The sequence below is a fragment of the Vitis vinifera genome, chromosome 16 (assembly GCF_030704535.1).
Source record: "Vitis vinifera cultivar Pinot Noir 40024 chromosome 16, ASM3070453v1".
Classification (NCBI taxonomy): domain Eukaryota; kingdom Viridiplantae; phylum Streptophyta; class Magnoliopsida; order Vitales; family Vitaceae; genus Vitis; species Vitis vinifera.
This window is the reverse complement of record NC_081820.1, coordinates 4,173,592-4,245,680: the sequence shown is the minus strand read 5'-3', so window position 1 is coordinate 4,245,680 and position 72,089 is coordinate 4,173,592. Positions and strand designations below refer to the sequence as shown.

At 33.8% G+C, this 72,089-nt stretch overlaps 3 protein-coding genes, 1 long non-coding RNA gene and 7 other non-coding genes across 14 annotated transcripts in view; all 11 read left to right on the top strand.

Annotated features, from left to right (window-relative positions):
* The window catches only part of LOC104882067 (uncharacterized), a 921-nt gene extending 677 nt beyond the window's left edge, over positions 1-244 (top strand). The window contains exon 1 of the mRNA XM_010663993.1: positions 1-244. This exon is cut by the window's left edge and continues 677 nt beyond it. Within this exon, the coding sequence (XP_010662295.1) occupies positions 1-244 (244 nt within the window).
* Positions 245-664: 420 nt separating this feature from the next.
* LOC104882066 (uncharacterized) lies at positions 665-2,463 on the top strand. Its single transcript, XM_010663992.1, has 2 exons — positions 665-1,433; positions 1,691-2,463. The coding sequence occupies exons 1-2, from the start codon at positions 665-667 to the stop codon at positions 2,461-2,463; spliced, it is 1,542 nt and encodes a 513-aa protein (XP_010662294.1).
* A 24,250-nt stretch (positions 2,464-26,713) lies between these two features.
* Positions 26,714-48,764, top strand: LOC100261377 (protein ORANGE-GREEN, chloroplastic). 4 transcript variants are annotated; one of them, XM_059733701.1, is made up of 10 exons: positions 26,732-26,854; positions 28,076-28,130; positions 32,181-33,576; positions 40,497-40,611; positions 44,046-44,159; positions 44,588-44,674; positions 45,124-45,200; positions 47,384-47,511; positions 48,096-48,232; positions 48,444-48,764. In XM_059733701.1, the coding sequence occupies exons 3-10, from the start codon at positions 33,389-33,391 to the stop codon at positions 48,519-48,521; spliced, it is 924 nt and encodes a 307-aa protein (XP_059589684.1). In that variant the 5' UTR covers positions 26,732-26,854; positions 28,076-28,130; positions 32,181-33,388; the 3' UTR covers positions 48,522-48,764. The 4 variants fall into 4 exon arrangements, 3 of the variants coding, with proteins under 3 accessions (XP_059589683.1, XP_002280857.2, XP_059589684.1); XM_002280821.5 differs by lacking the exon at positions 28,076-28,130 and having other exon boundaries at positions 26,729-26,854; XR_009464454.1 differs by lacking the exons at positions 28,076-28,130; positions 40,497-40,611; positions 44,046-44,159; ... (3 more) ...; positions 48,096-48,232; positions 48,444-48,764 and adding an exon at positions 28,537-30,181 and having other exon boundaries at positions 26,714-26,854; positions 32,181-33,874.
* Positions 48,765-51,167: 2,403 nt separating this feature from the next.
* On the top strand, positions 51,168-58,239 carry LOC104882037 (uncharacterized). Its single transcript, XR_787865.3, has 2 exons — positions 51,168-51,457; positions 58,066-58,239. It is a non-coding gene; the product is annotated as an uncharacterized LOC104882037 (long non-coding RNA).
* LOC132252747 (small nucleolar RNA Z107/R87) lies at positions 51,525-51,629 on the top strand. Its single transcript, XR_009464526.1, has one exon. It is a non-coding gene; the product is annotated as a small nucleolar RNA Z107/R87 (small nucleolar RNA).
* LOC132252745 (small nucleolar RNA R30/Z108) lies at positions 52,779-52,878 on the top strand. The gene has a single exon (XR_009464524.1). It is a non-coding gene; the product is annotated as a small nucleolar RNA R30/Z108 (small nucleolar RNA).
* On the top strand, positions 55,744-55,884 carry MIR3636 (microRNA MIR3636). The gene has a single exon (NR_127889.1). It is a non-coding gene; the product is annotated as a microRNA MIR3636 (primary transcript).
* Positions 58,240-60,444: 2,205 nt separating the features above from the next.
* Positions 60,445-60,549, top strand: LOC132252746 (small nucleolar RNA Z107/R87). The gene has a single exon (XR_009464525.1). It is a non-coding gene; the product is annotated as a small nucleolar RNA Z107/R87 (small nucleolar RNA).
* A 322-nt stretch (positions 60,550-60,871) lies between these two features.
* On the top strand, positions 60,872-60,963 carry LOC132252749 (small nucleolar RNA snoR31). The gene has a single exon (XR_009464528.1). It is a non-coding gene; the product is annotated as a small nucleolar RNA snoR31 (small nucleolar RNA).
* Positions 60,964-62,243: 1,280 nt separating this feature from the next.
* Positions 62,244-62,343, top strand: LOC132252750 (small nucleolar RNA R30/Z108). Its single transcript, XR_009464529.1, has one exon. It is a non-coding gene; the product is annotated as a small nucleolar RNA R30/Z108 (small nucleolar RNA).
* Positions 62,344-62,524: 181 nt separating this feature from the next.
* On the top strand, positions 62,525-62,622 carry LOC132252744 (small nucleolar RNA snoR31/Z110/Z27). Its single transcript, XR_009464523.1, has one exon. It is a non-coding gene; the product is annotated as a small nucleolar RNA snoR31/Z110/Z27 (small nucleolar RNA).
* Positions 62,623-72,089: the final 9,467 nt, after the last annotated feature.

Genomic DNA, 72,089 nt, shown 5'->3' with positions numbered 1-72,089 from the left:
ACCGCACCTCGACGCCCTCATCCTGTCCCTGGAGATGGGAGACTTTAACGTGAGACGCATCTTAGTCGACCTGGGCAGCTCGGCCGATCTTTTACAAGCGTCGATAATTGGCCACATGGGACGTGATCTGTCTGGCCTCGAAAACCCCGGGCGAATCTTGTCCGGCTTCAATGGAGCGTCGACTACCTCCTTGGGAGATATTGTGCTACCGGTCCAACCGGGCCTAGTCACTCTCAACGTGTAATTTTCGATGGTACAAGATTTATCACCCTTCAATGCTATCTTGGGGCGCACATGGTTGCACTACATGAAAGTCATCCCCTCTACATACCATCAAATGGTAAGCTTTCTTATTGAAGACAGGCAAATCGACCTACACGGCAGCCAGTTAGCCGCTCACCAATGCTATCAGATAGCGCGAGAAGTAGGGACCAGCCAGGAGGACAGATCCCTTCCTGAGCCCCCCCACACGCTTGACCAATAGCAATTATTGAGTCCGGCGGACAAAGATCCACCGGCAGTGGATCCCTTGCAGGCGATCCAGATTTCGGAAGAAAGTACTCACCTCACACATATCAGTTCCCTCTTGACACCGGAAGAGGCCAAAAGCATCCAAGAGGCCCTCCGGCAAAACCATGATGTCTTTGCGTGGGCGCACTCTGATATGAAGGGAATTCACCCCTCCATCGTCTCTCATAGACTTAACATCTTGCCAACAGCGAAGCCTATCCGGCAGAGGGTCAGGCGTTTTCACCCAGACAGGCAAAAGATTATCAGGGAAGAAATTGACAAGTTGTTGGAGCCCGGATTCATTAGAGAGGTGGAATATCCGGACTGGTTAGCAAATGTGGTGGTGGTTCCCAAAAAGGAAGGCAAGTGGCGGGTGTGCGTCGATTACACCAACCTCGATAATGCATGCCCTAAAGACAATTTCCCTTTGCTGCGGATAGACCAAATTGTAGACTCCACCGCCGGACAAGGAATGCTCTCCTTCTTGGATGCCTTCTCTAGGTACCACCAAATCCCCATGGCCTCGGCTGACGAAGAAAAGATAGCCTTCATAACGCTGCATGGCCTTTACTGCTACAAAGTCATGCCATTCAGACTCAAAAACGTTGGCGCCACCTATCAGAGACTGATGACGAAAATCTTCAAACCTCTAGTCGGCCGCACAGTGGAAGTATATATTGATGATATCGTGGTTAAGAGTAAAACCCGAGAGAAACATACCCTCCACTTGCAAGAGGTCTTCTACCTCTTGAGAAAATATGGTATGAAATTGACTCCGTCCAAATGCGCTTTTGGCGTGAGTGCCGACAAATTCCTGGGATTTATGGTCAGCCAAAAGGGGATAGAAGTTAGCCCGAATCAGGTTAAGGCAGTCATGGAGACACCACCCCCTAGGAGCAAAAAGGAGTTACAGCGCCTCACAAGCAAGCTCGTCGCGCTAGGACGCTTTATAGCCCGCTTCACTAATGAATTGCGACCCTTCTTCTTGGCAATACGAAAAGCTGGAACAAGCGGATGGACGGACAACTGTCAGAGCGCTTTCGAAAAAATTAAACACTGCCTCATGCAATTGCCCATTTTAAGCAGCCCCCTTCCCGGAGAAAAATTGTATATGTATCTGGCTATGTTAGAGTAGACAATTAGTGTTGTTCTATTCCGCTGCCCCTCGCGCAAGGAGCAGAAACCTATTTACTACGCCAGCAGAGCGTTGGCGGATGTAGAAACAAGGTATTCAAAGATAGAGCTAACGGCTTTAGCCCTTCGAAGTGCTGCTCAGAAGCTCTGTCCTTACTTCCAAGCCCACCCGGTGGTCGTGCTGACCGACCAGCCCTTTCGCAACATCCTGCACAAACCGGACTTGACTGGAAGAATGCTTCAATGGCCATAGAGTTGAGCGAAAATGGAATCGAGTTCCAACCCAGGTTGTCCATGAAAGGCCAGGTGATGGTTGACGTCGTGCTGGAATACTCCCGAAGACCTACCCGACACAAGGAACCGCACGGAGAGGGGTGGTGGACTTTGCGGGTTGATGGAGCCTCTTGGTCATCAGGATCTGGAGTAGGACTCCTGCTGCAATCCCCAACAGGAGAACAACTGGAGCAAACTATCCGACTGGGATTCCCCGCGTCTAACAATGAGGCCGAGTATGAAGCCATCCTATCCAGGATGGACCTTGCCCTAGCTCTATCTGTCTCCAAGCTCCGGGTCTATAGTGACTCCCAACTCGTGGTAAGACAAGTCCTGAAAGAATACGAAGCCAAGGATGAGCGCATGACGCAATATCTAACTAAAGTAAGGGACACCTTACAATGGTTCACCGAATGGACGATTGAAAAAATTAAACGGACTGAAAATGGACGTGCCAATGCCCTGACAGGCATAGCCGCTTCCCTCCCCATCAAAGAAGCCATATTATTGCCTATACATGTGCAAACCCACCCCTCCGTCGCGTAAGCCTCCACTTGCAATACCATTGAGGCAAACCAAATAGACGGTTTAGACTGGACGGAAGTCATCATACAATACCTCCGGACAGGCACTCTGCCCGAAGATCCCAAGCTGGCACACAAGACCCGAGTATAAACCGCCCGTTTCACCCTGATCGGGGAGCACTTGTACAAGCGATCCTTTACAGACCCCTATCTTAGGTGCCTAAACCACTCAGAAGTCTTGTATGTATTAGCTGAGTTGCATGAAAGGTTATGTGGAAATCATTCTGAAGGTCGATCTCTAGCGCACCGGGCCCACTCGCAAGGATACTATTGGCCCACGATGAAAAAAGATGTGGCAGCTTATGTCAAAAAGTGTGACAAATGTCAAAGGCATGCCTCCATACCGCATGTGCCGTCGGAGACTTTAAAACCAATTTCTAGCCTCTAGCCCTTCGCACAATGGGGCATGGACATAGTAGGACCCCTACCAGCCGCAGCTGCTCAGAAGAAATTCCTACTCGTCGCCACGGATTACTTCAGTAAATGGGTGGAAGCTGAAGCATATGTTAGCATCAAGGATAAAGATCTCACCAAGTTCGTATGGAAGAACATCATCTGCCGCTTTGGAATCCCTCAAACCATTATAGCTGACAACGACCCACAGTTTGAAAGCATCACTTTTCGGAATTTCTGTTCGGAACTAAACATCCGGAATTTATACTCCACACCGCGTTATCCTCAAAGCAATGGGCAAGCAGAGGCCACAAACAAGACCCTAATAACTGCCTTAAAAAAGAGGCTCGAGCAAGCCAAAGGGAAGTGGGTTGAGGAGCTACCCGGCGTCCTGTGGGCTTATCGAACCATACCCGGACGACCGACAAGAAACACTCCCTTCGCCCTCGCATATGGTATGGACGCAGTCATTCCCACAGAAATAGGGCTACCCACTATCCAGATCGAAGCAGGACTGTAGGATGATGCAAATACGGAATTAAGAAGAAATTTGGATTGGGCAGACGAAGTAAGAGAGACCACATCCATCCGAATGGCCGACTATCAACAAAGGGCAGCCGCTCACTACAACCGGAAAGCAAGGCCCAGGAGCTTCAAAAGCGGAACGCTGGTCCTCAGAAAGATTTTTGAAAACACTACTGAAGTCGGAGTAGGTAAATTCCAAGCTAATTGGGAAGGCCCCTATATAGTATCCAAGACAAGTGAAAAGTGAGTCTATCACCTACAAAAGCTAGATGGAACTCCACTGCTCCGACCATAGAATGTATCCAATCTCAAACAATATTATCAATGAAAGGAAATGAAGAGTAAGAAAAAATGGGACAGAAGAAATGCAATGTATTTATAAAATAAGTAACAAAGTGTCTTTACAAAAGCTGCCCCATACGCAGCAAAACCAATAAAAAGTGTAAAGTCTGCACAAAGAAAAAATCTCAGTTGGACGAACCCCCGGGCGCCTCGTCCTCCTCATCAGAAGGGAAGGAAGGAGTGTCATGCATGATCTTGTTCTTCTTCATACAGCAGCGGTAACCAAAGAAGTACATCTCGTCCGCCTACTGTTGGTATTCCTTCTCCAGCTCCTTCTTCTATGCTGCGAAGCTAGCCTCCATCTCCTCCTTTTGAGCTGCCATGCTCGCCCGCAAATCCTCTAACTCTTGCTTTTGGGCAGCGAGGTTGGCCCGGAGTTCTTCCATCTCTCTTCTCAATTGAAGATTCTCTTGCCCAGCTTCATTGATTTGGCCCTCCAAACCTTCTTTTTCTTTCTTTAGACTATCAGCCTCAGCCCGGATAGCCTCCCTCTCTCCCTCCACCTGGCATAACCGTTCCGCCCCATCCGATACCGCTTTCCGCACAGAGGCCAGCTCGGCTTCAACCTTCTCCAACTGGCCGCGCAGCTCATCAGCGCCACCCGGATGCTAGGAGATATAGGCACGCATGGCCTCCACCACCTTCAAATGCTTAAAGAGCTGCTCGCGTGAGCGCATTATGTAGCAGATGCCGGATATAACCTAGGCAAAACAACAACAAAGTAGCAGATAAAGTTACATGGAAAAGTGGTAATTGCTAAAGAAACAAGAGAAAAACAGCAAAGAAGTATTTACCACTTCTACGGCCTATAGCATCGTCCATTCTTGCAGGTACTGAACGGGAGGCACAGCAGACTCAAAAATACCAAGAGGATGTCGCACTTCTACGTTTGTGAAGCAAGGCACCCCCTTCAACATAACCATCAGTTCATCCCAGCTTGGAGGAGCTGCTGCAGTATAACTGCTCCTCTCAACTGGAGCCTTCTCACCGCTCGGCACCTCCACAACCCCCTCTGGCATAGGGGTCCCCACCATAGCAAGGGAGCTGCGCCCCGGACCATCGGCCTGAACCATAGCCGCCGTGCTAGGCCCTACGGCATCCGGAGAAGCTGGAGCACTTGCACTCACCCTATCCCCATCTAGACGGGTCGTAGTTGGAGCTGGAACCTTCGGCGTCGGGTCCTCCCCACCCCGATCCAAATGAACTTTCTTAGCCTGAGGAGGCCCAAGGTTGATGGGGACATTTAGCCTTTTTCCATGCCTTCGCATCAGCCTCTCCCTAAGCTCACTTGGGCTCCTCATCTCCTCTGGCTTGTCCGCAACTTGCAAATCAACAGACTTCATCTCACGCTGGGGAGAGCTAGGCCTCGGGTGGAAGAATACAAGCTGGAGGGAACTGGAAGTAGCCTCAAGTTCCTCAGCTTCCTCATACTCTGGGATAGTATGATCCGACCGGCTGGGTCCGGACCTACAAGACGAAGACGAAGCCTCAAGATTGGGGGTCGCAATCCAAAGCACCTGCGAAAGTGTCTTCTTCGTCTTCTTCTTCTTCTTCTTCTTTTCCTTCTTGGCCGGGGGACGAGCTTCTGGAGAAGAGTAACATCCCTTCTCACCGGGTACTTTCCTTAGCGTCCCTTCCTGCCTCTTCTCCTCTTGTTGGTCAAGGCGCTCTTAGCGCGCCTTTGCGTCAGCCTTGCGAGCCCTCTCATAGAAGGGCAAATCTTTCAATACAAAATGCTCTCCAAGCACTACCTCTTTTGGCAACCGCTTAGGGAGAATGTTGGTAATGTACGATTGGGGCTCCCGGACAACCACCAACAAGTTGCGTGCAGTAAGCAGCGTCTGATGATGCCTTTCAACCGTAGTGATCTCGAACAACTTGTTCAAACGATCGAATGACGCTTTTTCCACCCACTCGACTACGCAACCCCTCATGTCCGTACCTACATTATCAACAAACAAAAACGTTAGTCATCTGAGAACAACAAGCGAACGTCGGACAAACCCCACAAACTGCCCTACCCGGGAGTACCAACGAACGGTTTGGGGTGAACGGTCTCTCCGGATGCTCCAATAGCCCAACCCAAACACCCCGGACTAATACATGCCCCTTGGCTCCCCCCTTTGTCAAATCCGGAAGATGGGTCCCAATTAGAGGGAAGGCATAAAAACGGCCAAGCTGAAGAGGTTAGTCCTCCCCTTCTTGATGGAATAGATGAAAAGGACCTCCAGCGGTGAAAGGTCTAGGTTAAACAGCATGCTCAGAATGCTGCACCCTATCAGCACCCGGACTATGTTGGGATGGATGTAGGCCGGAGGGATCTAGGTGAAGTGAAGAAACTCTTTGAACAAGGATGGGAGAGGGAACCGGAACCCAGCATTGAATTGCTCCTTGGTGAAGTAGATAGCGTTGTCCGCGGATTTCTCAGTGAATACGGCCTCTCCGTCCACAAGCTGAACGGACACGTCATTCGGAATGCAGAAGCGTTCACAGAACTACCTCACGTTCAACTTGTCAACAGATTTTTCCGCATAGACCACCTCAGACGCATCCTTGCCGCTCTGCCCGACCGCGCTAGACCAAGCAACGTCCTTTTTCGCAGGCATTTTCAAGAGGGGGGCCGAAACGGAACCTGCATGGCAGGATGCCAACAGTAAAAAATAAGGACCCGACCCCACAACCCTAACAGCAAAAACGCCCAAAAAGCCTAACATAACCAGCATCCCCAGCCTAACCCTTGGCTCTACCCCAAAGCAGGATCGGTAACCCGCAAACGGTGCAGGAGGGCAACAGGAACCCTAATGCACCTAAAACGAAACCAAAACCCCCTGAAAAAGCCCTAAACACCCATACTAACCCCTAATCACAAAAAGCTTGCCCAACAAGTCAGAAACAACCACAAAACAAACACAACGAGGAGAAGGTAGAAATAGAGAACGTACCTAGCGTAAACTGGCAAAGCAAATATGAAGTCTGCGATGCAGTCAGTCACGACACCAATGTCGCTCGCGGAAACCCTAGAGCTTCACTTGCAGACGAAGATACGCAGAGAGCCGAAGAGAGGGCACTACCAGCAGAAATGCAGAAGGAAAAAATGCAGGCGTAAGGGGCTCGGTCTGCTATTTAAAGAGAGACAACCCCTCGGTATCCCAAACGCCCAGTCGCGCCGTTATTGAAAAGACACGCTGCCTGGGAATTCCCAGAGACGACGACTCATCATAAATGTCCTTCTTCTTTTTCGCCTCCGTGCACCATGTGGCCCAATGAGCGCAAAAAGTAACCTAAGTTTCAAAAACAATCATTTTTAACCCGCTCATTCTGCTCGGGCAAAATCGGCAAGTTAAAAGGTGGGCATTGTAGGGACCCCTCCCCCTGATAACATGTGGCGCCCATCGCTATCCGGAGCAACTCCATCCGGACTCCCCAAGAGGACATGTGGCGCGCCCCTATCCGGACTCCCCAGGGGAGGCACACGGCACTCTCAAATATCATACCCAGGTGATGCTCTATCCTACCCGGGCCTATTATTCGGATCATTGACTGTAGCGAGCAAGCCTTGCTGAGTCATCCCCGACAGCTTGCCACAGCCCACGTTCTGCCGCCTGCAGGGCGAAAGGACAGGAGCGATGGCAAGTGCCTCCCACGATCTTTGACAGCCGCCTGCAGGGTGATGATGGTCCTACCACCACCTTGAGGACATCATGACGAGCCAAAAAGTCTCCCCACCATTAAAGAGGGAGGCAGAGCTTCTGACACTATATAAGAGGACCTTCACACAAGGAAGAAAGTAAACTTGTTATCCCTGAAAAAAGCCGACAGCTTAATCTCTAGAGCCATGGCTGACAAAACCATTGGAGGGTGTGTCCGGAGATCCTATCCAGACATCTTTTGTAGGGACAATTGAGCCAGAACTCCATCTTGGCTGACAGCGTGCGTCCACTTGGCAGCGACGTGGATTCCTGGGACGCTAGGCATCAACAGAAGGGTGATGAGTTTGAAGGTTAGGATATGGTGATTTGCAGGATGAGGACTTGTGGTGGAATGAAAACTGGAGGTATGGATATGGAAATGGGTGTGATGGATGAGAATGGGTATGAAGGGTATTGGTCATGTATGCATGGTTCCATGCATGCGTCTAGGAGAGGGATAGGGAAGGGAGTATACCAGGGAATGTATGGAAACCTGAGCAAGGGGGATGTTGAGGGAAAATGGGTTTGAAGGTAAGGTTAATGGAATGGACACTGGGAATATGACAAGATAATGGGTTTAGTGGAAGCTTTAGGAGCAGTACTAAGGAGTCACATGCATGAACTGCATGCACGTGGGATGGATAGAGGATGGATGAGTGAAAACCAGAAACAGAGGATACAGTGCAGGAAAACAGAGCATGCACAAAAGGAAGTGAGGTTATTAAGTCTAGCTCTCTTCTGTGAAGAACAACAAGATCTGGAAGCTGGTGGGAAGTTTTGAGTGGTTTTAACACATGAACAATGGCATGACCATCAAGCATCTCATTACAAATGAAATAGGGACCAAGCAAACATAAATGAATAACAGGCTCAACACATCCAGGCATCAAAATAAACAAAATAAACATTCCAATATCAACAAGGAGCATGACATGACCGTGAAAAATGGAGAGTTTAAAGTGTGAGTTAGTTAAACCTGAACGATCTCCTTTGAGCAAATGTCACTGGTCCTCAACGAGCTGCAAACTCTTTCCTCTTAAAAAAAATCCCCCCAAAAACCTTTTTTTTTCAAAACATCCCCTCTCCTGGCAGTTTTCTCCTCTAATATTTTCTCATTTTCTCTCCAAGCTACCCCCCAGAAATCCTTACCCCTACCTCTACCAAAGGAAGCCTCCTCTGTAGATAACCCGAAAATGCACTCCCTCCCTGTTTCCGTCTTCTGCCACCACTTGCTTCACTGTGCCTTATTCAGAAGGCATGTCATCCTCTCCAACCACCACCATGGGCAAGCTGCCGATGGCTCACCACACGTCCCGTGCTGCTCGTTTGTCTCCAGAAAGAGGTCTCCCCCCACTTCAAAAAAATGAAAAAAAAAAACAACTCTCAAGTGGTCCCAAAATAAAAGAAAAACTATTGGTTTTTGAAGGGGTCTACACCATTGTCTTTGAAAATGTTTTTAGAAAAATTACATATTTAAAGTAATTAATTAATTTTTTATTAAATTAATTAATTAGAACTAATATAATTATATCTATTAATTTTTTTAAATTATCTAATAAAAAATCACAAATTATTATTTGTCATGGTGGTGAGTATGACCTAATTAAATAAGATCTATTTGATAAGATTTTTTCTAAAAATTTCAAGAAATAAAGAAAAACAAACTATTAATTCTATTGAAATACAATTCCTTAAGTATAATATTTCCTAAACTTTTAAAAGACTAAAATAATAACTTTATTTAGATGAGATTTTTAACCTCCATAATTAAAAAAATAACTAAATGTTAAATGTTAAAAAATCTTTTTCATCTAATAAATATACATTGTACATCCAACTTGGGTAAACAAACGAGACCTTCAGTGTTATTCTTTAATTTCATAAATTAGAATTTATGTATACAAATTTTATTATGCCACATGTAATTTTACTTTTAAAATGAAAATAAAATTTAGACTATAAAAAGTTTATATATAAATCCAATATATTTAGTAAATATTAATATTTATAATACACAAAACAACACCTTCTCTAATTTCTTAATATACAAAATACAATCATATCAGGGGCAAATATTTTTTGCTCATCGTTATAAAAAGAAAACAATAGCAAGATGGACTAATATTTTGGAATTTCTTTTTCTGTCTACACTTCACGCCATAGAAATATCTTGGAAAAAAAGCCTTTATAAAAAAAGAATAAATACAAAGAAAAAAATATAAATAAAAAGGTAAGAAGATAAATATTAAAAGTTGTGGTAGAAAAGTGGTTTATTTATGTATTTTTAGATAATTTACATAATAATTTTTAAAAATAATAAATTATTTAATCTTTTATTAAATAAACAGTATATTATTTGACTTGATTTTTGAAAATTGAAAAAAAAAATAACTATTTTTTTTCAAATTATTTTCCTTGTTTTAAAATTAAAAAAAAAAAAAAACCTTTGAAAATCAAAACAAAAGTTGAATCTTCTTTTCAAAAAAAAAAATCATACAAAACTAATATATATATATATATATATATATATATATATATAATATCCAAATTTTAATTTGAACTATAATTGTAACGTGAAAATGGGTAAATATATTTGTTATAAAAAAAAAATATTCAAACACAACCATAAAGTATATAAAAATAATTTTCTTATAATTTTTATCAAATAATTAAAATCAATCAAAACATTAAAAAAAAATATATTATTTGTTAGCGTTCTCATGCCTTGCATATGGACCAAGCCTAGTATACTATAAAAACAAAATGAAAATTTTGTTATAACTTTTTTACCCTCTTTATCCTCATTTTATTTAAATATTTACCAAATTACCATTCATCTCCCACCACACCAAACCAACAAGACATATATGTAATTTAATTGAAAATCAAGTACAACATTTTTCTCTACTACCTGGAAAAGAGATGTACCACATAACAACGTGTGAATCCCATTTACCCATTTTTCACTGCAGAAGGGTCATGCACAATACTACTACACATACAAACCCATGTCTAATTGCACTAGTGTATAACTTTCTTATTTAAATTTTTTGAAATGTTATTTAAGAGTAATTTGGAGCAACATTTGAACCACTCCAACCATTACTAAGCGATCATTTTTTTTCTATCTTCTATTTCTCCCTTCCATTTCTCCATATATGAGATTTGTTTCATCTAATTCTTTATTTGAATGGTTTGGATTGTAGAGTTTTTTTTAAAAAACAAAGATTTAATTTTTTTTTCTTATTGTTGTAGAATTTTTTCTTATTTTGATTGAATATAGTCCATATCCTATATAGTAGATTTTATGGGGAAAAAAAACATAAATATTTGCTTGGCAATACAAAAAAGATTAGAAATCATTTTTTTTTCTTCCCTTCTTCTTTCTTATTTATTTGGTGAAGAATATGATTTTTAGAAAAGACTTGGAGTCACCACTTTTTTTTTTTTTTTTTTAAGGAAAACAAAATAAGAAAGAAAACTCTAAAACTCATTATTTGGAAAATACAGTACATGAAAAAGCCAAAGTTGGGTATGGGGGTCAAGTTACCTATTAGGAAGGTACGATGGTGAGCCGTAGCACCCCTCTAAACCCATATACATATAGTCTTTACTAAACAAATTAAGATAATTATGACAATTAATTAATTAATTATGAATACCAAGAAAAATAATCACGCAAATGAGTATGTATAAGTCATGGTGAAAATTAATCTATACAAAAATAATGTTGAAACCTAATTACAAGAATACACGAAATAAGTGACAAGAGGATTATGCAAATTGATTTATTGAACTGATTAAAAAGAGATATTTTTTCAAGAAATTTCAAAGGAGTTTATTAAAAACAATTTCAAATTAATTATTTTAATTTATTTATTTACAAAATAAAGTTTCAATTTATTTTCAATTAATGATTTCATTCAATTTCATTTGTGTTCAATTTTCAAGTTATTTACACTTAATGCTGGTAAAAGAATTTATTAAAAATAATATATATATATATATATATATATATATATATATATATAAAACAATAACTATTCAAGACTATGTTTGGTATGCAAGGATAAGAAGTGAGAATAGACATCTCATTCATTTTCTCACATATTCTTATATTTGGATAACTCAAGTGATGATGAAAATGAAAAATAAAAAATGATTTCACAAGAAATGAAATCTTATTCATAAGTAAAATTTCATTTCACCTCTAATACGAGGTATTTTGATTCCCTAATACTAGTTATGTTTAAAAATATTTTTCAAAAAATCAAAAATCAAAAACTTTTTAAGATAAGTTGTTTTTAAAAATAATTTATTTTATTTTGTAAAAATAGAATGTAAATTCAATTTATATAATATAAACTAAATTAATTCAAGTCTTATTAAACTTAAAATAATTTTGTAGTACGAAGAAATTAAAAATAAATAAATGGTTTTTAATAAAATATAAATAGTAATATTATAATAAAGTCATAAATTATAATTTTTTTTATAAACATTATAAAAGCATAATTGATTTATTTTTTTAAAATTAAATAATAATAATTTAAAAATAATATTTTTCATTGCACAAGGGTCATGCACAATACTACGTGTACAAACCCATGTCCAATTGCACTAGTGTATAACCTTCTTATTTAAGTTTATTGAAATGTTATTTAAGAGTAATTTGAAGCAACATTTGAAATTCTCCAACCATTACTAAGTGATCAATTTTTTTCTATCTTCCATTTCTCTCTTCCATTTCTCTATATATGAGATTTGCTTCATCTGATTCTTTATTTGAATGGTTTGGATTGTAGAGTTTTTTTAAAAAAAACAAAGATTTAATTTTTTTTCTTATTGTTGTAGAATTTTTTTCTTATTTTTATTGAATATAGTCCATATTCTAAATAGTAGATTTTATGGGAAAAAAAAAACATAAATATTTGCTTGGCAATACAAAAAAGATTAGAAATCATTTTATTTTTCTTCCCTTCTTCTTTCTTATTTATTTGGTGAAGAATATGATTTTTAGAAAAGACTTGGAGTCGCCACTTTTTTTTATTTTTTATTTTAAGAGAAAACAAAATAAGAAATAAAACATTATTTGAAAAATACAGTACGTGAAAAAACCAAAGTTGGGTCTGGGGTCAAGTTACCTATTGGGAAGGTACAGTGGGGAGTCGTAGCACCCCTCTAAACCCATATACATATAATCTTTACTAAACAAATTAAGATAATTATGAAAATTAATTAATTAATTATGAATACCAAGAAAAATAATCACGCAAATGAGTATGTATAAGTCATGGTGAAAATCAATCTATACAAAAATAATGATGAAACCTAATTACAAGAATACACGAAACAAGTGACAAGAGGATTATGCAAATTGATTTATTGAACCGATTAAAAAAAGATATTTTTTCAAGAAATTTCAAAGGAGTTTATTAAAAATAATTTCAAATTAATTATTTCAATTTATTTATTTACAAAATAAAGTTTCAATTTATTTTCAATTAATGATTTCATTCAATTTCACTTGTGTTCAATTTTCAAGTTATTTACACTTAATACTGGTAAAAGAATTTATTAAAAATAATATATATATATATATAAAACAACAGCTATTCCTCAAAACTATGTTTGATATGCAAGGATGAGAAGTGGGAATAGATATCTCATTCATTTTCTCACATATTTTTATATTTAGATAACTCAAGTGACGATGAAAATGAAAAATAAAAAATGATTTCACAAGAAATGAAATCTTATTCATAAGTAAAATTTCATTTCACCTCTAGTACGAGGTATTTTGATTCTCTAATACTAGTTATGTTTAAAAATATTTTACAAAAAATAAAAAATCAAAAACTTTTTTAGATAAGTTGTTTTTAAAATAATTTATTTTATTTTGTAAAAAATAGAATGTAAATTCAATTTATATAATATAAACTAAATTAATTCAAGTCTTATTAAACTTACAATAATTTTGTAGTACGAAGAAATTAAAAATAAATAAATGGTTTTTAATAAAATATAAATAGTAATATTATAATAAAGTCATAAATTATAATTTTTTATAAACATTATAAAAGCATAATTGATTTATTTTGTTAAAATCAAATAATAATAATTTAAAATTATTAATGGTTAATGCTATTCTATTTTAAATTAATTTAAAAACAAATAAAGTTTAATTTAGTAAGGTATAAATGAGCCAAAATTTTCATTACATACATACATTTAATACTCAATCATGGATATGGTGTTTTGATTTTTTTTTTATTTAGTCTATAATTAATAATCAATTTTTAAATTTCAAATTATTCTTAAAAATTAAAAATTTATTAAAAAATTTAAAACATTAATTATGCAAATTATTTTTTTACAGCCATTATATATATATATATCTAGATAATACTCAATCATGGATATGGTGTTATGAAAATTTTTTATTTAGTCTATAATTAATAATCAATCTTTTAATTTCAAATTAATTTTTAAAAATTAGAAAACTTATTAAAGAATTTAAAACATTAATTATCTCAATTATTTTTAAAGCCAGTATATATATATATAATTAGGAAAAATGAGATTTGATTCATCAATATGAAAAATATATGGAAAAAAGAATCCCAAATTTTTTAAATTAATATTACCTTCTTCTATTTAAAAATAATTTGAAATACATGTATTTTTTAATGAGACATCCAATTATTCCCAAAAATGTCATTTTACTTTTCATGTCATTCAAATTAATTTGAACTATAATTGTAATGTGAAAATGGGTAAATATATTTGTTATAAAATAAAATATATTCAAACACAACCATAAAGTATACAAAAATAATTTTCTTATAATTTTTATCAAATAATTAAAATCAATAAAAACATTAAAAAACATTATTTGTTAGCGTTCACATGCCTTGCATATGGACCAAGCCTAGTATACTATAAAAACCAAAATGAAAATTTTATTATAACTTTTTTACCTTCTTTATCCTCATTTTGTTTAAATATTTACCAAATTACCATTGATACCCCATTACACCAAACCAACAAGGATGACATATATGTGATTTAATTGAGAACCAAGTACAACATTTTTCTCTACTATCTGGAAAAGAGATGTACCACATAACAACGTGTGAATCCTATTTACCCATTTTTCATTGCACAAGGGTCATGCACAACACTACGTGTACAAACCCATGTCCAATTGCACTAGTGTATAACCTTCTTATTTAAGTTTATTGAAATGTTATTTAAGAGTAATTTGGAGCAACATTTGAACCACTCCAACCATTACTAAGTGATCATTTTTTTTTTCTATCTTCCATTTCTCCATATATGAGATTTGCTTCATCTGATTCTTTATTTGAATGGTTTGGATTGTAGAGTTTTTTTTAAAAAAAACAAAGATTTAATTTTTTTTTTTCTTATTGTTGTAGAATTTTTTCTTATTTTTATTGAATATAGTCCATATTCTAAATAGTAGATTTTATGAAGAAAAAAAAAACATAAATATTTGCTTGGCAATACAAAAAAGATTAGAAATCATTTTATTTTTCTTCCCTTCTTCTTTCTTATTTATTTGGTGAAGAATATGATTTTTAGAAGCCTTGGAGTCGCCACTTATTTTTATTTTTTTTTAAGGGAAAATAAAATAAGAAAGAAAACATTATTTGAAAAATACTGTACGTGAAAAAACCAAAGTTGGGTTTGGGGTTAAGTTACCTATTGGGAAGGTACAGTGGTGAGTCGTAGTACCCCTCTAAACCCGTATACATACAGTCTTTACTAAACAAATTAATATAATTATGACAATTAATTAATTAATTATGAATTTCAAGAAAAATAATCACGCAAATGAGTATGTATAAGTCATGGTGAAAATCAATCTATACAAAAATAATGATGAAACCTAATTACAAGAATACACGAAACAAGTAACAAGAGGATTATGCAAATTGATTTATTGAACCGATTAAAAAAAGATATTTTTTCAAGAAATTTCAAAGGAATTTATTAAAAACAATTTCAAATTAATTATTTCAATTTATTTATTTACAAAATAAAGTTTCAATTTATTTTCAATTAATGATTTCATTCAATTTCATTTGTGTTCAATTTTCAAGTTATTTACACTTAATGCTGGTAAAAGAATTTATTAAAAATAATATATATATATATATAAAACAACAGCTATTCCTCAAAACTATGTTTGATATGCAAGGATGAGAAGTGGGAATAGATATCTCATTCATTTTCTCACATATTTTTATATTTAGATAACTCAAGTGACGATGAAAATGAAAAATAAAAAATGATTTCACAAGAAATGAAATCTTATTCATAAGTAAAATTTCATTTCACCTCTAGTACGAGGTATTTTGATTCTCTAATACTAGTTATGTTTAAAAATATTTTACAAAAAATAAAAAATCAAAAACTTTTTTAGATAAGTTGTTTTTAAAATAATTTATTTTATTTTGTAAAAAATAGAATGTAAATTCAATTTATATAATATAAACTAAATTAATTCAAGTCTTATTAAACTTAAAATAATTTTGTAGTACGAAGAAATTAAAAATAAATAAATGGTTTTTAATAAAATATAAATAGTAATATTATAATAAAGTCATAAATTATAATTTTTTTTATAAACATTATAAAAGCATAATTGATTTATTTTTTTAAAATTAAATAATAATAATTTAAAAATAATATTTTTCATTGCACAAGGGTCATGCACAATACTACGTGTACAAACCCATGTCCAATTGCACTAGTGTATAACCTTCTTATTTAAGTTTCTTAAAATGTTATTTAAGAGTAATTTGGAGCAACATTTGAACCACTCCAACCATTACTAAGTGATTATTTCTTTTCTATCTTCCATTTCTCCATATATAAGATTTGCTTCATCTGATTCTTTATTTGAATGGTTTGGATTGTAGAGTTTTTTTTAAAAACAAAGATTTAATTTTTTTTTCTTATTGTTGTAGAATTTATTTTTATTTTTATTGAATATAGTCCATATTCTATATAGTAGATTTTATGGAAAAAAAAAACATAAATATTTGTTTGGCAATACAAAAAAGATTAAAAATCATTTTTTTTTCTTCCCTTATTCTTTCTTATTTATTTGGTGAAGAATATGATTTTTAGAAAAGACTTGGAGTCGCCATTTATTTTTATTTTCTTTTTAAGGGAAAACAAAATAAGAAAGAAAACTCTAATACTCATTATTTGGAAAATACAGTACGTGAAAAAGCCAAAGTTGAGTCTGGGGTCAAGTTACTTATTGGGAAGGTACGGTGGTGAGCCGTAACACCCTCTAAACCCGTATACATACAGTCTTTGCTAAAAAAATTAAGATAATTATGATAATTAATTAATTAATTAATTATGAATACCAAGAAAAATAATCACACAAATAAGTATGTATAAGTCATGGTGAAAATCAATCTATACAAAAATAATGATGAAACCTAATTACAAGAATACAAATAATAAGTGACAAGAGGATTATGCAAATTGATTTATTGAACCGATTAAAAAAATATATTTTTTCAAGAAATTTCAAAGGAGTTTATTAGAAACAATTTCAAATTAATTATTTCAATTTATTTATTTACAAAATAAAGTTTCAATTTATTTTCAATTAATGATTTGATTCAATTTCACTTGTGTTCAATTTTCAAGTTATTTACACTTAATACTGGTAAAAGAATTTATTAAAAATAATATATATATATATATATATATATATATATATATATATATATATATATATATATATATATATATATATATATATATAACAACAACTATTCCTCAAGACTATGTTTGGTATGCATTATGTATTTATCATATTTCTATTACACTTAAGGTGGAAATAGACTTCTCATTCATTTTCTCACATATTCTTATATTTGGATAACTCAAGTGATGATGAAAATGAAAAATAAAAAATGATTTCACAAGAAATGAAATCTTATTAAGAAGTAAAATTTCATTTCACCTCTAGTACGAGGTATTTTGATTCCCTAATACTAGTTATGTTTAAAAATATTTTTCAAAAAATCAGAAATTAAAAACTTTTTAAGATAAGTTGTTTTTAAAAATAATTTATTTTATTTTGTAAAAAAATGGAATGTAAATTCAATTTATATAATATAAACTAAATTAATTCAAGTCTTATTAAACTTAAAATAATTTTGTAGTACGAAAGAAATTAAAAATAAATAAATAGTTTTTAATAAAATATAAATAGTAATATTATAATAAAGTCATAAATTATAATTTTTTTTATAAACATTATAAACGCATAATTGATTTATTTTGTTAAAATTATTAATGGTTAATGCTATTCTATTTTAAATGAATTTAAAAACAAATAAAGTTTAATTTATTAAGGTATAAATGAGCCAAAATTTTCATTACATACATACATTTAATACTCAATCATGGATATGGTGTTTTGAATTTTTTTTTATTTAGTCTATAATTAATAATCAATTTTTAAATTTCAAATTATTCTTAAAAATTAGAAATTTTATTAAAAAATTAAAACATTAATTATGCCGATTATTTTTTTGTAGCCATTATATATATATATAATACTCAATCATGGATACGGTGTTTTGAAAAAAAAATATTTAGTCTATAATTAATACTCAGTCTTTTAATTTCAAATTAATTTTTAAAAATTAGAAAACTTATTAAAGAATTTAAAACATTAATTATGTCAATTATTTTAAAAGCCAGTATATATATATAATTAGGAAAAATTAGATTTGATTCATTTATATGAAAATATATGGAAAAAAGAATCCCAAATTTTTTAAATTAGTTTTATCTTCCTCTATTTAAAAATAAATTGAAATACATGTATTTTTTAATGAGTCATCCAATTATTCCCAAAAATGTCATTTTACTTTTCATGTCATTCAAATTAATTGACAACTAAACTCCTCATGTTTCCATTTCTTTTAGATATCTTCCTTTTAGATACTTTATTATTATTTATTATTATTTTTTATTATTTTATTATTTAGGATTTTGTTTTCTTTGGAAACAAACACCTCGTAAAATTCTTATTTTAGTTTCCTAAAATTTTAGAAAATATATTACAAAAAAAATCCTATTTAAATAGGATTAATATTTCTTTTATTTCCTAAAATTTTAAGAGGAAATATTGTCAAACAAATCCTATTTAATCGTAATTACTAATTCATAAAGTAATAAGGTATTTTATTAAATAATAAATAATAAATAATAAATTTAATAATATATAATTATTTTTAATTATGATTAATTTATTTAATATATAATAATTATATATTAATTTATTTATTTATTTTTATACTATATATCAAAGTACAACCATATTATACATTTTATATTTAAAAAACTCTTACAACAAATTTTATTTTCTATTATATAAAACAATTATTAATATTATACAATAAATAAAAATTTATTATTGGTTTATTTATTATCAAGAATATGAATTTATTTTTAACTTATTAATACTAGAATAAACTCTTCTTTTTTCTTTCTTTTTTTCAAATTCTTACTTTATGATGTTTCTAGAAAAAAAAATCTTAAATAATAAAATAAAATAATAATAATAATAATAATAATAATAATATCTAAAATGAAGGGAAACATCTACATAGAGGAGTCTAGTTGTCAATTAATTTGAATGACATGACAAATAAATGGGCATTTTTTTAGAATAATTGGATAACTCATTAAAAAGTGCATGTAATTCAAATTATTTTTAAATAGATGAAGATAATACTAATTAAAAAAATTTTGAGGTTTTTTTTTTACATATATTTTCATATTAGTAAATCAAATCTCATTTTTCCCTATAAAATTTATTTCTCAAGAACAACAACCAAACAATAGTATTATTTTTAAAAAATAAATTTGTTTTTAAATCACATGTCAAATAGGTTTTTATTATTTAGCAAAAAAAAACTCTTAAAGATGTTTCTTTTAAATGAAAATTTTAAAAAATATATATATTTTAAACTATGTATAGTATGATAGTTTTTTTTTTAAATTGAAAATAAAAAATTATTATAAACTATATATACATGATGTTATTGTTGAGTAATTTCTTCTCCTTTTTTCATTCTCATTCTTGTTGTTATTTAACATTGAAATGGAAATAAATAATTGAAACACAAAAATGGAATCTCAAAATTCATGGTTTTTCAAGGATAAATAAGAATAAAAAGAAAATATTCATTCTCATTCATCATTTTCATGTACCAAACTATGGCCAAGAGTGATCTAGATCTATCATAAGTTTTCACCTCCATCAACCATCCCATCTAAAATTTAGGAGTAGTATTTGGTTTTAAAACTTTTTCTAGCTTTAAGAAAAAAAATAGTTTTTATTTTCTAAAAAAGATGTTTAATTAAGCATTGTCTCTTACCTAATTAGGTCTCCCCCATTTTTATTTTTTTTATGTTATTTTCATATTAAAATAGTCTAGTAAAATATTTTCATATACCTATCATTAATCAAATAAATTATTTTAATATAAAAATATATTCACTTAATCTATAGTTCAATAAATAAATAAAATATTTAGTATTTTTAAGATAATATTTGATATAATATTTTATTCATATTAATATTTTTTTCATATTTATAATAATTGTATTATTTTTATATCGTGAATCCATGATGTCTTTTATATGATTTCTTAACCAAATTTGGAAAACTTCAAGATGGTTATTTCACTTTTTCCACTTTTTGAATTAATTTTTCTAGAAAATAAAAATAGAAAAACAATTTTCAAACATGTTTTCAACCCATTTCTAGTAGTGGTTTCTCACCATCCTGAATACGGTGTTCAACGCTTATTAGATAGTTGACAGTTAGTTAACTAATAGTTGGTTATTACCAAACTGTTATACATGCTACTATTTAGTTGTAACCACTCATCCAGCATGTCATCGTGTTATAGAATTGGTTATTACTCTTGTATAAATAACTCCTCTATTCATAGCTTAAACAATTAATGAGAGATCACTTGCAGACTTCTTTTCTTGATTCAGTTGTTGTTGTTATCATGGTACCAAAGCCGAAACTTCTAATTGTTCATACCTTTCCGCCATAGCTAATTAAGCTTCAAGCCCTAACCAAGTATTTCCAATTGTTTTCAATCATACACTTTCAATCAAATTAGATTTCTCAAACCATCTTTTAGGGTGACAACAAGTTCTAGCAACTGTATGAGGTCATTATTTGTAGTGCTTTCTTGATTCCTTTCTTTCACCTCCATTGATGTATAATTTTCAAGGAGATGCAGATAAAGAAATATTGAATCCAGAGTTTCTTGCTTGGGAATAGTAGGATCAACTATTGGTGTCTTTGCTTCTTGGATCAATGATTAAAAGTTTGCTCACTCAAATGGTTGGAGTTGACTCTATATCAGAAATCTAATCAAAGGTTCAAGTCTTTTTTGCATCACAAACCAAAGCTAAGATCTCTTAGTTCAAAACTAAATTACAAAATACTAAGAAAAATGATTTGTTTATGATTGATTATTTGCTAAAAATCAAGCAATCGGGTTAATAAGTATTTTGTTAAGCTTGTTGATCATATAGAGGGAACCTTCGATGGTCTTCCACCATATTATGAGTTAGTTCTACTAGTCGTAACTTCAAGACCTGAGGCTCAATCTATAGAACAGATGGAAGCTTTACTATTAGCTCAAGAAACTTGAATTGAAAAGCGAATTAAGGAAGGTGATAAAGCTTTTTCTACTAATTTGGCACACAAGAAGCAAGTTCGACATTATGGCTATCATTTAAATTCTTCAAACTCCTTTTGTCAAGGTTCTAAAAGAGGTAATTCTTTCAGTCTTTATCGAGGAAGAGGTTATTTTGGTCATGGCTTAGGTTGCAGCTCTTTTGGTACCCATGGTCAAGGACAAATAAGTAGGAGAAATGTCAATAAACCACAATGTCAACTATATGGTAAGTTGGGTCATGTTTTCTTTTACTGCTGGTATGGATTTGATGAGAATTTCACCCCACAAATGAATCAATCTCAACCTTCATCTAGTTCTAATCAAGCTCATATGACTCATATGCTCTCATATTCTACTTCTTCATTTGATCAAAGTTGGTATCCAAATTCTAGTGCTACAAACCGTCTTACACCATATCTTAATAACTTAACTGAACATACAACTTGTATCGATATAGATTGCGTGCAATGGGCAATGGTCAAGGTATTACCATTCAAAACATCGGTGAGTCCTTTTTTTCTAGTCCTTTTCATTTAAAACTCTTAGCTCTCAAATCTTTGCTTCATGTTCCCATGATAAAAAATAATTTACTAAGTGTTTCCAAATTTGCAAAAGACAATAATGTCTATTTTGAATTCTTTCCTAACTCTTGCTTTGTTAAAGATTAGGTCACTCAAGTCATTCTCATGAAAGGAACTCTTAAAAATGGCTTATATGCTTTTGATCTAGCTTTCATTTATCTCAACTCCTCACAAAATTCACATCCTACTTCATGTATTGTACCAAGTGTCAATTTAGCTTTTATTTCTTTATGTGTGGCATGATAGGCTTGGACATCCAATCTACAAATTGTAAAATTTGTATTGAATAAGTGTAATGTAATTGATATTAATAAAATCAGTCCTTCCTTTTACTCATCTTGTTGCTTAGGAAAGATTCATAATTTCCTATTTCCTTTTTCTAATACTTCAAACATTGCACCCTTGTAGCTTATCCACACTGATTTCTAGGGTCTTGCTTCCACCACATTTTCAAATGGCGACTCGTATTACATTCACTTTATAAATGCATATTCTCATTATACTTGCCTTTATTTGCTTAAATGAAAATCTAATGCCTTTACCACTTTTCTTCAATTCAAAAAAATGGTTGAACCCCAACTTAACAATTAAATTAAGTTTGTACAATCTAACGGGGGTAAGGAATATAGAACTTTTATCGACTTTCTTCAATCCAATGGCATTATTCATTGTATTTCTTGTTCTAGTGCTCACCAATAGAATGGTTTAGCTAAAAGGAAACATCAAACCATTGTCGAATATGGTCTTTCCTTATTAACCACAACTTCTCTTCCTTTAAAATTTTGGGATGAAGCTCTTCACACCAGTGTTTTTCTGTCTAATCGACTTCCTACATCAGTTTTAAAGGGTAAAACACCTTTGGAAATCTTGTTTCATCAAGAACCAAATTACTTATCTTTCAAGGTCTTTGGTTGTAGATGTTTTCCTAATATTAGATACTTAAACACTCATAAATAGGCTTACAAATCAATGACAACTTTTTCTAGGATGTCTTTTACAAAGGTCTTTTACCAAACGGAAAGATTCTAATATCTTGGGATGTAATCTTTGATGAAGATACTTTCCCTTTTGCAAAGTCATCATATGTTTCAAACTCCTCTTCTCTACCTATGTCTCAGTTTTCACCTTCTACATTATCTCATTTACTTCTTGACCATTCTTCATTATTTCCTTTAAGTTTATCACCCATAGAATCTACCCCATTCCCATAATCACATAAATTTATTCTCTTTTTTTTCCCCATGATCCTACTTATGTTAATAATAGTCTCCAATTGCCTTCAATGTCTTCCACTTCTTGAGTTTATACTTGATCCATATCTAGTATTCACAAACCTAAAGTCTACATTGCTTAGAAAGAACCTTCAACGGTTGAAGAAGCTCTTCAACATGAGCATTGGAAAACAGTTGAGGAGTACATGACTCTCTTAAAGAATGCAACTTGGTCCTTAAAATTACTTCTAGCTAACAAAAAGGCTATCCCTTCAAAATTAAAAAGCACAGTTAGTAACTAAAGGTTTCCACCAACTTGCTAACTTCGATTTTTCGTAAACCTTCAACCCTGTTGTGAAGCTTACCACCATCAAAGTTGTTCCCACTCAAACTTTTTCTAAGTGATGGAATGTCAGACAATTGGACATCGATAATGTCTTTCTTAATGGTACCTTGAAAAAAGAGGTTTACATGTTTCAACCCCTATAATTTGAAGATCCGAAGTGCCTAGAAAAGGTGTAAACTACACAAGGCCCTATATGGTTTGAAGCAGGCTCCTATAGCCTAGTGTGATAAACTTTAGTCTACATTGGTTCTCTTTGGCTTTCAATCTTCTAAAGTTGATCAATCTCTCTTCATTAGAATTATAGTAGCTCACTCTACCTTTGTTTTAATCTATGTAGACACTATATTAGTCACTAGTATTGAAGCTCAATTCATCATTGATCTTGTTACAAAGTTGCACAAAGAGTTTGCCTTTAAAGATCTTGGTCTAATCAATTACTTCTTAGGTATTCAAGTCACTCACACTTCAAATGGGTTACATTTGTCACAAATGAAATATATTAGAGATATGTTGGCTTGAGCTAAAATGCAATTTGTTGAAGGATTTTCCTCTCCAATGAATAGTGGTCAAACTTTGACAACTTTTGGAAGTGATGTTGTAGCCTATCCTCAACTTTATAGAAGTATTGTTGGAGCCTTACAATATGTGACCATTACTAGACCCAAAATTAGCTTCTCTATTAATTGAGTATGCCAATATATGCACACAAAAAAACCCTTTGAAAGCTCATTGGAAGGTGGTTAAAATAAATCTTCATTACTTGGCTAGTTCAGTTGACCATGTGCTTCATTTAAGAGGTTTAGTGATGCAGATTGGGCAGTTGATCATAATGATTGAAGATCAACAACATGTTATTGTGTATATCTAGGCTAAAATCTCATATCCCGACATTCAAAGAAACAATCAATAGTCTCAATGTCCACTAATGAAGTTGATTATTGCCTAATCTTGCTAATCTCACTACAAAAATCACTTGCCTTCAATCCTTGCTCACTAAACTTCAAATTCCTCTACGCAAAATGCCAATACTATGGTGTGACAATTTGAGTACTATGATGTTGTTTGCAAATCCAATACAACAAGCTTAAACAAAGCATATTAAGTTAGATTTATATTTTGTTAAAGAGAAAGTCATTTGAAAGCTCATAGAAGTAAAACAAGTGCCTTTCATGGATCAAGTTGCTGACATATTCACCAAGGTCATTCCAAGTTCCAAGTTTGTTGATCTTAAAACCAAACTCAAAGTAGAATCATTAGCTACCTTGAGTTTGAGGGGGGTTGTAAGATAGTTAACTAATAGTTGGTCGTTTCTAGATTATTATACAAGTTGCTACTCAATTGTAACCACTCAACCAACATGTCATCTTGTTACATAATTGGCTATTACCCTTATATAAATAGTTCTTCTATTCATAGCCTAAACAATTAATGACAGATCACTTACAGACTTCTTTTCTTAATTCAATTGTTGTTATTATCAATGCCAAAGGAAATTATTCCAATAATAATGCCTATGATTGTGAAGATATTTAATGTAATAACAATGAATTATTTCTTGTAGTAATCCAAATAATGTTACTAAATATAGATATTTATACCTATTCAACTTTCCTTTGTTAGCTTCTATAGTTGCTATTTTTTATTGATTAATGTAAGCCTATAGACATTTATACTTATTCATCAATGAAAGATTAATACTTCCTCAAACAATTCTGTATATTTTATTTTCATATAGTATGAAAGCATAAATTTGCAACCTAGAAACCATATTTTCTTCTTCCTCAAACAAATGAAGAACTTCAACTCAATATTCAATTAGTTTTCTAGTCTAATTTTAGTCAAGTTAAGCAGTATAAGGTTTCTCTTATGATGATATCATATTCTTCCCTTAGTTCACATCCAGGCATGCTTCATCATCCCCTAATTGATAATAAATTGACTAAAGAAATTGAGGACAACAAAGGAAACAATGATGTCAACATGTTATACATGCCATGGATCAACAACAATGCCTTTTTTTTTCTTCCTGACTTCTTAGAACCATGAATGTAAAAGTTTTGAGTATGATTTTAAATGTAAAAACAACATTAGGTTTACAATCACAATAAAAAAAAAAAAAAGGGGGGGGAGGGGGGATGTCTAAAAAAAAAATTAAAAATAAAAAATATTTAAAATAAAAAATAAAAAAAGGAAAAAAAGATTTCAAATCGGTTTATCGTAATCTTATTGTCATCAAGAAGCTTTGAAAAGTCAACAAGGTTGATTGCTTTTGCAATCAATGAAGGGGTTTTTGTTATATTTGTTTTTAAGTGTTAATCAAAAGCCTTTAAGCTAGTGTTTGTTTTTTTAACTTAATTTTAAATAAAACTTAAAACTAAATAATGTTTAATAGTGTTAAGTATTAAGGCATTTGTTTTTATAATATTTTATTTATATTAAACATTAAAAAATAAAGAAAAATCAATATATTATTTTTTTCATCTAAAAAAAGTCAAATATTTTTATTTTTTATATTCAACAAAAAATTTATAATAAGTTATGAAAAAAATAAACAAATTAAAGTCTGAAAGTAAATTGCTTTTAGCAAAAAGTTGAAAATAAATAAATACCCTCAATTTTGAAAAAGAATATATTTTTGCAAGATATTTTTTTTCTATTTAGCAAAAAAAATGATAATAAGTCATGAAAATAAAAATAAATAAATTAATTAAAGTCTAAAAGTAAATTGCTTTAAGCAAAAAGTTAAAAATAAATAAACACCTTCAAATTTGAAAAAAAATATATTTTCGCAAGATTTTTCAAAGAAAGCAAACGTAGGGAATGATGGAGACATAAAATTTGATTTGAATAATATCATAGATCAGTTAAGATTAATATATGATTAAAAGAAGATTAGTAAAAAAACTTGTAATTTACTCATATGATGGAAACAAATTTAGAGTATATTTAACAGATATTTTAGAAAGTGTTTCTAGGTTTTTTAATATTTGAAAATTAGAAATATTATAAACACTTTCTAAGATTACTATCAAATACGAGTACATTTGATAGTTATTTTACAAAACGTTTCTTACATTGCAAACACTTGAAGAATAAAAAATATTAAGTATTAAAAAGATTAAAAACACTTCCTAAAATCATTGTCAAGCGGGCTCATATTATTGTTAATGAAATTGTTTTGTTCATAATAATTATAAATTTATTTAATAAAAATATAATATATTATCTTAAATTTTTATATTGATTAAGTTGTTAATTAGTTTTTATTTTAGATTGACCCGGACCCGGACCCGAACCCGAACTCATTTACCAAGCCCAATTTTGAAACGGGTCCCTCCATTTCTCTCTCAAAACCCTCGTCTCTGTCTCTCTCTCTCTCTGTGCAAATTGTAGGGTTTTAATCTGTGTAGAAACGAGAGCAAGCTCTAAGGGTTTTCATATTTCAAAAAACCCTAGCTTGGTTCCGATTCTATGCTGGTTACAAGATTTCCTTGGTCAGTTCCTCCCTTCTCTCTCCCCGTCTCGCTATTCCTCTGCTTTTTTTTTTCTTTCTAATTTCTAGTTTATGATTTTTGATTCGCGCTTTCTGTTTCTGTGCGATTATCGAAATATTATATCTGTAAAATTTGTCGTTTTATATGCATTTGTTAACACTCAGACTGCTTCCCCTGTTTCTGGAGCCACTCATGAACCCAATGTCTGTGCTAAATCTGCAATAATTTTATGGGGTTTCTGATATTTTGTTTTTCTTGTGTAATTAAATTGGTTTTGATGCAAACACTACAGCATGGTCTAAGTAATTGATGTGATTTTCAATTGTTAATTTTTTTTTGTGAATGATAGATTGAATTTATGCATTGTTTGAGTGTTTGTTTTTGTTCAACCTAAGGTATGGATTATTGGGCTTGATTTATTTATTTACTTATTTTTGTTGTGAATGGGGGAGATGAGTAATGTTTTTTTTTTTTTTTTTTGATAATTAACATCCATGTCATTGTTTCTAGCCTGAGAAGTAATTTGTAGAAATTCTTGCAGAGCTATAGCATTCTTCTAGGAAATTTTGACATAGAGATGTTAGCAGAGATAGATTTGAATTGGCTAATTGGGCTTTTTAATAAAGAAAAGTTGATCTCCTGGATGCGGTTGAATGTGGGTGGACTACCTTATGGGACCATTACTGTGTTTGGTTCATGGCCTCTGTCTTCTTGTTACTTGTATTAAGTATTGAAATGGTTTGGCTAAATGTTGTATGTCATGATGTAATCTCATGGATCTGATATGCCATTCTGGATCCTCTCAATCCTCACGACAATTATGTTGTTTTAATCCATGTTTAAAATTGAAAGAGAAAGAAAAAGGAATGAGAAGAACAATTTGATGGGTCATATTTATTAGATTTAAATAGTTAGTTAGCATGATTTAATCACCGTATGCATCTAATTCTAACTGAAAACAAAAGCTTTCAAGAATATGTGAGTGGGAAGAAAGAACATGAAACTATATTATTGAAGTAGTCTTTGCCTACTAAAAAGAAGACTTAGAAGTAGTCTCAAATAAATAAAAAATAGTACTTATAATGGTGAATTCGAATTAATGCTTTGATGATTTCAGAGGAATATCATCTTTTATTTTTTAAATATCTTCTGACATTATTTTTTTTTTTTTTTGTTTTTCTAAATAATAAAAAACCCAATTATTCTTTTCTGTTACAATAGCCAACTTGGAACAACTTCTTCATGACAGAATCCCAGTTGGATGAAGCAAGACTGAGTAGGGGACCTTTATGAATTTCATCTTTACCCAAAATTCTTCTTTTTTTGGTTAGCACATCAGACTTTATCATCTCATCTTCATAAGGTTGTTGCAGCTTAGGAAGAATTTGTATGGAATCAAATTAAGATTAGATCAGTCAGGACGTAATGTAAAGTTTGTATGATGGTATGACTTGGTGTCCGGGCCTTGTTGAGCAACGCGTTATGGATGCAAGATATTCCATTTATGCATTGTTCATGGAACTTCCAAATTTTATTCCTCATGTGAAGAGAATTTCTCCTTGTGTGAAGTTCTAGATATTTATATTCAATTCTATTCAGTTTTCATTGTTTATCAAGATTCTCTCCCAGTTTTTCTTTTTTCTTTTTTTAATTTTTTACTGATATATGTTTTCCCTGGACAGTGACAAATTTGCATCTTGCTCCTTCATTGTCCATTTGTCATACCAGATAAGCAGGAGCCACCATAATATAGGTTTAATTATGACATGATGTGTGACGCATGTCACGGCTGGTGCCATGACTCGTGCCACGGCCCATGCTATGATGCATGATGCATGCCACAGCCGGACACGTGCCTCTGGGGGGCAGAGGCCCCTATTGAGAGTCAGCAACCAGGCAACAGGCAAAGAAAGAAACTTATGTACATGGAATTTTTCAGAACTGAGAAACTATCACAGCCAGAATTTTTTAGAGCCAAGATATAAAGAGCTTACTTCCAATAGTCAATTTTGTAGTCATTCCTCTAGGAAAGTTCCAGTCTGTTTTGATCATTCTCCCAATTTGTTATCTGGTGAGACTTATTCTGTTCTTCAATCAAGTGGTTTTCAGCACTGGTTCAAGAACTGGCAAGAACAGAGAAAGCATAAACTGACTGCAAGCACTTTTGGTGGGGCTGTTGGTTTTTGGCCTCGCCGAAGAGTCCAGCTCTGGTTAGAAAAGTTGGGGGCAACTAAGCCATTCAGCGGAAACCTAGCTACTTGTTGGAGTAACATTAAAGAAGAGGAAGCACTTGAAAGGTACAAGCTGATAACAGGAAATACTGTCCTGTTTCCTGAATTTCAGGTCTATGGTAAGAAAGATCCAGAGGACAATTGGCTTGCAGCTTCACCAGATGGGATAGTTGACAGTCTTGTCTATGGATTGCATTCCAGAGGAGTGCTGGAGATAAAGTGCCCTTTTTTTAATGGAGATAAGAGCATAGCTTCACCTTGGTCTCGAGTTCCCCTTTATTATATTCCCCAAGCTCAAGGTTTAATGGAGATAATGGATCGGGATTGGATGGATTTCTATGTTTGGACCCTTAATGGAAGCAGTTTATTCCGCTTATACCGGGATGCAGAATATTGGGATGTTCTCAAAATAGCATTATCTGACTTCTGGTTTAAGCATGTGCTGCCAGCCAGAGAGTTGTGCCGTAAACATGCGATCAATAGTCCTCTCACTGAATTGCGATCACTCAAGCCAGAACCGAGACATGAATTATGTAGATACATAGTTTATGAAAGTAAACGCATTGTTGATGACTCCAAATTATTGATGCGAGAAATTCATGGGAAACTGCAAAATTGATGCATAAATGATATTTCATTGGGTTTGGTTTGATTAAAAGGGGATATCCAGAATTCAGATTGGAGGAGACTGTAGAGGAGAAATCCAGTGGACCAATTTTGGGCTTTTAATTGGTGCAGTCTGAAGCTTGGAATTGGTACCCAAGTAATTGAGTATCATTGTTGTGTAAGTAAAAATAAATCATTGGAGCTGTTGTTTGACTGAGTTATAAAGACGATATATTGCCAGAGAAAAAACAAAATCCTGATGCTGCAGGAAAGAGTGGAGAAATACTCTCCATATGGGTTAAAAGAGGATGGATTGACTTCGCCCTCTATAGTTTCTCCAATTTATGCAACAGCTTCTCCTTCCCAATAGAACTGATAACACACAAGGAAGCCTTAAATCTATGATCTTCATCATTGGCAGGACTCCAGGAGATGAGTTTTTGATAAATGTCTGGAGTACTAATGTGGATTTAAGTGGGAAATTTTAACTGTAAGCCTCTCTTTCTTTTGCCCTTTTTGTAGTAGCTTGTCTCAAGAGTAATCATATATCGCCATTATGAGATATTGACCAAAATGATGCATAGTTGGCTTAGAACCCACTGTTGACGAATTTTGCTGATGAGCATGAAAATTAGTTGCAACTCTTCACTCTAGCTTTTGAACATGCATGATTTATAGACAAAAAGAGAGTATTAAAAATTTTATGGATGCCAAATATAATGAAAAGTTCATGTAATGGATTATGTGCTAGTCGTACATGGTGAGTGAAGATTTGTTTAATAGAAACTATAAAATTAAGATCAGAAATGACAGTGGATATGAAGAATGAAAGAAAGTTTGGAAGCTTGTGACAAGCAAGTGACCAACTACCAAGATTGTAGGATTAAGAGTTTGTTCTTCTGATCCTTCATTTCCATGGCAGCAAAATAGATCTTTCAACTACTATTTCAGACCTATATAGTTGTACCTCTCCAAAACTTCAGTTTCCATCTGACTTCTCAACAAGCAAGCAGAGGATAGGGTGGTTTGGAAGAATTATTAAGATGACATGAGTATGTGTTTAAGGCAATCAAGTCCATGATATATATCTCTCTCTTATACTGTTACACACTCATACACACTCAACTTCAATTCCTATTTTGTTTCTTGGAAATGAGAATCTCAGCTGAACTAAGCTAAGCCAAATGATCATTTTGTTGGATCCTAGACAATGCTAAATTAGAACAGCATCTAGTGAAACCAAGTTTCTTGCTTTTCTTTTTCCCTTTTTACATTAATTATCTGCAAATAAGAAACATTCAGGGTTGACTGTTTGGAAATATTCCATTGTTGGAGCAAAATATAGATTCAATCTTGAGAGAAATGTACAGATTCAATCTTGGTACATGCTAGCAATATCTTGAATCCAAGATGTACTAGTGCATTCCTACTTGAGATATCTATGTTTTTACCAACCTGTTAGTCTTCAACTAAAGCTTATGTCCTCAGACTGCCAGTTAATTTTTGAATTTGTATCTTAGGTTCAAACATGGAAAATGGTTTTGGAGGTGTACAATGAAGACTTGACACAACCATTATGGAGGATCAACTGCTATATGGCCCATTTAGAAGATTCTATGTGCCACAGCTGAATGATTCTGAATATCTGATTTGATGCTTTTGTTGGATAGAGGTTTCTTAGGTTTCTGATTATCCTACTTATTTATAATGTAGATTGCTTGGGTTGGAGTTTTAGATCCTCTAGTCCCAAGGACTCGGGTCTTCTACTTGATAGCTTGGGTGGTGTCTGATACAATGACATGTTTAAAAAAAAATTGAGTACTTATCCAATATTTCCTGATGTCCATCCTCTCATTGTTTTGAAAAGCAACATTGAGTCTAAATGTTGTGGAATTGGGTTTAACAACTAAGTTTATAAGTTATGGTCCAAATTATTTAGGTCAATTTGTTGTATGACTAGATTCTGGACATGGGAAGTTTCTAAATGCACCCATCTGTTTTCCAAGAGTGTGAAATGAAATATGAGATACTTGTAGGATAGATTGAGTGGTGTGTTTTTATCAAACAGGGGTTATCTCACAATTCATCTTCATATGTTTTAAGGATCATTTGGAATGAAACTTTTAAATGTTATAGAAGACAAACGGTTCAGTGTTTCATTTCCAATGTTGCAAAAGAAAGAATGAATTCATCTTTATCAATCTCGATTAATTTTAGATGTGCAATCATCCTACATATAATTCATAAATCATTTAATTATGCTTGATTTAACAAGAATGTGTTTTGATTAGTAGATTTTGAGCCTCACTTGAGTTGGTGATTTTGTTTGGATTATTATAACGTTATTATGTAACAAATTATGCACAGCTATTTTCTACTTGGAATGAATTTTTTTATGGTTGTTTGATTCCTTCAAGTTCCCATTTGTGCACTTTTAGATTTTCACTTCTGTTGTGTTTCTGAAACTCTTGTTAATTCTTCTGACTCAGGGATGTGGGAACACACTTGGAACAATCTGTGGATGCCCTTATTATCAAATGTACTGTCATATCATTTATTTTCAGTTGAGCTAAGTTTGAACCTTTGGGATGCTTGTGCAATGTGATGCAGTATGAGCTCAAATTTCTCCATCAAGCCTTGACCTTGCAGTTACTCAAACACTGGACTCAGATGAAACTGGAAGGACATGTTGTATGTACAAAGTCTACCTAGAAACTCTTGTTAATTCTTCTGACTCCAGGGAAGTGGGAACACACTTGGAACAATCTGTGGATGCCCTTATTATCAAATGTACTGTCATTTTGTTTATTTTCAGTTGAGATAAGTTGAAACCTTTGGGATGCCTGTGCAATGTGATGCCATATGAGCTCAAATTTCTCCATCAAGCCCTGACCTTGCAGTTACTCGAATGCTGGACTCAGATGAAACTGGGAGGACAGGTTGTATGTACGAAGTCTACCTAGAGTCACATCCATTGGGCTGATAATTTCTTATTTATCTTCACCAGATCAGTTGATTAAGAGGGGGTGGAGTCATGACAAGTTAGTGTTGCTTGGCAAAGTGATGAAGAGACAGAAAATCAGCTACTAATACGTTGTGAGGTAGGCTGTGGGATTTGTTGGTTTCTGATTCTTGCTTTGGAGTTGTTGGGTGATGCCTAGCTCAGCAAGTGAACTACTCATAGCATAGTCTGGTATTTACAAAGAGGTGGAGTGGACCTTTGAGGGGGCAAACCCTTTGGGGCCTTTTTTGTTCCAATTTTTTTTTTTTTTTTTTTTTTGAGAAAAATCAGATTCAATTTTTGTTTTTGTTTTTGTAATTATTTTCACTTTATTTCAGTATGAAAATATTTTTCAGATTTTATGAATTTCCAAACCATAAGGAACATGCTCCACTCAAGTTCAAAAAAATCCCATTCGGATTGAACCAATCATGTTCTTCCACGTGGATACCACTTCCATTTCCACCATACCTTAATGCTAATATATATAAAAAATAAAATAAAATAATAATAACAAATTGAAAGATGTCCAGTGAGCACACAAGAAATCTGTGCTCCTACGAACAGAGAATGTGTAGGAACTAAGAACGAAGGGAACTTTGTGTTTGGCAAGAGAGAAACTGAGGAAAGTGAGAGAAAGAAAGTAGAGAGCTGTGTAATTTCTAGAGAGAGAGAGGAGAGCTGTGTGATTAGAAGATGGTTTATACTGGTCGAATTTTGGCGGTTTCGTACTCTCCAACGACGTCTTATCGGTACTCAAACTCCAGATTTCATCAAGGAAAGCTCAAATCGGATCTGAAATGGCGAGCCATGGTGTCTGGGCCGGAGGCTTCTGCTTTTGCACCTTCGGTCGATTCCGAATCTGCTGATAAAAACGACACTGGGTATTTCCAACTTGAATTTTTTTTCCTCTCTATCTCTTTCTATATATATGTTCTGTCCTCTATTGGAAGAAAAAGAAGAATTGGGAAGTGAAAGAGGAGATATTTTGGTTCCAAGAACATTGGCTTTGGCAGAAGAACAACTCAGGACTTGTTTGGCGGTGTTCCTTTGAGAAGATGAAAACCACTGAATATGTTTATTTTTAGATTGCTTTCAATTGTTTAAGTGCTTGAATTTTTTAGGATGTGAAAAACTATGAAAACAAACCATTTATCAAATAAGTTTTCTATGTTATTTCAATTGGATTATAAATGGAAAGGAATCACAAATACAGTATAAAAACGTCAAACAACTTACAGAAATGGAAATTACTCTCTGGATGCTGAACCTAGCTTGAACAGGCTAGCTAAGCTCGTGTTAAGCTCGATTTTTTTCCTGGGCTCTACTTATGTTCAACCAAGTTGAGCTTCAATAGCCCAGCACGCAATTCTACTGAGCTTGTTTGCACAATACTTCGTGGGGAAAATGACAGAAGTTTCTCAAGAAAAAGTAACACGAACCACATAAACTCTATTTCCCCAAGCCAAAGTATTTTGCTTAAAAAAGCATGTCTTTATCTTATAAAAAAAAGCATGTTTGTCCATTATATGACATAAAAATGGAAATAACATGAATGACTGGTTTTATGTGAATTAAAATTAGGCAAATTAAATTACCCCTCACAACCTGCACTTTGGGCTAACTAACCCTCACAGCTTTAAAACATGTCTGCACTTAGTAGAAGAATCACTCCTTATAATTGCCAAAAACTTTTACTTGGTGATTTGAGACATCACAATCACTCTCCTATATAACCATGATTGCCTTGTCATGGCTCATAGGCTTACAAGGTGCCAAATTTCATACATTTTCGTATAAATATTGTCTGCTTTAGGTCCACTAGCCCTCACAACTTTAAAATATGTCTACAAATACCAGATGAGTCATCCCTTATAATAGTGTGAAAGAAAGCTCTTGACATTTATAAGGACAACTCTTCTAGTATGCGTGTAGTTAGATGCGTTTTAATGGCGTGAAGGCTAATGGGTTCAAAGTAGACAATATTTATACGAGTAATAACAATTTCGGCCAATGGGTTCAAAGTAAGCAATATCTATTTGAATTATGAGTCCTATAATCCTATTTTGTTAGGTTCATTTTTTTTAATTTTTTTTTCACACAGTTATGCTCTTAGTTTAATTTATCAAATGGTTGCCTTCAATTGTCATGTCATGTAGAATTATAGGTCAAAAGTGAGCAAATTATGCCCTTCAAATTAGGGAGACTTTTTCTTGGATAAAAGATTTTCTCTTATGGGTCTTTCTGGAGGTACAAGTATTTGAATCGTTTTTTCTAGATGATGAAGTTTTGTTAGATATAATTTGGCAGTTTTCATCCTGCAACAATGCACTGTTTCCTTGGCATATAACTTCATTGCATTGCAACTCCTTTTCTTGGCCCTGCCTAATCACATTATCTACTGAGGTTATCCATATAATTTTTTATTTTTTTGTTTTTTAATTTTTTTTTAGATTAAAAAATGAATATATCTGTTAAGAGAGAGAGAGAGAGAAAGAAGAAAAACCTTATTTTCATTCATCTAATCTCTACTTACAATTGAGAGATATATATATACAAGGCTAGGAGTCCTAACTACCATACATGTGACCTATATTAACAAGGAAAGATAGTATACTATACATACATTATATTCAACACTCCCCCTCAAGCTGGAGCATATACGTCATATGCACCAAGCTTGTTACAAATATATTTAATCCTAGGACCTCTGAGAGATTTAGTGAAGATGTCTGCTAGTTGATCATTTGAATTGACAAAACTTGTAGCAACACATCCTGATGCGATCTTCTCTCTAATGAAATGACAGTCAACTTCAATATGCTTGGTCCTTTCATGGAAGACTGGATTGGATGCAATATGTAATGCGGCCTGGTTATCACAGATGAGTTTCATCTGTTCATCCTTTCCAAATCGCAACTCCTGAAGAAGATGTCTCAACCATATGAGTTCACATGTTGCCAAAGCCATAGCTCGATACTCGGCTTCAGCGCTAGATCTGGCCACTACATCTTGTTTCTTACTCTTCCAAGATATTAGATTACCTCCAATAAAAACACAGTACCCTGAAGTGGAACGTCTATCTGTGGGTGACCCAGCCCAATCTGCATCTGTGTAACCAACAACTTGAGTATGACCTTTGTTCTCGTACAATACACCTTGGCCTGGTGTACTTTTGATATATCGAAGAATACGGATTACGGCATCCCAATGGCTATCACATGGTGACTGTAGGAATTGACTAACAACACTCACAGGAAAAGAAATGTCTGGACGAGTAATGGTGAGATAGTTCAATTTACCTACGAGCCGTCGATATCTCCCAGGGTCTCCTAAAGGCTCCCCCTGTCCTGGTACAAGTTTGACATTCGGATCCATAGGTGTGTCTACCGGTTTACAGTCTAACATACCGGTTTCTTCCAGGATGTCTAAAGCATACTTCCTTTGAGAAAGGACCACACCAGAACTGGATTGAGCTATCTCAATTCCCAAGAAATACTTGAGTTTCCCCAAGTCTTTGGTCTGAAAGTGGGTAAAAAGATGTTGCTTTAGTTTCTGTATACCATCCTGATCACTGCCTGTAATGACGATGTCGTCCACATAAACAACCAGATAAATACACTGCCCCAAGGAGTTATGATGATAAAAAACTGAATGGTCTGCTGTACTGCGAAGCATGCCAAACTCTTGAACAACAGAACTAAAACGGCTAAACCATGCTCGAGGAGATTGTTTCAAGCCATATAGAGAACGGCGTAACCTGCACACTAAACCAGACTCCCCCTGAGCAACAAAACCAGGAGGTTGCTCCATATAAACTTCCTCGACAAGATCACCATGAAGGAAAGCATTTTTAATATCCAGCTGATAAAGAGGCCAAGAGCACATAGCAGCCATGGAGAGAAGCAAGCGGACAGAAGCAATCTTGGCAACAGGGGAGAATGTGTCACCATAATCAGAACCATAAACTTGAGTATAGCCTTTAGCAACTAAGCGGGCCTTAAGGCGATCAACCTGACCATCAGGACCAACCTTAACTGCATAGACCCAACGACAACCAACTGTAGATTTACCAGGGGGTAAAACAACAAGATCCCAAGTGCCATTAGAGTGCAGAGCAGCCATTTCATCCACCATTGCCTGTCGCCAGCCTGGATGGGAAAGAGCTTCATGGGTGCTCTTGGGAAGAGAAACAGAGGATATAGCAGAAACAAAAGCAGAATAGGGTGAAGATAATCGATGATAACTCAAAAAATTGTAAATAGGATGAGGGTTACGAGTAGAGCGAGTACCTTTCCGAACAGCAATGGGTAAGTCATGAGGAGAAGGCAGAGCCGGGGCAGGTGAAGCCGAAGGGATAGGAAGTGAGTCAGCAGGTGCCTCAGGAAAAGGGAGAGGAGCAACAACACGCGGGCGACGATGATAAACCTGAAGTGGTCGAGGGGGCATAGCTTCAGGTGGGGAGACAATGGGAATGGGCAAGACTTCAGAAACGGGAAGAGACTCAGAAGTGGTGGAAAAGAATGGTGAGTCCTCAAAGAAGGTGACATCAACGGAGATAAAGTACCGATGAGTCTCAAGGGAATAACAACGATAACCCTTCTGAAGTCTGGAATATCCCAAGAAGAGGCACTTCATGGCTTTGGCGGAAAGCTTGTCCTGTCCAGGAGTGAGAATATGAACAAAGCAAGTACAACCAAAGACACGAGGAGGAAGGAAATAAAGTGGTTGGTCAGGGAAAAGAAGGGAGTGAGGAATCTGATCGTGTAAGACAGAGGAGGGCATACGATTAATCAGATAACAAGCGGTAAGAATAGCGTCCCCCCAAAAACGAAAAGGAACGTGACTATGGAGGAGGAGAGTACGAGCTGTCTCAACAAGATGTCGATTCTTGCGTTCAGCTACCCCATTTTGTTGAGGAGTATGAGCACAAGAAGACTGATGAAGAATTCCATGATGAGACATAAACGAAGTAAATTGGGCTGAAAAATATTCCCTGGCATTGTCACTGCGTAACACACGAATAGAAATATTGAACTGGGTTTGGATTTCAGTATAAAATTTCTAGAAAATAGAGAATAACTCAGCTCGATTTTTCATTAAAAATAACCAAGTACATCGAGAATAGTCATCAATGAAAGTGACAAAATACTGAAATCCTAAAGTAGACGCAGTCCGACAAGGACCCCAAACATCAGTGTGGACAAGCTCAAAAGGAGACTTTGCCCGATTATTCAAACGCTTTGGGAACGAGACACGAGTATGTTTCCCAAGCTGACATGACTCACACGGAAGCGACGACAAAGTGGAAAAACGAGGAACCATCTTCTGGAACTTGGAGAGACTAGGGTGGCCCAGACGATTGTGAATGAGGAGAGGAGCATCAGTGGAAATGCAAACTGCAGGAGATGAATCTGAGGTGAGGTGATAGAGGCCTTGAGACTCACGTCCTATGCCAATCGTCTTCCCCGTACTCCGGTCCTGCAAGGTCACAAATTTATCAGAAAAGGTAATAGAGCAATTAAGAGTACGAGTGATTTTGCTGATGGAAATAAGATTAAAAGGACATTCAGGAGTATAAAGGACAGAAGTGAGAGGTAGAGAAGGCAGAGGAAGGGCCAAACCAATACCTTTAGCCACAGTTTGAGAACCATTAGCTAAGGTAACAGTAGGTAAATCAGAGGTAGTAGTAATAGAGGAGAAAAGATCCTTATTACCAGATAGGTGATCAGATGCTCCAGAATCTAGAATCCAGGGTCCAAGAGACGATGTGTGGGTAAGGCAAGCAGAGGCATTACCAAGCTGGGCAACAGAGGCAATAGAAGCCTGAGATGTCTGAGATGCAGAGGAGCTCGGAGGCTGAGGCAGCGGAGAATCAGAGGACTGGGCCATATGGGCAGTGCGAGGAGGTCTTCCATGTAACTGATAGCAACGATCACGAGTGTGGCCAAGTTTATTGCAATAGGTGCAATGAGGACGTTGGCCTCTACCTCGGGTACCACTGCGTCCTCCTCGAGAGGTAGTGTGAGAAACTAACACAGAAGAATCTGAAGCGCTAGCAGATGGCAAAGTCTGTGTGGACGAGAGACGGAGGAGGCGAGCAAACACGTCATCCAAGGACGGAACTGATGAACTACCAAGAATCTGATCACGAATAGGCTCAAGATCCGGACGGAGGCCAATAAGAGTAAGGACCATGAAGAACTTGTCAAGCTGCGTTTGTTGAGCCCCAACATCAAGAGTAAGAGGCATCACAGTCAAGAACTGCTCCTTAAGAGAGGCAATCTGACCAATATAAGTAGATAGATCCAAGTCCTGTTGGCTGAGATGGACAATAGCAGAAGCCACCTTATAGAGACGTTGGATATCATTCGTGTATAATCCTTTGGCCTGAGTCCAAAATTTAAAACAAGTTTTATAGGCCTGAAGATGAAGAAGAATCCGGGGATCAACCGATTGCCATAATACACTACATAACTGGGCATCTATCTTCCTCCACTGTACGCGGTCAACCTCAGGGATATCTGCCTCCTGGGTAACCAAGTGATCTTCATATCCTTGACCCATAAACCAAAGTTCAACAGAGGCAGACCAGGAGAGATAATTCTCACTGCCAATCAATTTCTCTGAGGTAATCAGAGGAGATCCAGAGAGAACAGAGGTAAAGATCTGATTTTTGGTGGTCATATTCACGTATTTGGATCGAAGAGAGCCCTAAGACGGGTGCAGATTTCGGCGGAGAGAGACAAACAGTGAGACCACGGCTGTGAGAGGTGCAATCAACGGAGAAAAAGGTCGTGACGTGCCTGGAGAGGAAGAGAAGCAGTACCCAAGCCTCGGAGATGGAGAGGAAGCCCTGTCAGATGTGGTCGGAATGGCAAGAAAGCCAAAAACAGAACAAAAGGTGGAGATGCAGGGCTCGGGGGGGGCTGCCGGAGGGCTAGAAGGCCAAGACGCCGCCGGACGAGCCTGGAGATGTGTCGGACGTGGCCGGAAAGTGAGCCACGCGCCGTCACGCGCCGGCGCGTGGGTGACAGTCCGACAGGGAAGATCGGCGCGTGGGGGCGCGTGAAACTCCGGTTGCCGGTGGGGTTTCCACTGGCGTGTAGATCAGCCTCCGGCGGTTCGGAATATGTGGTCGGTTCCCGGAAAAGAGGTCGCCGGAAAAATTCGCTGGAAAGGGTTGCCGGTCGCCGGAAAAATTCGCCGGAAAGGGTTGCCGGCGTGGTGGAGATCCGACGGCGATGAGGTTGTCCGGGGTGGTTCGGGAAGAGAGGGTTCGCCGGAATTGAGTACACGGCTAAACCGAAAAATTAGGTTTTCTCCTTTGGCTCTGATACCATGTTAAGAGAGAGAGAGAGAGAAAGAAGAAAAACCTTATTTTCATTCATCTAATCTCTACTTACAATTGAGAGATATATATATACAAGGCTAGGAGTCCTAACTACCATACATGTGACCTATATTAACAAGGAAAGATAGTATACTATACATACATTATATTCAACAATATCAAACAAAATAACAAAAAAGAGATGTGCAAGCCATAGAAGAACAATATATCCTTCTAGGAAAAGGTGTAATTTCCAATCTTGCTTTTACAGTCTTCTTACTCACTTAGATTTGTGTAATTATCTTTTCTGCAATTCACTGTGAAAAATAAAACATTTTGTTCATTGATTGCCCATTAATATGCTGGATGATTGGGTTGTCTGCAGTGGATGAGCTTAAATGTAGTTCAGCTGTGACAGACAAAATGTTTTATATATGATTGATTTGTCCATTTGTTATGCTTTGAGTGCAGCTTTTGTATTATTGAAGGACCTGAAACAGTTCAGGATTTTGCCAAAATGGAACTGCAAGAAATTCAGGATAATATTCGAAGTCGGAGAAACAAAATTTTCTTGCATATGGAGGAGGTGAGTTTTCGAGGTATGATATTCTCTCAAAAAGGCTTGCATGTGAAAAAAATTTTGCATTAAAAACGCACAAACAAAAAAAAAAACAAACAAAAAGAGATTTCTTTCATTATGTTATCATCAAAAGCATACGTGTGGCATTATAGGCTGAAGGGGGTGTTAGCTAAGGTGATCTCCAAGGCCCAAAACGCTTTTGTGGATGGCAGACAAATATTGGATGCAATGCTCATTGCAAATGAAGTAATAGACTTGATCTTGAAAAGCAATGAAGGGGTGATTCTTTGTAAGTTGGACATTGAGAAAGCCTACGATCATGTGGAGTGGTCGTTTTTTGCTTATGGTTATGGAGAAAATGGGGTTTGGGGAGAAGTGGTTAAAGTGGATCAAGTGGTGTTTATCCACAGCCAGTTTTTCTGTTTTGGTCAACGGAACAGCTTCAGGTTTTTTCAAAGCTCTAGGGGTCTAAGGCAAGGAGACCCGCTCTCACCTTACCTTTTTTTGATAGCAATGGAGGCCCTCAGCTGTCTCTTGAAGAGAGCAGTCTGTGGTGGTCTTTTATTGACTTATCAAGTTCGAGGAGAGATAGGGAAGGGGTTGCGGTCTCTCACCTGCTGTTTGTTGATGACACTCTGATTTTTTGTGAGGCATAGGAGGAGCAAATGACGTTTTTGTGCTGTTTGTTAATGTGGCTTGAGGCAATCTTTGGTTTGAAGGTTAATTTGAATAAAAATGAGCTGATCCCGGTGGGAAGGGTAGAGAACGTGGATGATTTGGCTTGTGAGCTGGGCTGCAAGGTGGTTGTTTGCCGTATACTTACTTGGGGATGCCATTGGGTGCTTCTTTTAACTCCGTGGCAGCTTGGGATGGCATTGAGGAAAGATTCCGCAAAAGGTTGGCCATGTGGAAGTGGCAATATATCTCTAAGGGTGGGAGAATTACATTGATTCGTAGTTCCTTATCTAGCCTGCCTATTTATTTTATGTCCATCCTCCATCAACCAAGAATGGTTAGAATGAGATTGGAGAAGATTTAGAGGGACTTTATGTGGGGAGGAGGGGCTCTTGAGCGAGAACCTCATTTAGTGAGGTGGTCGACAGTGTGTTTAAATACATGTGAAGGGGGGCTGGGGGTTAAGAGCTTTGCTACACTCAACAAGGCTCTCCTTGGAAAATGGACGTGGCGCTTTGCAAATGAAAGAGCGGCCTTTTGGAACCAAGTTATAAGAAGGAACTATGGGGAGGATTGAGGTGGGCGGTGCTCCCATGAGGAGGTTAGTGAGGAGCATGGAGTAGGGTTGTGGAAAGCAATTAGGAAACTTAGCCACCTTGGTAGCTCTAGAATTTCTTTTGTGGTGGGTAATGGCCAAAGGGTGAGCTTTTGGAAGGACAAGTGGTGTGGAACCTCACCGTTGTGCGTTTCTTTCACTTCCTTATTTGCTTTAGCTGTGGCTAAAGAGGCATGGGTGAGTGATTTATGGACTGTTTCAGCAAGTGGGGAAAGGAGGGGGAGTTGGAACCCTTGTTTCAATAGGCATTTCAATGATTGGGAGCTGGATGAGGTGGAGAACCTGCTGGGGCGTTTGTGTGGGGAAAAAGTGATGTTGGATGAGAAGGATAGGGTGAGGTGGCTGCTGTCCAAAGATGGCAACTTTTGGGTGCAGCCAAAAATTAGTTTATTTGTGTGGGAAGCTTCATGGGGAAAGGCTCTAACTTTAGACCAAATTCAAAAGAAGGGATGGGCTTTAGGAAATAGATGCTTTTTGTGCCAAGTTTGTGAGGAGACTATTAACCATCTTCTCCTCCATTGCGAAAAGACGAGGGAGGTGTGAAAACTGTTTTTTACCCTGTTCGGTGTGAAAACTGTTTTTTACCCTGTTCGGTGTGTGTTGGGTGTTCCCTTCCTCAGTAAGGGAGATCCTTTTGGGCTGGGATAGAGCTTGGGTGGGCAAAAAGCACAGAACAGTGTGGAAAGTTGGCCCTTTGTGCTTGTTTTGGTCAGTTTGGAAGGCTAGAAACAGAGTTGCCTTTGAAGATGGGGCGCTGTCCTTGCAGCGGTTGAAAGCTTCTTTTGTTTTTTTTTTTTACTTTGGTTGGAGATCAAACTGTCTATAAAAACTGGTCCTTCAATGTTAATAGATTTTGTTGATTGGGTGGGTTCCCAGTAGGGGGAGGGGGGGGTGTGTTGTTGTTTTTTGTACATCTTATTTAGTCAGTTTTCTTTTTTGGTTACAGCTGTAAGGGGGTGAGTTTCTTGTTCTTGTACATCTTCGGCCGCTATTTTAGCACCTCTTACTAATATGATACCTTTGCTTACTTATCAAAAAAGCATACGTGTGGCAGTATAATTTTCTTTGGGCACCGTTTTCTAGTGTTGAGATAAAGATGGGCTAGTGCAGCAGTTAATATCCTATACAAAATGTATTTGTTGAGTAGCATTGTCAGTGCAAACTTACAGTGCCACATTCATGGGGATGTCCAAATATCGAAGAGCTGTTCCTAGTTTCAGAAGATTTTGTAGCAGCTAAAATCAGATCCAATGATGGAAATGCAAGGAAAAAAGGAAATGGTTACGAAATTGAACTAAAACACAGGAAATTCTTGCAAAACTAAACTGCAATTATGTTGCAGTTAGCACACCTGCCCCATTAGCAGTTGATGTCAGTGAAAAGCAGTTAATGTCAGTGAAAAACTACTGCTGATTGGCAGAAGTTTATTCTCATTATTTGATATTTAACTTTAAAGAGCTTGGACTTCTATCATATTTTTACTTAATTCTCCCTATCTCTTGTGTCTTGCCTCAGTGTTACTTTAGATACCTTCTTTTCCAAACATTCAGTGCATAAATTTTGTGTTAGTACCAGTTGAATCTCTTATAGTTTTGTTGCATATTAGAAGCAAAAGAAGTAAAGAGAATTCTGGCTCTGAAATCTCAAATTTCTAGTCTTCAAAATAACATGTTTTCTTAATTTAATTCGTCAAAGCATTCTGAATTTCTTTAGGTGATGGTCTATTCCCTTAAAATTATTCAAGGAACTATCACTATTCTTTAAAGATAATCATACATCTCATTTCATAGACGATCGGAATCTTGCAAGTTTTTCCCTTATCCTATCATTATGCTTAAAAATGTTTTTTTTTTTTTTTATTCCTTAGGAATTACTGCACCTAATTTTAACATGCTTCCTTCCCTTTTCCTCTTCTTGCACTTGATATATGCATCTAATATCACTGGCATAAGACATGTGGTCAAATACAATCCTAATGTTACTTTATAATCCTTACACTTTCACTGCAACCTCTTCTTAAGAGATTGTCAAACTGATTTTTGTTTGATCTTCTTTTGCTTTATCATTAAAGCACAGAATGCTGTCAATCTATGCTTATTGGGGTTTGTGGCATCATAATTCTTATACTGGTTTTTCTTAATTTTTGTAGGTTCGCAGGCTGAGGATACAACAAAGAATTAAAAATGCTGAACTTGGAATTCTAAAAGAACAGGAAAATGAACTCCAAAATTTTCCATCATTCATTCCATTTTTGCCTCCTTTGGTGAGCTTTCTGATGAACTACCACTTCCCTCTAAATTTTCATTTGAACCAAGAAATGTGTATCAAGCTATAAGCCATCCTCATGTGGGGACCCTTCCTTCTTGTGGAGAACCATACTGATACATAGAAATAGGACTATGATAATTGCTTTTCTAGAGGTCTAAATCAAGACTTCTTAGAAACAATGATACCATGTTAAATTACAATTACTTGCAAGACTTAAACAGTTAAGGAATGGGCCAACACTGTATACTTAGCCAACACCTATTATTTGACAAAGTTTTCTTGGCTACTCTGTTCTCAATGAGAGTTCTTATTTTCTTCACTAAGTTTTCCCTTTGTGTTCCATTCCTTTAAATTATATAGCATTAGAATTCAATATTTTTCTTCTCACTCAAGGTTCTTACTAATAAAATATATTCCATGCAGAGTTCAGCAAATCTGAAACTGTACTATGCTGCTTGTTTCTCTCTTCTTGCTGGGATCATCATTTTTGGTGGCTTACTTGCACCTACTGTAAGTAATCTTCCAATTTGGATTATCATAATCAGCGAAATAAATCAACCAATGAATTCAGAATGTTAATGTTTAGACGAACCAATATTTTGACATGCATCTCTCTTTCTATGTGTGCACACACATGTTTGTACATGTGGATGCAAATGCATATTTTTCTTTCTTTTTTTATTCCTTTTTCTATAATTTTTTTAATATATCTTTCTTTCTTTTCTGTGTAATTTTACTTCATTGTTCCATTCTTAGTTACTAGAATGGCAGTAGAAGTTGGACATGTGATCTAGAAGATATTGAGAAACAGGAAGCATTTCAATGCTTCTTACTTTTTTCCATGTTGGATGTCTTCAGATACTGGGCAATGGAATCTGGACAAAATTTCTGTGAATAAGTTTTGGTTCTTGTTGAGACATGAACCACAGTTTGTAATGCTTTTTTCTTTCTTGTCTCAGCTGGAGCTTAAGTTGGGATTAGGTGGCACATCATATGAAGATTTTATCCGCAGTGTGCATCTTCCAATGCAGTTGAGGTATTACCTATACTCTAGTCTGTAATCACTATTCATTATATGTCTATCTATTCTAATTTACAGTTGTATGGTGTAGATAGTTTAAATTTTGCTGATACAAGAAGATATAGGTGTCTTATTAGAAAACTTATATATTTAGTTGCTATTGGTGTTGTTTGTCAATCCATGGAGAGTCCTAAGCAAGTGCACTGGGATGTTGTTTGCTGTATTCTTAGATATCTGAAATGAACAGTTGGAATGAATATTTTGTATAAGAAATCCCTAAACTTGACATTGTCTCTAATTTAGATGTTTATTAGGCTGGTTTTTGATGTGATAGACGATCTGTGAGTGACTATTACACTTTTATGGGAGCTTATTTGGTAATCTGGAAACATAAGAAACAAAATTCTAGTGCTAAGGTAAAGTGTTGCGCTATTATTTATGCTACTTGTGAGCTCATGTGAATACAAAATCTTTTGAAAGGACTAGGTGTTGAAACTAAGAAGCTTACAGTTATGTTTTGTGATAATCAAGCTACTACATGTTACAAGTAATTGTATGCTTCACCAGAGCATCAAGCATCTCAAGGGGAATTGTTATTTCATTCAGGAGGTAGTGATGCGATAATGCTAAAGGTATCAAAGAACCCTTTGGTAATACATTTGCATAGTCCTGAGGTAGTACATCCATTATAAAAAAAATAGTCCTGAGGTAATACCAGCTATCCTGGAACATTGTCTATCATCATCATGTCCTTGAAGATTCCTAGCATTTCTCTAGTTTGATAACTCACAATGTAGCAAGGATGCTATATGTGATGCTTTTCCTCCATGACTCCCTCCCAAACCCTAGGAAAGATGATTACATATTTGTAATGCCTCTAGGGACAATCCATGCAATTCCAAACGAGAACAACCTCTACCATAATCCCAGTGCAAATGGGCAACTGAGGAAGCAAAGGTCAATCAATTTCCCACTCCTTTTTCTATGCTGTTCACCTTGTATTCTTTGTCTTGATGCACGATGTACTGTCCCAGAATATAAGTAAATGAGTAAAAAGCTGGAGAATAAACCCATTCTCCAATCCAGCCTTTTTTTATGTTTTCTTTTTTTTCATTTTCCTTCCATTCAATTCAATCACAAGTCATTTTGTGAAAATCTGAACACAAGTTCAAATCTGGACTTGCTCAACTTTGGGGAACTAGACAAGTGCTAAAGATTTCTTGAGCAGTCAAAGCCTTAGGCTGGCAGGAGGGAGTTAAAATCTTTCTGAAAATTCCATAATTAAAAAAATCATTAAATCAATAAGAAAATATATGGAGCACTAATGGGAGACGGGGCTTCCAAGCAACATGACATGATTTTTTTTCTTAGAAGAAGCTTCTTAGTTCTTTCTTTTTCAGAATTGCAGTAGATTGTAATTATTTTTAACATGATTAGTGCGCATGTAATTCTAAAAGAATGACTTAGTTAACCATCTTCCAGTCCATTCTCTGATCGCTTCCAAGAAGGAACAGGGGGAAGTTGTGGAATAAAGTACCTCTTTGTTGACATCCCTTCAAGTGTCATGGAAGTTGTGTTTTCACTTCGATGTGGCTTCCAATCATCCTTGACACTCTGATGGGGAAGGAAACAATGTTGTTGACAGGTTTAATTGGTTAAAACTTGAAATGAAGGACTTTTACTTGTCCTTTTTCTTCTGGAAACCTTATTGAGCAAAAGGGTTTTGAAAATGCATGCCACCGGACAAAAATTAATCTTATATCCCAATTTTTATTTAATTCACTGTAGCATATCCTTCCTCAATGCCATAATATCAAAACTTATTTTGTTAAGAAACCTAAACAGAATGCAGAATTTTCCCCTGGGGTGTGGGCTGGTGTTTCATGTTAGTATTTTTTGCAAGAACATAAACCAAAGCTCTGAAATAGGGGTTTCACACACTGGCTTATTATTCTCTTTCACTGTGGTAGTTAACATCATTTTCTAGGCCTAATTATACATTCAAAGGGGTGTTTCAATAATTATGCAAGTATTGATAGAGATATGCAAGTGGAAATCACATTGGTTTAATGTATTCTGGAATTTCCATACTAGTGAAGGGCTGTATGTGACTTTTCTAGGGGGAAAATCATTGATATCAAATATACTGCTGTTTGTAGCTTCCAGTAGTTAATAGTTTGTCAGTTGCCAAAATGCAGTCAGGTAGATCCTATAGTGGCATCTTTCTCTGGAGGGGCAGTTGGAGTGATCTCATCCTTGATGATTGTTGAAATAAACAACGTAAAACAGCAGGAGAAAAAAAGATGCAAATACTGTCTTGGAACTGGTACATATCTTGGGATCTCTCATTTCAAGATGGCAAAGTTTTAGGTTTTTACTATTGCTTTTAATGTCTTGTTTTGAAGTGGTTGTTTTTGTGTATGTGCTAAGCTTTCTGTATGCATTTTTGCTAAATCTGCTTAACAGGGTCCAAAATCCCTATGGTTGATTAAGGACTTATTAGGACTGCAACAGTAACCTTAATACTTTGTTTGATTCCTTAGATAGATAAGAGAAATTTTGAAAGAATTATTCAGGGCCAGGAATTGGTTGATGAGTCTAATTTAACTTTCTTTTCCCTCTTCTTCCTGACAACCAAACAGAATCCTCTCCTTAAGAAGATGGAAAACATGCTAGTTTTCCCACTTGTACGGTTGTACCTTTCTGTCCTGGAGAGCATTCTCCCCTCACATTTTCTTCCAGTGCATAACCCTATACCGCCTTGTAGTCTGTCATGTCTGTTTTATCATTTGGATGATAGCAGAAATTAAATCTAATAGTTTTCAGTTAAAATTGTTGAATTTGATAATGAGGAAGACAGGAGTCCACTCATTGTATTTACCTACATAGTTAATCTGTTGATTGATACAGGATACCTTGCATGTGCCCGCTGTTCAAGCTCGGGAGCGCTTGTTCTTAGTGAACCTGTCTCAACAGTCAATGGTGGAAGACAGCCTCTATCACCTCCTAAAACCGAAAGATGTTCAAACTGTTCAGGAGCAGGAAAGGTTCGACATTTGATGACATGATTTCAATGTTTATTTCTAGCTGAATTCTATTATGGGAAAAATCACGGGGAAAATTAATAGAAATGGATGAGAAAATAGCTGTTTTTTTTATCACCTCCTTCTAGTGGGGGTATGATACAACCCAAGTTCAACACTGAAACTTCAGAAATTTCCAGTTTGTGAACTAGGGATAAATTTATCTATTTTGCAGGTCATGTGCCCCACATGCCTCTGTACTGGGATGGAAATGGCGAGCGAGCATGATCCACGAATAGATCCCTTTGACTAGAGTTGCATCATTTCCTTCATACCTCTCACATCAGAAGCAAGGAATTTCCACGTGCATTTCTGTATATATCCAAACAACTCACAGGTACATGGAACACCGCTAGTGTCTATAAATTGTACCTGTTGTATCATATCTCCTTATTTACTATGCACCTGGCTCTTCAACTTCCTGAAATTGTATGCATCCTGCCATCTTAATTTTTGAGATGATCCTAGAGGAAGAGCTTTTATGCTTGCATCACCACATCTTATGGTCCTTGATTCTTGAAATTTTTTAGTAGCCATTGCAATAAGTTTTAGAGTATTTTGGATAATTCATACTTTTTCACCTAGGTTCTTCCTCTGTGTTCTCATGTTTCGAAAATGTAGAATCTTGAACTGAGAGTCCTCACAAAGCATCTTTCTGCTCGGTATCAAGATCAAACGACAAAAAGATGAACTATAGATTATTTGTCGAGGTCATTGTTGGTGTCGTTCCCATTTGGAGTCAGGTCCGTCCAGCTGCACTGGAGTCAGGCGGACTTCTTCCTTTGTTCGTGCTTCTGGAGGAGTTCGTCCAGCTTCATTGGAGTCAGACAAACTTTTTCCCCACACAAAAGGATGTCCGGACAAGTGGTCTGGGCACACCCAACCGAAGCTTAAGTCAGACGAGGATAACTCTAAATATTTTTAGGAGAGAATGACCGTATGCATGTGCGTAACTTGTTCGTGCTTTTTAAGGGGTTTATAAAGAGTTGATGACACCGTCCTTATCTTGTAATGATGATTGCGTGGACTGTCAGCGTCGTTATTGCGGCGTGGGCTGGGCAATCGTATCAAGTAAGGGCGGTTGACTGGTGCCATCTGTTAACTGTCATGCCAATAATCTTAGACCATGTAGCTCAAACATCAGGCAACTAGGCCGACGCTTAAACGTCAAATGGCTAGTCCGACACTCAGACATCAGGCGTGGTTAACCACGCATGCCAAAAATCCTAAAGACTTGACTGGATGGATTTGCCCGTCTGACAAGTCCAACCGGCTCAGTCTGTCCATTCCGTCTAGCATTATGGAAGAAGAAAAGTTTCTCACTTCTGATGTCAGACGGATTTTATCTTGATCCAGACAGAGTGATCCTAGACGGGTTATCTATTTGTCCTGAACAACCAAAGGGTCTTGAGTCTAGTCCCCCACAATTATAGGACATGAAGGGGTATGTCATTTGGGTATAGAAACCTTAAGCCTATGTTTGGTTCTAAAAGTACTAAGAAAGACAAAAAAAAAATGTTCAAAGAAAATTAAATAAAATAAAAATTAGTAAGAAATTTGTATATTTTTATATTATTTAATTTTTATATAAAATAGTTAAATAAATGGAATGAGTTTAGAGTATGATATGAAAATAATTTATTAAATTTAAATCTTTTTTTATTTTACTTATTTTAAAAAATAATTATATAAATATATAAAATGATTAAAAATAAAATATTAAATTTAAAATTTATTTTTAAAACATATTTAAAAATATTAAAATTAGGTTAAAAATATTTTAGGTTTTTGAAAGCGATTTTTGTTTTACAATACATCATAAAATAAAATTTAAAAACTGTTTTTCGGCAAAATCAGAAACAAACAAGCCCTTAATGTCTTGCCACTAAATTCTGCCTGCGGTCTAAATGCTCCATCAGTTCTTGTCATCATCACAGAGAGAACCATCAGTTCTTGGATGTGGATTTCGGTGTAGATGAACCCATTGCATTCTCAATCCTCACCTTCAGGGAATGTTCTTAGTAGGAAAAAAAAAATTGTGGAAAAGTAGGAGAAATAAAATAAAATAAAATAAAATAAATTTAAAATCAATGATTTATTTTTATATGTTATTTTAAACTCATTTTATTTATATTAAAAATCTGTTTGAAAAAATCAATCTGCTAAATATTTTTATTATTTTTAATTTCAAAAATATTAAAGTAGCTTTCAAAATTTCTAAAAATAATTTTAAAGAATATTAGGTATGAATTTCTATCCTATTATTACGTACTATTATTTTTTACTTTAAAAATAAAAAAATTGGAAATATATAAAACATATTTATTATTATAAAATTTTAAAAATAAAAATAGAAAATATAACTCAATATAAGAAAAAGTGGGTTTTTATTCATTAATATGTAAATATATAGAAAAAGGAATATCAAATTTTTTAAATCAATATTTTATTCACTATCTTAAAATAATTTAAAATACAGTTATTTTTTAATGAGTCAATAATTATTGTTTCTTTTTACTTGTCATATTATCATCATTTAGACTATAATTTATTATTATTATTAAATCTAATAATAATAATAATAATAATAAAAAAAGGAGTGAAAACATTTACACATAAAGTCTCATTTTCAATTGACGTTGATGATATGATAAATAAATAAAATCTCAAATAACAATAATAATAATAAATTTATAAAGAATTAAAATATTAAAAGTCTTATTGTCAATTAATATTAATGATATGACAAATAAAAAAGATATTTAAAAAAATAATTATATTACTTATTAGAAAAATACATGTATTTCAAATTATCTTTAAATAAATAAATATAATACTAATTAAAAATTTTAGGGTTTTTTTTTTTCATATTAGTGGCCCTCTGTAAACACCAAAATAAATTAATTTAAAAATATGTAAAATTAATATTAAATTATTTTTATTTTAGTCGACTTTCTCTCTCCCATTTTATTTGCTTCGTATTTTCTCGCATTTTCCTTCCAAGTTGCCTACAGGCTACAACCAGCCATTTCGGTAAGAATCCGAGTTGCCTAGAAAACCTTTGCACGAAGGTAAAATGGGCTTTGGCAAACAAGGCCTTCCGAGTTCATGGCACTGCTCAAAGCCCTAACTCAGCGAGTATAAATATGGAGACAGCATCGTTTTAACAAACCGCGGCCTCCTTCTCAGGTTTGGGTTCCTTTTACTCTTTCTCAGATTAGGGTTTTTCAGCCCTTCCTATATTTATTTTAATGAAGATCGCGGTGATGACCCACTGAAATTCAAGCTCAACAGACCGGAATGCGGAGTTTCTCTCCTTTGAGAGCCTCGCGTGTCGACCACCCCACTGAACTGAGGGATCTCCTCTACTGAAAATATTCTCAGAAATCGCATTCCGTTTGTTTGCCTCCTGAGAAAGATCAGGAAAAGAGGATAACGTTTCATAAAGTCTGAAATTTGATTAGTTTATCCGTCTATTGCATCAAAATTTTATGCAGATATTCTGTTAGTTTCAGGAAATAGAAATAAATAGAAAATAATTATGAATTTTTTTTTTAATTCTTTTTTTAAAATGAGGTCTGAATAGAATGGAGATTTTTGTTGTCATTTACAAAATAATTATAAAAAAAAGGACTTTACTTCCATCCATTAAGGAGTTTCCGTCGGTTTTTTTCTTGACTGAGCTTTCTCATTTTCCAAACATGTATGGTGGGTCCTAACCTTCTTCTACTATTATTATCATCATTGTAAGCTGGGTGTTTTCAATTTTTTGTATTCTGTCATACAGAAAATTCTTTCTTCTTTTAATTTTGATGCATGGTTGCATTGGCTATATTGGAAAAGTTTAATCTTCAAATGCAGTTGTACGATACATATGGTGGTAGTTATATCAAGATTAAATTATAAAAATGCTTTTCATGTTGAGGAAGTTTTGCCAAAATGCTTTGTCGGCACACTCAATGGCATGCCCTAAAATATTTGAAATATTAGGGGTATTTGTGCTATGAGTACGTAGGTGAAGCAATTTCTGCAAACTTTGTTGGCAAGAGTAGCATTATTCTTAGACTATAACTTTAATCATCATATGTGGCGATATAACGGACTTTGAATTTAAAATTTTGTGGATAAAATCTGAATCACATGCTGTAATGTGTGACTAAATGTACTGGAAAACATGGAATGATGGATTGAAAAACTTCCTGGTGCATGAGTACCTTCTTTGGACCTACTTGTCTTTGTGTTGAGTTGCAATTGGATGGTGGGACATGGTTTTCTTATTTCATTTTTGATGCCCTTCAGTGTTATCTGATTAGTTCCAAAACTAGGAAAGTGATGGATATTGTGTACTCTAGATTATCATTTAAAATTTGAATGGAGCAGGAAGTAGGTAAGGTTGGAGGTTGGAGGTTGGAGGTCGGAAGGGAGGATATGCAATTCTTCCTCTGATTATTTTTTCATAAATTTGGAATTTTTTAATGTGTGTTTTGAGTCTTATTTAAATTGGGGGAACAGAGGCTGTAATGAGGATTATAAGCTCCCTCTACTGAAATCAAGTTGAGGAAGATTGCTGGCAGAATCGAACCACAAACTAAATTGCCATCACTGAGTAGTCTCCTTTTCTTCATGTTCTTGCTTATTTTTTCTATGACATATTTTCAAGATCACCTAGTGATGGAATTTTTATACTTGTTAGAGCACCTTGCAACACAAATTTTGGTTGTTCTGCATAAGAATGCAATTTCCCTTCTGATAATGATGAGGGCTGGTTATCCTGCATTGTCTTCTTAATAGCGGGATGGTGATGAAGTTGTTTGACTTTTGTATACAATTGTTATAAAAAGCACTCATTCTTTATTGATGATTAAACAAAATGAAAATGGTAATCACTTTTTAGAAAAGTAATTCTTTCATTATGTTTTAAAAGATCATTGATGCGTATTTTTATTGACCAACAATTCATTCTGATGAATAGTACCATTAATCCAAAATTGATTTGGGTCTAGGGTGGACTTTGCATAGCCCATTTCATGGAATGAGCCTTAAGGTTGAATCTCGAATGGCCTGTATGCAACAGTTTGTGATTGTGTTGACAGTAAATTAAATAAAAGCTGGTTCACACAAAGTTTTCATTCATTTTCAAAAAGTATAACTTGAACATATGCTTATAACTTAGAAGCATGTTACACTTTGTGGTTACTGCACACATAATTTGGGCTTGAAGCATTCTTTGGTAGTTGATATGGTCATACTATGTGATAATACATGCCCAAGTAAGGAGTAAACTTGGTGTGATATCTGACATGAAAGATGGTAGCATTAGGGCGATGGTACTCCTTTTTTGTAGCTTTCCCATTTTTAATAATTGTAAGATTATTCTAACTTTGACTTTTAATCACAATTATTAACTTGTAAAACCTACTTTGCATTGTTTTTATATTTTTATATATTGTGTAGTATATCATATTGAGTATACTAACTTTTTTATGTAATAAAAAAATGAATTAATCAAATGTGCATGCATAATCCATATATATTTGAAATATGGAGTATAAATTAACTTATAACCAATTTCATGAAATTGGTTATATTTCCTTTTTTACCTAACAAGTGAAGTAATGTATATTTGAAATATGAAGTATAAAGTAGTATCCTACCATCTTGCATGACATTGGTTGTATGACCTATCAAGAATAAATACAACCAATTTCATGCAAGATGGTAGAATTTAAAAAAGTTAAATTATGTCATACCATAGAAAAACATTAAAACTAGAGTCTTGAACAGTTAAAATTTAACAAAATATGAGTTTGACGTATATATTGTTCAAACTTTTCATGTTTGTCATCATTTCTTCTTCATAAAAGAAAAAAAGCATAATGTCAAGTCAAAAGTTTTATTCACTAATCACCATCAATTTCATTGGCAATATTCAAAGGGAAAGTTGTGTTTATAGGCTGTTAAATGGGAAATATATGGTTTTAGAAACCCATATAACTGAAATATGGGTTTTGCTTGGTAATGAGAAAAATATTATATGTTTCATACACTATTTATTGTTCATATTTACATTTTCGAAATTATCCTTTATTTCCGAAATTTCTGAAATATTATATGCTTTTTTTTTGCTCCTTGTGTTTTTTGGATCTGTTCGAGCCGCCGCCGCCCCCATTCGATTTCCGGAAAAATTCATCCTCGTTTGATTTTCAAGAAAATCCATGCAAAACCCCCAAGGAAAACCAAAAAATTGCTTTTTTTTGCTCCCTATGTTTTCTGGATCTGTTCGAGCCATTGTCGCCCCCATTTGACTTCCGAAAAAATTCATCCTCGTTTGATTTCTGAGAAAATCCATGCAAAACCCCTAAGGAAAACCAAAAAAATTGCTTTTTTTTTTCTCCCTATGTTTTCCGGATGACATGGACACGGGTGATAGGGAGACCTAAAGGGTAATTTCGGAATTGTAAATATGAACAGTAAATAGTGCATGAAACATATAATATTTTTCTCATTACTAGGTAGATCTCATATTTCAGTTATATGGGTTTCCAAAACCATATATTTCCCATATAACAGCCTATAAACACAACTTTCCCATATTCAAATCATTGAAATGAAGATTCCCTAATATTCATTATCAAAATAAATTTAATCAACTTCCAACATTTCATGTGTGGCTTTGACATCAATAATGTAGGTTTTCATATAGGATTATTTTACCTTTCTCCTTTTTATGATCAATTTTTTACCTTATGGTACATTTTAAACAATTAATAAAACAACACTCTTCTAAGAAAAAAAATTTCAATTTATTTTTTTTTAACAAATATGAAAACTTGTTAAAAGTGTATATATTGTTATATTATATGTGTATCGTATATTTATCTTAAGATACAATTATGATACACATAAAATAAAATGCGAATTGCAATACAAATCGATTAAGTATTTAAACAAATATGATTATTAATATGAACATGTGTTATCACATGGGATGGTCATATCAATAGCTATATTGGGTTCATGAAAATTTAATATATGGAGTTGTAGAGATTTCTTCTTTGATGAACTTAACATGGTCAATGCTAGTCATTAGATCATTGTCATTTCCACCACAATGGCAACAAGTGACTAAAAGTTGTTATGTGTCCTTAGTTGCCACAATTGTTATATAGATAATTGATTGTGTATTGATCCTTCTTATGATACCTCACCACCATTCTGTTGTGCATAGTATAAGTCTGTACTTAACTTGCTGGTATATAAAAGCAAGAAAGAACTTCTTCCCCCTTTTGGCAAGTTCAATCATATTAGTGGGGTCTATGACTATGCATAATGTAGTGTGGTGGTGGTGGTTTTTGGAAGGGAAAATGTTAGGGAAGGGGGGGTTTGGTTGTGTTGTTTGTTTGGTGTGGGGTTGGTGTTTGGTGTTGATATTGTTGGTAGCATTAGTGGTGAGATTCAGTGTCTATAAAATAAATTAATTTATTTGTCGAATAGACTCTTCGGTTTGCTTCTTTGATAGATTCAGTGATATGTCATGTAATTTTGTTCAAAATTAAGGACATTTATTTACTGTGTCTGTCGGAGAAGCAAGTCGGAGAGTCTCTTCAGATGAATTGCTTAACTCATTTAAAATGCTGTAACAAATTTTTTGTTAGTGGATGGGGCTGAGTTTCCTAAAGTTGGCTTCTAATATTTCCTTTTCCCCATTATATGTTGTTATTGAGCATGGTTTGGTTCTTATAATAAGGCATGGTGCAGGATAAAGTGTTGGTTGTATGTTTAACTTCTTGTAAGAGACTATGGATTTTCAAAAACAATAATAGTGGATATTGGACTTGGTTATTGTGACTCTTTTATTGTTCCTTGCTCTCTGTTCTGAAGATTGCATTGGTGCTTCATAATGTTCAAGAATAACACAAGAAATTTGAAATGCTTTTCTTTGAGAAATGTTTATGTTTGAGTACCCCAGCCCACTGAACTGAGTGTGCTTTGCACAACACAACAACTTCTCTCTTTCTTTTGCTTGCTTGTTTCTTTTGGCAACAATCTATATATTGTGTGTACTTTGTTGAGCCTTATATATATATATATATAAAATCTCTTCTTGCCTATCAAAAACAAATAAAGAGAGAAAAAAAAAAATGAGGTGTTAACTTGATTGAATTTTTCGGGTCTATTGATTCATTGCTATGTTGAATGTATGGTGATTCTGTGACTAACTGACTGAACTGTATGTAATCCTCTATTCGCTTGCTCTTCATCTTCTGTTTAAATTTGTAGACTTGAGGGGGGTTTGAGTAGCGTATGATCTGATTTCTGTTTCCTGGTTTTCTCTTGCTATTTCAAATGTGTTGTGGAATTGGAGTTTGCAATGTCCCTTCTTCTAGATTCTTAAGTTTTAAAATGATTGTTATAGGATCAACTAATAATTCAACATGATTATCAATTAACTTTGAAAACAATTAACTCATCACAAAAAGCTTATCTTATTTATTTTTGAAGATGAGGACAAATGGATAATAAATTAATCCAAAACATTGAGGCCTTAAGCCTCTTCATTCTTTTCATGTGCTACAATATCCTAACAAAAGGAAAATTCTATCTTTCCTTGGAGGTATTATACCTTCAAAATCTTAACTATCGAATGTTTGAAAATCAATCTCAATCATTGAATATCATTAATGACGAGATTGATTTTCAATCATTTTATGGTTTAGAAAATGGAGGGTATAATATCTCTAAGTTAATTTGTAGAGTTGTAGAAATTTCCTTTTCAATGAGCTTAGATTCCGTTTGTTATTGTTTTTGAAAAAGCACTTCTAACCTACAAAGCGTTTTTGAAGAAAAAAGTAGGCATTTGGTAAAATTTAGAATACACTTCTAAAAAATTGAAAAATCACCTTTAGTGCTTTTTGGAGAACGCTTGATTAGTGATTCACCTAAAAATACTTCTAGAGAAAACATTTCCACCAAAAGTTCTTCAAAGACACTCCTAAACGCACTCTTAGTATAAACTGCATCATCGATATACTGCCATTATTTCTATCATAGTGCTACCACTTGGCTACTAATTATGTGGCCACGGAACAGAACTGCCACCACAACCACATCAATGGTTAGTTAGCATCCATCCTTTTATCCTTTTGATTATCCTATACGACATGCATAACAATGTGTGAACTCAGTTGGCCAGTATATATTTATATAAAACATGAAAAAACCCGCTTCCCCTTTTATTAAGTGTTTTAGTATTAAACAATAATCATACTAGAACATGTAGGTGGTGTAGTTACTGTATGCAGAATGTAGCATGAACTAGGGTGGCTTTGGAGAATAGAGGGGTTTGATGTTGCTATTGATTATGGGGTATTTAGAGTGCGTTTGACAGTGATTATAGAAAGTGTTTCTAGCATTTTTAATACTTGAAGAATGAAAATTTCCTGGTGTTAAAAAGACTAACGCACTCTTACGGTGAGGATCCTGTAAAAGGATGATGAGTTGGTCCTAGAACATATTCTTTGGTTGCTTTAAGCAACATGTCATATACTTTGATGCAACTGTACAGTTTGCTGAGTTAAGAAAGGTAGCTTTTAATCTTTCTTCTTCCCCATCCTGTGTTGTTATTGAGCAGGAAGGATTGGGTCGTTATTCAAATGTGATGACCAATTTTATTTGTCACTCCCTAAGTATGTGGTTTGATAAGTTAACTTCTCTTTGTGAGACTAGGGATTTCATGAATCGATAATCTTGGCTATTGTGCTTTCTTCCCTTATTGTCCCTTCATTTGTTTGGCTCAGGTCATTCTAAGCACAGCAGATTGAGAAACTTTAATGTTTCGCGAACCTCAGACTCAACAGAGTGTGATCTCTTTCTCTTGCTTTTTGGTTCAAATATATGTTTTGGGTCTCTTTCAAAAGAATTGTTCAAGATAACCCTTATTTTTATCAGGTAAGCATTAGTTTGAAGCTGCAGCATGAGCCTATAGTTTTAGTATAAATTCAGAGAAAATGATTTTCTTAAATTGGGTTTTGATTATGAAAAATATAATTAAAATTAGTTAAAAATTTATGTATTTTAAAATTATTTAATCTGTAAATAATAAAGGAAAATAAATGAAATGATTTTTAAGGAGTATATAAAAATAATTTATTGATTTTAAATTTTTGTATATATTCCTTCCTTTTTTATTTCTTCACTTTTTCTTTTTCTTTTTTTTCTAAAATTTTTTGAGAACCAAACATAGCTTAAGGATTTTTAACTGCTCTATTTGTAATTATTTAAAATTCCATTAACAATTTTGAATTAATTTATATATATATATTCTACTTAAAATTCCAAGATTATACATTTCTCTTAATAAAATATAAATATCGTAAAACTCTAATTTTTTTTTTAAGGAATTGAAATTTTTTTTAAAAAAAAAGAAAAACAAATCCATCTATCTATCAAATCTTTGAAGTTCTTTCCTTCCTTCCAAACACCAAATTTGAAGATTTTAAATCGATTTTTTTCTTTTTTTAGACCAAAATCTTTCATTTCAAATCACAATGATAATAAAAACAAGTCTAAAACTCGCAAGCCCACATGAGAGACCAAGGAAATTCTCCATTGCAAGAAGCCCAACTTCCTCCATGCCTACACATCCCAAAAAGGCCCATCTTCTAAAAGATGGAAGAACAAGCCCAAAGGAAAAAGAAAAAAGAGAAGAAAATTCAGATCGAAGTAAAACCACTTTGACAAATTCTTATTTTTATTTTGATTGAAAATTTTTCTTGTAAAGTTAACAGATTTCCTCAAATCTATGAATAACAATAGAGTAAGTTTGGGGCTAATCACCCTCATCCCAATCCTATTTATATCTATTTTCATTCCTATCCAAATAGAAAAAAATTAATGGAACAGCTCGGGAGGAGTATAGGAAATTCTCATGCATGTTTTGCCTCATTTAAAATTTTTCAATATTTTCTTTTAAATTTTATTAAAAGAGATATAATTATAATTTATAAATAAATATTTATAATTTATTTTTATGAAAAGTAATATTTTATTTATGTTTAAAAAGTTGAAAAAAATCAATTAAAATATTTTTTTATTTAAAATTATATATAATTAAGATAGGGGACATAAGACAAAGTCATACCACTTGGACCTTTCTAGTTTTTTAAAAACTTTCCAACCCTTTTATCTTTATCCCAAATTCTTTTTTATTAGAGATGGATACCCGAAAAAACCTGTTGCATTATCATCCCTATTTAGAATATTACGAAAACAATTAGAACTTCAATTATGAATTACTATGACATGATAGAATACAAAAATTATTAGAATTATAATCTAGATACAAAGTGCTTGTGAGGGAAAAATCACCCTCCATGGGCTAATTTCGTTTAATATATTTTTCAAATTCTGTTGGAAAAACTTCCATATTATTTTCCAATGGTTTATAGCTTATGCTTGGGTTGTTGTGTAATTAATTTTATATTTAAGATAAAGTGGTTTTTATTAAAAATTGGTGTTTGTTTGTTTTTATTTAATTCTAAATAGAACTTAAAATTAAATAGTGATGTTAAGTATTAGGTTATTTGTTTTTTTGTAACATTTTATTATTATTATTAAGTATTAAAAAATAAAAAAAATCAATTATTTTCCTAATTAGAAAAAATCAAATATTTTAGTTTGTTTTATTCAGCAAAAAATTTATAATAATAAGTCATGAAAAAGTAAAAAAAAACAAACAACCTAAAATCTGAAAGTATATTTGAACCGGTTGAAAAAACATAACTCAAACTTAACTAATTATTGAAAATAATTACCAAAAACTCACCCAAACATTTGGTTATATTAGGCCAACCTGCACAAGCTGTGCCCCGACTTTGGGCTCTGCTGGCTCAGGCCCATATCCATTGAGGTTCCGCAACCAAACCCGACCCACTAAATCTACGCCAGTAAGGGCCCAAGATCTTGGGCTCAGGCTGGTCCAGCCAACAATCTGTATGAGATTCCAAAACCCTAACCCTAAAATTTCTGTATAAATTCAGAGTTCTCATCAGTTGTTTCACAATCACAGCCACCATCTTTTGGTTCTTATTCTCGTTACTCTCCCATCTAGCATTACACTTTCTGGTTTACGGTTTTTCTAGGGTTTTGCAGTCTCTTTCTGTTTACATATTGTTGAAGATCGCTATGATGACTCCATAAAATTCAAGCTCAACAGACCGGAATGCACGGTTTCTCTTCTCTGAGAACTTTGCGTGTCGACCACCCCGCTGAACTGAGCGATCTCTCTTTCTTTCTTCCATTTCGCTTTTTTCGTTTATTGAAATTTTCTCGTGGTTTATTGGATCCGTTTGGTCACTGGGAAAGTTCGGGAACAAAGAAAAAACCAAAATATTTCTTTTGTTTTTTTTTTAAATATTGTTCTTGATTTTATGAGTTCTCTAAAATGCGGATTCAACCTTTGTTTCTTATAACAGTCAATCAAACAAAACATCGATGCATTAAAATTTCTATCATTATTTTTATTTTTTATAATTTGATTTTGAATTAAATTTTTTATTTGTTACTTTTGCAGCATTTAAGCCACTGGTTTATGATCAATAGATGTAGATTGGGATGAAGCAACAGTACATTAATCCAACACTTGATCTGAGATATTTATATCCAAGTGATGTTAAATTCTATGCTTCTGAATCTATTTCTGTTCATCATTCCTGCGACTGATGTTGTGCCCTTGTTTTGGACTTTTGGGTCAAAATGACTCATTTTTTAAATTTAAAGTTGACACCTTGAAACTATTGTTCAAAATAACCCTTTAAGCCACATCAGCCGAGCAAGGCTGTCCGGACAGCCCGTGAAAGCTCAAAGGCTATTTTGAACCATAGTTTCAAAATTCTCAACTTTAAGTTTAAAAGGTGAGTCATTTTAGCTCAAAAGTCAAAAGTCAAGCGCTCTTTTGAATTTTGGATAGACTAATAAACCAGTGAAGCAGAGTTGATTGATGACAGAAAATTTTAGGAGTCATTCTTTTTAGTAGCATTCAAATTGTTGTTTATTCTTAATGATTATGTGTATATTGATATGGGTTTGATTAGTGGTTTTTTCTTAATCTCGGGTTATCATCAAATGATCAGTTTAGTGAGTATTGATTGATGGGTTTAATGGTATTCTAAGTAGATGTAGTTATGTTGTTGAACATCACAATAAGAATAAGAAAGATGCTATTATTTGCATATGGGTTCTGCAAATTGCTTCTTCAATGGGCTCAATGGCATTGTTGATAGGTTCATTCAAGATTAATGCTCTCCATGCCATGCTTCTGTTTGGAGAAGCTATTTGTGAAATTTATTTGCAACATATAGCATCCTAACACCAAAATTGAACACTATCATAGTATAACAATGTCTGATTGAGCATATACTTGATGGGTGTTCAAAATTGGTGTTGTGATTTTGTCAATTGTTTGGTGCTAGTCCAACTAAGATTGTGGGTTTGTTTCATTCCCTTTTGTTGGGTTAAACAAGGTTGAATGCTTGAGATTTATGGGCATTACAATGTGATTTAAAGTGTGTTCTTGCTTTAATTAACTTAAAAGCCTAATTCTAGTATGGTTGGTTCAAATTGAACTTTGATATTGGAAATATCAGGAACCCTAAACTAATCAGTGTGTAGTTTAGTTGTAGCCCATGTTTTTGTCAATCGTACCAATAGTATCTAATGGTTTTTGTGTAGTGTTTTGTACAAGCTTTTTATAACATGCATGGTTTCATATATTTTTGTTTGGAAAATTTTAGCTCCAAATGCTATTGTGTTCAATTGCATTTGGATCTAAAATTTTGTAAATAGAAAGCTACGTGTTACTAGAGCACATGTTATGAATTAAAGAAACCTGTACTTGTGTTATTTCTTACATGAGAGTTCATAGAATTGAACTTCTGTTTATTTTTTTGTGATTTTTCTTGTATGTGTTGGGGAAAATAGAGGCCACAATGAGGATACCAAGCTCCCTCTTCTTAAACCAAGTTGAGGAAAATTGCTGGCAGAATCGAACCATAAACAAAATTGCCACCACTGAGTAGTCTCTTGTTCCCCATTGTTTATAAGGAATGTGGTTATGTTTTGAATTGATAAACTTTGCTGTTAGGTTTGTTGATCATTGTTGCTAATGAAGATGAAGTAAGAATATATTCTAGTTGTTGATTTTATTTACATTTATTTCTAAATTTGTTAGGGTTTTTAGTTGTTGATTGTGGGTAAGGAATCATCAAGTGATGAAATTAGTATAAATCTTAGGACACCTTCCTACACAACTTGCAATGGTTGTGGATGAGAATGCTATTACTTATTCTGATGATGATTACTTATCTACTGTATATTTTCTTTTTTAAATATGACAATTCAAATTTTATTTTCAAATCTAAAATGGAATTGGGTTAGAAGTTGTTTTTTGAAAAGATAGTGGAAGATAATTTCAATATTGAAATTGAGGTTATCTTTTTGAAAAATAACTTCTTATTAATGTTTTCTTAGATTTGGAAATAGTTTTGAAATTGTTGTATTTTATTATAAATGTTTTTTTTAATAAACAGCATTTTTGTGCGATCCTGTTTCTTTGTACAGGGTGTGGCAAATTTTGAAACGAAATTTGCTTATTGTGGATTTAAGGCTTTTATAAAATGCTTAAAACCACATTGATGATATATTTTCTCTATGTCCAGAACAAGTTGGAAAGCTTTTGCCAGAAGCACTACTAGTTTAAAGGTGTTTTGGTATTAAATCTAAATAAAAACTAAGGTTCACCCATTACAAATATTTTTAAAAAGTTACCAATATAATTTTGAATAAGCTTAACCATTGTAAAAGCTAATATTTATTTATGTACAATTGATGTTGAGTTAGACAATCTTTCTAACCATGATTGGATAAAGGGTTATTTAATTAAAATGATTTTTGAAAATCAAAATTTTGAAATTTGACCTCCCATTTAATTTTGGCCTTGTTTAGATAAAAATACATTAATTATTATTATTATTATCATTATTATTATTATTATTAACCTTTTATTTTAAAGATAAAGGGTTATTATAAAAGTAAACTCTTATTTTAAAATCTAAATGGGAAAAGGCATTTGTGTTAAAAATGGGATATTTTCAAGAAAAAACATGAGAAGGTTTATATGAGATTATTTCATCACTCTTAATTGTATAAAACTAGAAAGTAACAATTAATCAATCACTATTATCAAAATGTAAAATTATTATTTATCATAATTAATTTAGGTTTTATTCATAATTTATAAAAAAAAGTTTATTATAATTAAGATGCAGTTTGATTATTATAGTATACAAATTCTATATATGAATATAAGTAAATAATGCTTATTTAGATCCATAGAAAAATTTAAATAAAAAAACCCTTTTATTTGTAGGAAAATAAATAAATAATCAAGAAAGTCTATGTAATGTTAATATGGACATTCTTGATTTCTTAATCCTTGTGTAGCAAAATATGTCTTATTTAACATTAAATAAGGTGCACATTGGGTTTGAGTCAAAAGGCTTGTTTTGAAGTGAATCTAAGAATTTTGGGTTTGTTTGATAATTAATTTTGTAAATAATTATAAAAATTGAAGAATAATTTTTAAAAACTATTTTATAATGTTTTGTAAAACAAAAAATAGAAAAAAGTTTATTAAAAAACCTAAAATATTTATAACTTGTTTTTAATGGAAAATTCTAGAGTAATGAAGTGGGTACCATACCTTAAATAATTTTTGGCCATTGGATGATAATCATTCAATTTGGGCCATCGGAATGGATAACAAATAGAAAAAAATTGTTGAAAAAGGGGTGTTTAGGTAGTTGGTTATTACCCCTTCTTCTCCCTTCTCTTTTCTCTTTTGGGTTACATCCTCATCACATCCTTCTTCTCCCCTTCACCACAAGCTTCTTCTTCTTTCCTTTTTCTTTCTTCTCCATTTCAACAATAATTATTTTTTTTATGGTCTTGTTGGAAATGGTAGTTTTGAATTCCAACTTGGCAATGTCCGAGTTAGTGAGGCATTCGTGAAGCTTTATTGGAGTTGCCATCAAAACCCTTTTCCCTTTTCTCTTCTCCATTCTGTAAATTTATTTATTTATTTTTTATGCTCCCATTGACAATGGTAGTTTTGAACTCTAAGACGGCAATGTCCAAGGTAGTGAGACATTGGTGAAGCTTTGTCGGAGTTGCCCTAGAAATAGGAAGATGAAGAAGAAGAAGAAGACGAGTGGAAGTGAAAAACTTGTGCTATAGTAGTTCTCCAACCTTAAAAAAAATGAGTATTGTTGAATTATATATATATATATATATATTGATTCTCCATCGTGGAATGGATGTTCAACTATTCTATTATTTTTCTTCATATAAGCATATTGCCTTTGCCTTAAAATCATATTAGAAGAGAGAAAAGAAAAGAAAAAAAGATTAATGAATGAATATATTAAAATGGAAATCAATTTTTCTTTTTTCAATTTCTACTTTGAGACCTTTATTTTTGAACTCTTATTGTTTAACATAGTTTGTGTGAGTGTTATATATATTGGGAAGGGTAATGAAGATGGTGTGGAACCCCCCTTGCTTAAAGGGTGGACCAAAGGAGGACTAAGGCAACCTGAAGCAAGGTCATGAGATATTAAAGCTAATAGTAGAAAGGTTCATAGTTTTTTTACCATTGAAAATGGAGGGAGTTTTGTGGGGATTTAGGAGTGTGAATTTTCTATGTATTTTGTATGACATTTCTTTATAAATATAAGATAATAATACAAAATTTATGGATTGATTTTATTTCAATTTGTCCCTTACATATCCTTATTCTCTTTATTTATATTTTGAACTCTTATGAAATATGTAGTAATAGTAACTTATAACAATTTTTTTTATAGGAACTTATCTCCTTCTATTTAATATAAACGTATTAAAAGAAAAATAGAAAATTTATTACATAGTAATTGAAATCATGTTATGAAAATAACTTAATTATTTGATTCATTTTTAGGAGCAAGCATAGTGGTACACAATTTTCTCCAGTCCTAAGAGGTCTATTGGAGCATGGATACATTTTTAGAAAGTCAAAATTAAAATTTGTAAAGTAATAGTTAATTTTTTTGTGTTCTTGTTAAACTTATATTTGTTTCAAATTATTTTGTAGTAATGATCAATTGGGCATGATAAAAGGAGACAATGAAAGGGTGAAAATAAATGATGATGGAAGGAATAATATTTTTTTTCTTGTCTAAATTTATTTTATAAATTTTCTTCTTCCTAACTAGCAAATAAATGTAGGTGAGAAAAAATTTAAGCAAGAAGTGGCACACACTTTTAGAAGTTGAAAGAGAAGGTTTTATAGTTAAGTCAAAGGAAAGTTCAAAAGAATACTCACTTAAAAAAGGTGTTAGTAAAAAGGTAAAATTATTTCTAATTAAGAAATAATTATATTTATTGAATATTCGTTCAAAATAATATCAAATTAAATATGTTTACGTATCTCTTCAATTGTATCTTTACACACATTGTTCATCCAATTGAGTGATACGAATTCTAGAAGGGTTACAACTGGAACAAAAAGAGGCAATAGAAGAGATTGGATTTGGTAGTCTATTACAACTTAGAGGTACCAAAATTGATCATGGTTTGTGTCTTTGGTTGGTAAATAATTTGAATCCGTACTCTTACACATTAGAAGTATATAACACTTGTATAAATTTGTTAGAGAAGGATATAGAATTTATTTTGGACTTGAAGGGACAAGGGTTAAGAATTGATATGAACAAAAATATTAATAATAAGAATGATTTGTGTGGTCAATATTGTGATAAGAAGGGACATTTGCCACTAGTGATGTTAGAAAATCAAATTAGGGAAAATACAGATGGTGGCAATGATTTTAAAGTTCGTTTTGTATTATTTGTGTTGGGTGTCTTGTTATGCCTCACAATGAAACTTTTTGTTAAACGTTTGTTTCTACATTTTCTTGAAGACACGAATTCAATAAACAAATTGAATTGGGCTGAACTTGTCTTATCTCATCTTACGCATGAAATCCAAGAGTTTAAGAGCAACAAACAAAGTGGTGTTTTCGGTTGCCTATTTTTTTTTATGGTAATGTCCTTGATGTTAATTATATTTTATAATGAATTTGGAATTTGTTATAAAATGTGAGGTAAACTAAGTATATGTCTTTGCAAATTAATTTTCCAACTATTCTATTATGAGCATATATTGATGGGAAAAAAAAAATTCGTTGCTATAGACTCGAGTTTGTCCTCGTATTTGTGCTTGGGGAGATAACGAGCTATTACAGATGAAGCGAATATTTAAAAAACTCGGTGGTTATGTAAACCCTAATGTATGTTATATTGACCAATTTGGTTGTAGATTTTATTTTATCTGTAATGGTTTTTAAATATGGTGTGTCTTTAATGTTGATTAAAATATTATAAGTCAAAGTGTGGGTTATAAAAAATGGGGAAGATGGTGCAATGGTTCAACAGGAGATGAGAATAAAAGGAGATGGAGAGGAAGAAACCAAGAATGATAAGAAAATAAAAAGGTTTGCACATAGAGATGTTGTGAAACAGGTAAGTATTTATACTAATTTTTAACAGGCATAAATATTAGTAGTTAAGCTTTACATTATCATCTTATTAATTAATGTTTTTATATATCACTAGGTTGATGATGGAAGCTTAATCTATATGGATAAAGCTTTAGAACAATTGAGGACAGAAGTCTTTGGTCTGTGTAATTGTGAGAGTAGAATAGTTGTCAAAGTGCTTTCAATGAATTTGAAGCTAAGTACATATCTTTCAAACAATTATTTGTTGCTTCAAGAGAAAAATCTTTAAAGGAGAAAGGGAAGGAAAAAGAGAACAACATAACTTCATGTGAGAGAGCTTTGGAAGAGAAAAAGAAAGAAAAAGAAAAAGAGAAAAAATATGGTGACTTTTCTTTAATTGACAAATGCTTGAAAGAGAAATTAATTCAAAAATTGAAAGACCGATCTCCTACGTCATCAGAAGAAGTGCACCTTTTTTGTGAAGAAACTGTTGATATGTTACCGCTTCCAATGAATAGGCAAAATGATGATAATGCAAAGGTATATTTAATGACGAGATGAGTATTTTATAATCAATACTTCTCTAATATATAATACATTTATGCGTATTAATGATATTTTTGCTTCTTAGGAACCATTACGATCGCTTTGTCTTTTTCCCAATGACATAATGAAAACACATACATCCAAAGAGAGGAAACCTAGTAGATTCAAGGTATCCCCATTTTTTCAAGATTTTGTGAAGATGGGACAATGTAAACCATGTGAGGTATAATAAATAGCTTTTGTAATAGTACATTCTTGTTGGTCAAACATCATTTGTTTAGTTAGTAGTTATGCATGGTTTTCCATATAGTCAATCCTCATGTTCATTCAGGAAAACATGGTGGATTCACAATTAGTCACTAGACTTGAATCCCTTGTTGGTGATTATGTTTTCAATACATCATTGTCAACAAGGTTTGTAATGTACTTAATATTTATAGATATATTTTAGTAATATTATCTCGTGTTCTTGCATATAAGTCTTTTATTTATTTATTTATAATAACTATTGTTTTAGTGAGGTTCTTGTCAATTTTGACCATGAACATGGAGTTCGAGGGGATTTCCAATCTTTACATCCAAGATAGAATTTGTTGGATGTAGTAAGTATAAATTTCATTCATGTAAATTTACCACTTCATTTCATTTCATTAATATTATTAAACTTATTATGCACATGTAATAATATTGTAACACAAAATGTTATTATTAATGGATAGGTAATAAATCTTGAAGTGTACAAGCTTAATATTTTTGAGAGGTAATTCACAGGCATACAAAGCATAAGATGCTATCTACCCACGACATTTTCAGTAATCTCATTTCTTTGCTCTTTGTTAAGATACATATAAAATATGTTACAATAATGTTTGTGTTAATTATTTTGAATAGTAAATGATCTTGCATGGGATTTAAGAACCTCATTTTGATTAAAAAAAAATAAAAATCAACCATTGTTAATAAGTACATTATCGATTTGAATGATTGTGAAAAGGTTAGTAATAATTTCTAATATGTTGTTACATATATGAAACTTAGTGCACATACCCTATTATATAGCAAAGAGAAATTTGATGATATAAAATTTGTTTTTCATTTCAGATATACGTTCCAATGGATGACAATTGTCTTGATAATTAGTATCTATGTGTGATTAATGTTGAAAAATGTAATATTGAAAATTTTTATTCTTTGCAATCAAAAAAGAGAGACAACATTCAATATGATAAGGTGAAAAAAATGGTATGCTTTTTTTTTTTTCCCTAATTTATTGCATATTTTGATACATTATTAACACTTGAACATTACAAATAGGTTCAATTTTGTTAGTGCTTTTTCAAGCTTCATGAAATTAGGAAAGATATCTTGGAGTTCCCTATTAATTGGCCATCTTAGGTTCCAAGTCAAGAGAATAGGTGAGTGATAATATATGAATAATTATAGTATTGTTTATTTGATCTTTTATTTTTATTAGGTGGGATTGTGGAATTCATATGATCAAACATATGCGAACATTATAGTATTTGGAACTTGTTTTGAGCTCTACCAAAATAAGTTCATATCACATGCATCGTCAAATAGCAATTTCTTTAATCCTTCATGAATGAAACAAAGAAAATGAACGGATTTTGTCTATTATCTGCCCACATGACAAGAGGAAGAGGTTTAAAATATAGTTATATTGTAAGAGTACTAATACGTTGTACAATGAAAGTCTATGAAATATAATTTTAAATATGTTTCTACAAATACATAAATGAAAATTGATTTAGTTTAGGCAATGACATAGTACTGTTATGAGAAGTTCCAATTTTCTCATATTAATGGGCTATTGTTTAGGAAAGGTTAAGATAATTTGTTCCCTAGCAATTAAAAGTAGAAGAGTACAACAATTAAACCTTGAATTTGTTCCTCAAAATCTCTCTATTAGTGGGCTATTGTTTAGGAAAGGTTACAATAATTTCATTCATGTAGCAAGAAAAATAATTTCAGGGTTTGTTCCCCAGAATCTCAAATTTTTTTTAGTGTTCTCACTTCTTATAATGAATCAGAAATATGGAGAATAAGCTAAGAGGTTTTGTATTATATATAATTGCATAATATCTTCACAGAGAATAGACCTAGAAAATTGTTATTTATTTTTGAATTCCCAAATAAAATTTTGTTTCTAAAAACTAACATTGTTGATCAAAAATTAATTTTGAGAACTATTTTCAAAAACTTCATAAAAATTATCTACCTTTAAAACAAAGTTTTTAAAGGCGAAAGCGTAAGACGAGACGTTTTTGTGTTCGTGAGGTGAGGCGTAAGCCTCGAGGAGTTGAGGCGTAAGCTTTTTGAGCCTCACATTATATAATTAATTAATATTTTCAAATATATAAAATAAAATAAAACAACATAAATAAAAACATGAAAACAATTCATTAGAATCATTAAAAAAGCATACTAGTTCCATACTTTCACAAAAAACCATAACAAAGTCATAAAATAGAAAATAGATTCAACTATACTAATAATTTCAAACTTTAACAAAAAGCCATAACTAAGTCATGAAATAGAAAATAGAGTCAACCATAATAATAGTTCTAAACTTTTACAAAAAAATCCATAACTAAGTCATGAAATAACAACTAGAGTAAATTGTTTCAACTTAAATCCTCATCTCTAAGGTCATCATCATCCTCATCCAATGTATCAATAGTAGGAAAATGTCCACCATCATGTATCCCCATTTCATGTAAATCTTCATCTTCATCAATTGGTGTCAAATTCAATTCCTTATCTTTGTCTTTGCCTCTACTTGTACCTAGCATAAAGTATTAATTAGGTGTAAATATTATAAGTTTTTTTATTTAATTTAATCAAATTTATGACTTCAATTTTTGAGTACTTACTTGGTACTTCATTATGTTTCCTTTTGTAGGAATGTGAAGAAACCATGTGATCCAATGATGCTTGAGTCTCTTGGGAGTTGGATGACACAACTCTAATAGCATCAACACTGAATAACTCATTATCTTGAAGCCAACAAAGATCAAGGGGGAGGAAGGGATCTTCTTTCTCCGCAATCCATTCATCATCTGAATCATTCTCCTCTACCAAAATTGGATCAACATTTTGTTTCCTTTGTAGACTTCGCTCTCTTAATCTAGTGTTGCACCTTACTGTAGACCCTCAATTTTATCCCTTGACACTTGCATTTTTCCTATGAGTGTCACATGCACCCATGTTTTCATATGGCACCACTAGGGCCTCCTTTTAGGCTTAGTTGGTTTTTTTTAACCTTGTTTAGGTTCGTATGTGGTTCATTGTGGTGCGAGTATGGTTCATTTTGGAGTGCCATCGTGGTCATTTTCCTAGTTGTTGGCATCATGCCATAGGAAGGAAGTGGGGCCATCCCGAAGTTTTAGCTCAATTGGAGTTTATCGGAGTGTGTCTGAGCTCGGAGCACTTGGGCCTGTTTTGGCCATATCTCTCTCATCCGACCTCGGAATCACGCACCATTTTTTTTTCATGGACTCCTTATTCTTCAGGGAAAATTCTGTCAAAATTTCATAATTTTTCTCAACCGGTTCAACCGGTTGGCATCCAGTTCAACCAGTTTATTGAGCTAGCTTGTATGGAGCATTGGTTTTGATGATTTTGAAGCCTAATTCCTACATGGCTTGGGCCCATAAGCTCTAGATCGGTCTTGGGATATATTGTGGGTCTATTTTGGGCCTTGGTTTGGGTTTCTTGCAGCCCACCATGAATCCATATGGATTCTTGGTGGTGAAGCAAGCTGAAAACTTAAAGGAGTAAGCTTGCATGGAGAATTGGTGAGGAGAGTTATTGGGGAGTGTGGTTTCGAGGTTGAAGGGCTGTTTTCCAGAGCTGAATGCATGGGAAAATGAATGGAAGCTGGAGGAACAAAGGGGTTTGATATAAAAGCCAAAAGAGGGGAAGAAAAGGGGGGCTTCTCTTTGGATTCTAGGAGAAAACTCTGTCAAAACGGTGAAAGCCAAAGGAGAAGAGGGTGAGAGCTTAAAAAAGAAGGAGAGAGTGGGGGAAGAGTTCTGGACCTGAGAAAGTATTGTGTTGGGAGAGAAAGGAAAAGAAAGAAGAGAGAAAAAAAAATAGAAAAAAGAAACAGAGGAAAGAGTGAAGAAGACGGAGGTTTTGAGAGATTTTACTGGTTGTAGAGGGAGTAGTTTCTTGTTCGTGCTGTTGAAGGAGAAGGCCTTGATTTCTGAAAGCCGAACTTGGACGTTTGCTACCCTAGTGACTTCATTTCTACCTTGACATCTTCAACGCATGCATAGGTAACTCTTTGATCCTGCTTTCTGCTATTTTATATTCTCATTCTTTATGAGGTTTGTTGCAATAATCTGTTTAGACAAGAAAATGAGGGCCTTTGTTGATTAGTCTTTGGGTCAAGTTTGTAAGTTGTCTGAGACTATGCATGTCCCATTCAACTGAAAGTGGGTCTGTTATTTTTTGAGCATTTGAAACTGTCATTAGAGGTATATGAAAGATAAGGTTGGGATCCTTGCATTTTCGTTATTGCATGACTAAGCTCCCATGTATGGTGTGATTTGTTTTGTGAACAAAGCAAGTATTTCTCTCATTAACCAATTTTGATTTGCTTTGAGTAAGCAAAGGTCTCTGGTGCTCGGATTCAGGTTTGGGATGAGAGTTCCTTAG

Coding starts and splice junctions, on each gene's coding strand:
- LOC104882066 (XM_010663992.1), top strand. CDS start 665: ATGAAGGGAATTCACCCCTCCATCGTCTCTCATAGACTTAACATCTTG. Junction 1,434..1,690: donor GGAGTTACAGCGCCTCACAA/GCAAGCTCGTCG, acceptor CGCAAGGAGCAG/AAACCTATTTACTACGCCAG.
- LOC100261377 (XM_059733700.1), top strand. CDS start 28,652: ATGACTCGTGCCACGGCCCATGCTATGATGCATGATGCATGCCACAGC.